The sequence below is a fragment of the Enoplosus armatus genome, chromosome 10 (assembly GCF_043641665.1).
Source record: "Enoplosus armatus isolate fEnoArm2 chromosome 10, fEnoArm2.hap1, whole genome shotgun sequence".
NCBI classification, from domain to species: Eukaryota; Metazoa; Chordata; class Actinopteri; order Centrarchiformes; family Enoplosidae; genus Enoplosus; species Enoplosus armatus.
The window spans coordinates 25,193,695-25,263,831 of NC_092189.1; the positions used below are offsets into that span (position 1 = coordinate 25,193,695).

General features: G+C 44.2%; 5 protein-coding genes and 1 long non-coding RNA gene across 6 annotated transcripts in view; 3 read left to right on the forward strand and 3 right to left on the reverse strand.

Annotated features, from left to right (window-relative positions):
• Positions 1-3,642: 3,642 nt before the first annotated feature.
• Positions 3,643-18,286, forward strand: matr3l1.1 (matrin 3-like 1.1). The gene is made up of 23 exons (XM_070913256.1): positions 3,643-3,766; positions 5,323-5,988; positions 6,343-6,754; positions 6,926-6,987; positions 8,543-8,581; positions 9,114-9,187; positions 9,279-9,310; positions 9,407-9,529; positions 10,001-10,126; positions 11,330-11,446; positions 11,537-11,661; positions 11,751-12,280; positions 13,047-13,137; positions 13,300-13,463; positions 13,546-13,745; positions 14,532-14,610; positions 14,771-14,796; positions 14,921-15,049; positions 15,503-15,633; positions 15,720-16,341; positions 17,385-17,490; positions 17,802-17,923; positions 18,029-18,286. Exons 2-23 carry the CDS (start codon positions 5,348-5,350, stop codon positions 18,059-18,061), a joined length of 3,984 nt encoding a protein of 1,327 aa, XP_070769357.1. The 5' UTR covers positions 3,643-3,766; positions 5,323-5,347; the 3' UTR covers positions 18,062-18,286.
• A 126-nt stretch (positions 18,287-18,412) lies between these two features.
• Positions 18,413-29,592, reverse strand: matr3l1.2 (matrin 3-like 1.2). The gene is made up of 21 exons (XM_070913009.1): positions 28,807-29,592; positions 27,179-27,240; positions 27,054-27,092; positions 26,041-26,138; positions 25,899-25,951; positions 25,691-25,807; positions 25,459-25,584; positions 25,202-25,378; positions 24,990-25,114; positions 23,990-24,356; positions 23,340-23,519; positions 22,965-23,061; positions 22,810-22,826; positions 22,187-22,309; positions 21,680-21,808; positions 21,108-21,236; positions 20,895-21,025; positions 20,359-20,656; positions 20,026-20,161; positions 19,651-19,766; positions 18,413-19,543 (listed from the first exon to the last, which is right to left on the reverse strand). The coding sequence occupies exons 1-21, from the start codon at positions 29,590-29,592 to the stop codon at positions 19,481-19,483; spliced, it is 3,369 nt and encodes a 1,122-aa protein (XP_070769110.1). The 3' UTR covers positions 18,413-19,480.
• Positions 29,593-31,899: 2,307 nt separating this feature from the next.
• On the forward strand, positions 31,900-35,273 carry LOC139291248 (polyadenylate-binding protein-interacting protein 2-like). Its single transcript, XM_070913219.1, has 4 exons — positions 31,900-31,998; positions 32,239-32,421; positions 33,874-34,065; positions 34,509-35,273. The coding sequence occupies exons 2-4, from the start codon at positions 32,281-32,283 to the stop codon at positions 34,572-34,574; spliced, it is 399 nt and encodes a 132-aa protein (XP_070769320.1). The 5' UTR covers positions 31,900-31,998; positions 32,239-32,280; the 3' UTR covers positions 34,575-35,273.
• On the reverse strand, positions 33,319-36,533 carry LOC139291249 (uncharacterized). Its single transcript, XR_011597560.1, has 3 exons — positions 36,291-36,533; positions 35,593-35,703; positions 33,319-34,122 (listed from the first exon to the last, which is right to left on the reverse strand). It is a non-coding gene; the product is annotated as an uncharacterized lncRNA (long non-coding RNA).
• Positions 36,534-38,748: 2,215 nt separating this feature from the next.
• Positions 38,749-57,071, reverse strand: tgfbi (transforming growth factor, beta-induced). The gene is made up of 17 exons (XM_070912801.1): positions 56,877-57,071; positions 56,175-56,273; positions 49,974-50,038; positions 49,390-49,547; positions 48,537-48,701; positions 46,441-46,587; positions 46,211-46,352; positions 45,844-46,056; positions 45,376-45,513; positions 45,067-45,209; positions 42,997-43,133; positions 41,779-41,909; positions 40,857-40,981; positions 40,668-40,770; positions 40,196-40,263; positions 39,991-40,015; positions 38,749-39,900 (listed from the first exon to the last, which is right to left on the reverse strand). The coding sequence occupies exons 1-17, from the start codon at positions 56,987-56,989 to the stop codon at positions 39,839-39,841; spliced, it is 2,034 nt and encodes a 677-aa protein (XP_070768902.1). The 5' UTR covers positions 56,990-57,071; the 3' UTR covers positions 38,749-39,838.
• Positions 57,072-67,042: 9,971 nt separating this feature from the next.
• Positions 67,043-70,137, forward strand: part of stard15 (StAR-related lipid transfer (START) domain containing 15) — a 10,967-nt gene continuing 7,872 nt past the window's right edge. Inside the window, exon 1 of the mRNA XM_070913548.1 lies at positions 67,043-67,189. Within this exon, the coding sequence (XP_070769649.1) occupies positions 67,043-67,189 (147 nt within the window). The remainder of the gene's footprint in view (positions 67,190-70,137) is intronic.

A 70,137-nucleotide genomic window follows, 5' to 3' on the forward strand; every position in this document is an offset into this window, starting at 1 on the left:
TAATGTCAATGCTTTCTAGCAGGGGAACGGCAGATGAAGATAAGCTAACAGAGCATAAAGCTAATAGAGCACTGAGCTAACAAAACATTAAGATTTCACAAACAAACTCAATTATTCAAATTCAACAAAACATCTACAGTTTATGAAAAATACCTTTGAGGGGAGAAAATTGTTAAAAGAAAAAGCTAAAACAACACAAAGCTAACAAAACATTAGCAGGCCTAAGCTACCAGTAATGGTACACTAGCTAAAAGAACACTAAGCTAGCACAGCATTAACAGGGCTAAGCTACCAGTAATTGTACACTAGTTAACAAAACACAAAGCTAACGTAACATTATCTTAACATTTCACAAAAGTCCTAAGTAATGTTACGTTAGCTTAAGATTAGCTTAAGATACAAAAATGCCGTTTTATGTCGGAGAAACTTCTTTTTTCTTTATATAATGAAGTTAAAAAGTTCAAAACATGGAAAGCTGTTTGAAGATGTGGTCTGTTCTTCAGCATATATTATTATTTATTATATATTTAGCATCAGTCAGTTTTAATGTTGATTATATTTCATTGTCAGTTGTCAACAGTTTGGTCAGAGAAATTTGAGACTGTAAACCGCTCCAGATGTTGGACGCTGACCGAGGACCTGGACCAGATCCCTCCCGAGTCTCTGGAGGGCCAGCTCGGTCCAAAGGTTTTGTATTCTGAGCCTGGGTTTAAGACCTCCACTCTGGGATAGCCTGCCAGACAAAACCGAGGGAAATAGAATCTCCTAATAACCAACTATGTTTCTCAGCTGAGAATTTACATATAAAACTATAAACATTAACACATGACATGTTATTACGTTTGCACTGTGTGTCAGCCTCCTCAACACAATAAGAAAAAACAAAGAGCACTCAGGCCTGCAGTCCTGCAACAGCAGATCCAGAATCAGTTGATTTCCTTATTCATTGGCTCAACAGTGTACAGCGTCAGCAGACCCACAGGTGTTTAAATACAGGTAATTCTGTGTCATCAGCTCCTCCACATGCTGACAATTAACCAGCTAATTACAAATTAACCTCACGTCAACAGTCAGCGTCCATATATTCATATCCACTCATAAATACACAGAAACATTTAAATAACAAATTAGACATCAAACACAGAAAAATACATTCAGATTTATTAGAAACAGCTTTGGAGGAAAGAAGCAGGAGTTTAAATGAATAATATATATTCATCTATAGCTGAGCTTGTATCAGTGGCTCACATGTTGTTGCATTGAGCGTACAGGTGCATCACTTGTCATTTACATTACAGGTCTGAAACGGAGTTTTACTGTAAACTTCTTGGAGAAAACATCAGATGGGATTTCTGTGGTCAGACAGGAGTCTCGATGTATCGAGACATTTGTCGGTTTCTGTTCCTTTCTTACAGTTAATAAACACTAATACGTACTGTAAGTTCGATGAAGCCGACTCAGTTGTCTGTCGATGATCTGAGAGGTTAGTTGCAGTATGAATGTGATATTATTATATCATATTATACTAAAACACATTCCTTTGACATGTGTCTGAAACTGGGCGATGATAAATGTACATTTTGGTCAATGAATTTATTTACTTGTGTTAGTGTTTTACTGCATGCGAGTGACGGTGATATTTACAGACCTGTTTATGAGTTTATGAGCTTCATAAAAGGAGAAAAATAATCATCTTTTTCCTTGTTTTCTTTCACATAATATTTTTTGGAAACTCATACAATCGCAGAAAATGTTGGATTACAGTGAACTGTGATGAAGTCAGAATCTATCTTACATGAAGGATTTTTTATTTCTCTGCATTGAATGATAATATATTCAAATTTCAATCAACTCCTTTATTAGTTGATTTCTTTGAAACATCTTGATTTTAGTTTTATATTTGTATTATTTCTTAAAATTCACAATCTTCACCTGTTATTTGTATTATTAAAGATGTTATTATGCTTTTATGTGTAAAGTATGTGTAAAAACTACATTTCCTGACATAAATAAAGGTTTGATTTATTATTTGATCAATGGTGCAGCATGTTGATTTTTATGGGTTGTAAATGAAGTCATTTTGATCTAAAGAAAATATTTGACAGATTTATCTAAATGCTGTATTTATACTCAAATAGTATTTCTCTGGAGTATTTCTACACGCTGCCTGTACAAATCTGATCACCTCAAACACAAACAGCTGCTGTGTTTTTTTTAATGAAGTACATTTTCTGTAAATTCATTTGAATCAAGCTGAAACCGGACTGAACTGTAAAATGTAAATTATGTGAAATGTAAAATTGTTAATTGAATTTGACAAATATAACTGTACAATAAATCAGCTGATATTTGTCGACTACACTTTGAACTGTTTCAGACTGAGCAGATATTAATGTCAAACATCATCAAGCTTTATTTCCACAAGCACAACAATCTGATTCAGAATCAGCAGAACAACTCAGTGTTTAACATGCGGTCTGTGGCTCCACCTGCTGTGCGCTGCTATACTACTGTTGTACTACTGTTGTACTACTACCACTACTACTACTACAGGTACTGCTGTCCTGTAGTAGTACACTTGTATTATTTGTCATTGTATTTTAGTATGTACTTATACAGTACTTCATTGTATATTGTATCTTTCAATCTCAATCTACAATTTCACGACATCTGGACGACCTCCATCTGCAGAGGAAGTCCACGTGATGCCATCAAAAGCTCTAGAACAGCTACTAAATGGACCTTGTGGTGAGATGGTTTTGTCAACAACTATATTTGTAGATATTTATTTGACTTTGCATATTGAGCTAATTTTGTCTGGAGGAATTATCTCTGGTCTTATTTTATCACAAGAATAAATAGAAATATTTGCACATTGTGGAACACAATGACATTTTCTTATATTTATTACAAGAGTCGTATTGCACTGTAGTTATTACTTTTGATGTTGAGATGAGTAAATGTTTTGAGCTAGATCTTTAAAACTATCTCTGAAAAACGACATCTGACTCCACCCAGTGTACTCAGATTAAATGTTAACTGTTATAATATTATATTACATATTATTATACTGGTCCTTCTACTGGTGCTACTCTCAACTCTGTTTTTTTAGAGGCCAGACAAGGAAAATAAAAGGATTACTTTACACAGTAAATAGACAACAATAACAATATTGTACATTTTAGAACAGAATAATAAATTAAGTTACTCACAACTTTCATTATTAAAAGGTCATTAAACTATCTGTATCCTTCAGTGTTTCATCTTAAAGTAAAGCTGAAGAGTAACCAGTGTTGCATTTACTTTAGTCTAATGGATGTCTTGTAAAACACACACAGAGCTGATGATGGACATTGACTTGTTTTTTTTAAATAGTCCTCCGGCACCACCTGATGGTTAAAACTGACAACATGAGAAATTCAGACATCCTGTGTGAGAAAACTTTTAAGATCAAACAGATCCGAGTTTAATGCTGGCGCTTCCAATACCCTAAAGCTGCCCTTTTTTCATTTTCATTTTTTACATTTGATTTTATGACATTACAACCTCGTAATTAAAATGCCGGTGTACCCTCCACACCAGCAGGTGGCGGCAGTGCACCGCCCCTTTGTTGACCAGCCGCCATTAAACAGCGAAGAAGAACCTCAGTCAGTTAGCTTGTCGAAACTAGCTCCGCTTTCCACATTTCTCTTCGCTAAAAACAGTGTTTAGACACGTGAACGTTTCACTTCCTGTCTTTATCACAGAGTTCAGTGTTTAATCTAAGGTAAGCCCGCTGCTGAAGACATCTTCCCGACAGGTGTTAGCCGTCAGCTAACTGTGTTGATGCTAGATACGTTAGCTCGGTGAGCTAATGCTGTTAGCCGAATTCAAACATCATTTCTTCTGTTGAACATCCTCACAAAGATTTAACGTCACGCAGATGCTCTTCATGTAGTTCCTTTAACGTTAGTGTTTGGTGTGTCTCGCCCACTCAGCTGCACGGTGTGATTATCATGATCGATTCATCTCGTTCAGGTTCAGGTAGACCTGCTGCTGTAGGACGAGTGACGTCGGCTTACAGTGTTTTCACCTTTAACACCACAAAGTCTGCTGTGTTCCAGTTAGTAATAATAGTGGCTGCAAGACCCTCAAGATCATTGAATGTCTTGTTTTGTGAACCAACAGTCCAAAACCCAAAGAAAGACCCCTTAACAAACAGCCAGGACCCCCTGGAACCTTAGAATCAAGGTCTCCAAAATAAGCATGTTGGAAAACTGAAAGCTAATGAGAAGCACAGAGAATGTGACTGCCAGTCAGCAGACATTTGCTGGTGCTGCTGGTACAAACTACCAGGTTGTAGTTGTGCAAACTATAGTTATAAGCTTATTCGTGTATTTAAACTCCATCGGTTCTGCTCCTGAAAAATCTAATTTGTGTCTTTATAGATCAAAACACATATAATGAGTCTGCATGCAAAAATATCAGCCCGTATTTATCCAACAGAAAAAAACGTCCTGAAACATTTCTTACATCACTGAAAAAACAAATCCAAAATGGTATTCAGCCAAAGTATATCAACTTTAGCGCAGCAGTGTGTCAAAGGTCAGTTACTGTTAAATCCCAGTTTAACCGATGATCAGTCGGCTGTTGTACTGTAGCATCCCAAACGTTCACCTGCTCGGGTCCTGGGTCTCTATATTAAGGGTTCACATCAGGACCAGAGACAGGACGATTGCAGGTAAGAGAAAAAATCTGATAATAATATATTACACAGCTCATAACATAAATATGTCTATTTAAATCCCCTTCAATTTTTTAACAATTGTGACCCACAAATATGCTGAGTCGGACATTTTACAGTGTAGACTTTTCTCCGGTGGACAAACTACAGAGTGATGACGCTCTTATATGTTACGTATCATTTCTCGTGCTTTATCGGCTGACAGATACGATGAATGAGCTAATATTAGCAGATTTATAGGTCATACTAATAGTAAATAAATCAGACAAAACAAGACATTCGATGACGTCACCTTTGGCTCTTGGGAGATTGAGGTGTGCATGTCTCCTCTTTTCTTGTGGTTGAACGCTGTAAAGATGGACGTTTTGTTTTGGTAAGATGTTAAAGGTCATTTACTTCATACGACGAACTCCTCAGTTTTCATGTCTTAGATATATCGTCACTGTTCCTGTGTACTTGGTACTCACAGAGACCTGAACAGCTCCAGTTCCTCTGTGTTCAGTCGAGTGTTTTCTCTCAGGAAGAATCGTCTTCAGCCTTTACGTCTCTTTAAGTCAGATTTTACATCTCCTGCCTTCCCTGACACCTTCTGTCTGCAGAAAACGCCCCGAGCGTTTGTCCTCCATGTCTCACAACTACCCGTACAGACAACCGCCGCCTGACTCCAATCTCAGTCCTGATCCTGGACCTTACAGACAACCACCGCCTGACTCCGATCTCAGACCTGATCCTGGACCTTACAGCTCTTCAGACCGCTGTGTCGCCTCATTGGACCACAACTTTTACAGGGCGCCTCAGGAGTCCTTCTCCTCATCCTACCCGTCCTCTTCCTCCTCCAGAGGAGGTCAGTGGTCACAGGACGGTGCTCTCAGCATCCTGAGCAGCTGTGGTCTGGAACCCAGCGACCTGGCTCTGCTAGCTGAGCTGCCTGAAGATGTCCTCACCGTTGAGTCCCTGCCTCATGTCCTCAAACAGATCAAAGGAAAGAGGGGGGCCATCAAACCTTTTCCTCCCACCGCTCTGCCTTCTTCCTCCTCCTCTTCCTCCTCTTATCCCCCCAGCTCCGCCCATAGACCTGTCGTCGGCCCCTCCAGCAGTGACTGGGATCATCACTGCAGCCAGCCGGTCCAGTACCCGCTGGACCAGGTAACACCCAGTCCTCTTCCATTTGAGCAGGATCTGGACCGCTGGGGAAATCCCAAGACCAGCAGCACTGTCAGAGCAGACCCACCATCATCATCTTCATCTAGCTACATGGTTGACAGAACAGGACCCTCTGAGTATGGTAAGATAGACAGAGAGGCTGGTCGAATTTTCTCTCAAGACTTCAACCACAGACCAGGACCCTCTGAGTTTGGTAAGATAGACAGAGAGGCTGGTCGAATTTCCTCTCAAGACTTCAACTACAGACAAGGACCCTCTGAGTATGGTAAGACGGGCAGAGATGCTGGTCCTGTTTCCTCTCAAGACTTCAACCACAGACCAAGACCCTCTGAGTTTGGTAAGACAGGTAGAGAGGCTGGTCGAGTTTCCTCTCAAGACTTCAACCACAGACCGGGACCCTCTGAGTTTGGTAAGACAGGTAGAGAGGCTGATCGAGTTTCCTCTCAAGACTTCAACCACAGACCAGGACCCTCTGAGTTTGGTAAGACAGGTAGAGAGGCTGGTCGAGTTTCCTCTCAAGACTTCAACCACAGACCAAGACCCTCTGAGTTTGGTAAGACGGGCAGAGATGCCAGTCCTGTTTCCTCTCAGGACCGATCCTCTTTCAGCTCGGCAGAAAGAGGCAAAAGAAATCGTTCTTCCCGTTTCTCTCAGCCTGGACCAGCTGATCACAGGTCAGTTCCTCCTCCTGAAGAGTGTCATCTGAAAACTCATGGGGGACGCCGTGAGACCTCTTCCATCAGGAGCAGCAGTCGGCCCGCTGCCTCAATGCCGTCCAAGAAAGAAGCTAAAGACTTCCACGGGACGTCTCCACTGGTGTTCCCGTACTCATGCTCTCTGTGTGACATCACTGTGATGTCAGAGAAGGTAAGTACACCTGCCCTCCTCCTCGAATCTGTTTAGCGCCAGCTAAATAAATGTAATATAATGATGGGTGGTGTTGGAGGGGAAGCAGTTTGTGGCTGCAGCTGTCAGGTATCTTACAGGAAACAGTAAGATGTGACAGATTCATTCATGCTTCTTGTTTTTGTGTTTCAGGTGTGGATTAAACACATAAACGGCACTCAACATGCAGACGGACAGCTCAGCCTGCTGCAGCAGTAAGTTTCTCACATACATTCATGGGCAGTGTAACCCACAGTGTAAAGCACAGTGTAACGCGCAGTGTAACGCACAGTGTAACGCACAGTGCAGCCCACAGTGTAACGCACAGTGTAACGCACAGTGGAAAGCACAGTGTAACCCACAGTGTAACCCACAGTGTAAAGTACAGTGTAACCCACAGTGCAACCCACAGTGTAAAGCACAGTGCAACCCACAGTGTAACCCACAGTGTAAAGTACAGTGTAACCCACAGTGCAACCCACAGTGTAAAGCACAGTGTAAAGCACAGTGCAACCCACAGTGCAACCCACAGTGTAACCCACAGTGTAACCCACAGTGTAACCCACAGTGTAAAGTACAGTGTAACCCACAGTGTAACCCACAGTGTAAAGTACAGTGTAACCCACAGTGTAACCCACAGAGTAACCCACAGAGTAACCCACAGAGTAACCCACAGTGTAACCCACAGTGTAACCCACAGAGTAACCCACAGAGTAAAGCACAGTGTAACCCACAGTGTAACGCACAGTGTAACGCACAGTGTAACACACAGTGTAACCCACAGTGTAACCCACAGTGTAACCTACAGAGTAACCCACAGTGTAACCCACAGTGTAACCCACGGTGTAACCCACAGTGTAACCCACAGTGTAACCCACAGTGTAACCCACGGTGTAACCCACAGTGTAACCCACGGTGTAACCCACAGTGTAAAGCACGGTGTAACCTACAGAGTAACCCACAGTGTAAAGCACGGTGTAACCCACGGTGTAACCCACAGTGTAAAGCACAGTGTAACCCACAGAGTAACCCACAGTGTAAAGCACGGTGTAACCCACAGTGTAACCCACAGTGTAAAGCACAGTGTAACCCACAGAGTAACCTACAGAGTAACCTACAGAGTAACCCACAGTGTAAAGCACAGAGTAACCCACAGAGTAACCCACAGAGTAACCCACAGTGTAACCCACAGTGTAAAGCACGGTGTAACCCACAGGAGAGAACTGGGCTGAGCCATGCTGGTGTGCTCCTGCTTGGTAGTAGGAATACACCAATCCAACTCTTTCTCTCTTGATTAGGATTTAGGTTTGCGCTGAGTATTTATTGGCCGGTGGTCTCTGCCGACCAAACAATGTAGCATCTTCTTCTTGTTCATCTAACATGGTTGATGATGACCATTGCACGTCTCATTATTTTGGTTTTGCTGAGTGTGCAGATGGCTGAACGGACCAATGTGAGCCCTTAATTCTCTGTGGCACACTGGACAGGTCAGGGAGGTCATTCCACTGCAGAACAACAAAGTCCAAGATAAATATTAGTCCAACCAACACACACAGATGAAAGAAATGTTACAGAGATCATCATGAGAAGGAACAGCCTTTGAAATTGTAACTAACTAACTAACCCTAACTACCTGTTGGTCTGGACCACAAAGGAAGTTATAACTGAAGGAGAAGAATACGCCAGTTTAAATACGAATTTGTGTGTGAATTTTGTTTCTTTATGCTCTTTTGTTTTAGTTTTCATAACTCTGTCATGTCTCTTCTGCAGGTTTCCTAACTGGGACTGTCGCATGGAGACAGTCAGCGGGTCAGTGTCATACATCACTATAACATAACCTCAACAATAACACTAACATAACATCACTACAACATAACCATAAACTCAACACTAACACTAACATAACATCACTATAACCATAACCTAAACAGTAACACTAACATAACATCACTATAACCATAACATTACTATAACATAACCTCAGCACTAACATAACATCAGTATGACATAACCTCAACACTAACATAACAACATTACTATAACATAACCTCAACACTAACATAACATTACTATAACATAACCTCAACACTAACATAACATCACTATAACCATAAACTCAACAGTAACACTAACATAACATCAGTATAACGTAACCTCAACACTAACACTAACATAACATCAGTATAACATAACATCACTAACCATAACTCGTCGTCATGTGCTCATGTTTGTTCAGTCTGTGGACGTTATGGTATCTCCTTATTAAACAGCCGATAGTTATTAGGTTTTAATGACGAGGTACTTCAATTTCACTAAAATAAAATCTGTCCTGTCGTTTAAGGGCCGACAGCCAATCAGAGTGGAAGAATGAAGGAAAACCTGGCCGGCAGCCCGAGACAGCCAATCAGAACTCCAGTAAAGACACCTTATTGTTTTCTATCAGTGCTCATAATGTTATCCTCCTTAATGCTGCACTACCAACTGTTGCTTTCTGTGTGTTTAACAGAATCACAGCCAAATAAAAAAACTCAGAAGAAGGTAAAGACTCTAAAGAAATCAGAAAGCATTAAAGTTTAGTTTAGCTGCTTCTTTATGAACTTAAATGATAAATATGTTGTGTGTGTTTCCTGTCAGACTTCAGAGAAAGGTAAAGTGGTGTGTGTGAAGTTTCCGGCTCAGTCTGTGGATGAGACGTACCTGAGAAAACTGACCGAACCGTTTGGAAAGGTCGTCAAGATCCTCATGTTTCCATCTTTAGTGAGTCCACATGGTTCACCACACACAACAACCCAACTGTACAGTATAATACAGTATTACATATATATAGTAAGTAGTATTATTGTGATTGTAATTCTTCTCTTTGCTTTTTACCCACATTCTTTACCCTTTCAGTGAACTTTGGTTTTGATAAGTTTAGGATGCAAAATTAAATAAATCAATGGTGCATACTTTATAGCATTTACAAATTCACATGTTGTTGTCTTCACCACACACTGTTGTGTATAAAGCTGGAATTATGCTGCACGTCAGATACACTTCAACTTGCTGAATGGTTGATTCAACTCCTGTCCGGAGGCAGATTTGAAATGGAGATGAAAAAAGTATGCAAGTTGTGCATAAAAGCTTGGAAGAATAGGCCTTGTGTCCGTCTCAGAGTGACCCCTTCAGTCATTCGCCTGCGTCGTTCCCCACGTCTTGTTAAAGATAAATCTGTTCTGAACCCTACAGGCGTTTGTGGAGCTGGGCTCCATCGATCAGGCGAAGGACTTGGTGAAGTTCCACGTTAACTATCCTCCAACTGTGAATGGAGAACAGATGGAGTTCAGGATCTCCAACACCTTCACCTTCCTCCAGGTAGACATTCATCCGACCAGCAGCTCACACTCAAGGAATACAAAAGGTTCCATTGTTGTCTGTTGACTGTTGTCTGTGTGCTGTTCTGGTGTTCAGAGTGCACGGTGCACAGGTGAGACGAACAAACAGGTGAGAGGGTCAGTCAAAGAGAATTGTTGGTATTTTGGTGGAAATCAGAGATTTCTCCATCAGTTCACACACACACGTCATTAACTCACCAGGCTGCTAGAGCATGACCACACACATCAGACTGGTCTGTTGTAACTCCATATTCTGCCTGTTGCTATGGGAGACGTCGGGTTACAGAGGTTCATTAGTCCTCTGTGTCATTGACGGTTTCTAACTGTCTTGTCGTTTTGTGCTTTATTCTCGAGATATGATAATATATATTAAGATATGATTTAAGCATTTATGACATCATGTCAGTTTTATTTTCATAACGCCATGACACTTTACATGTAGAACAGGTCTGGACCGACTCTTTGTAATGTTACTACAGAGACCAACAGGTCCCACCATGAGAAGCACCTCTCATACAACATGTTTCCTGAAGAAGCGTGTCTTCATTTGTTGAGCTGTTTGTTGCCATGCTTCACTGTGATTGGCTCAGCTGTTTCAGAGCTGTGAGACTGTGATTGGCTGAGAGTGTGTTTATTCATCACCACACCCTCTGATTTATGTTCCACCTCATGCAGCAGTTATAATATGTATATATATATATATAATATGATATATATAATAAAAACTGGTTCCTCAGAAGAGAAGATGATCTGAGCACAGAGACACAGTTAGTGTTTGTAAACAGTCCTGCAGTGTTGTTGTCTTTAGCAACACATATATATATTTATATATTTTTGGTTTTTAAGATTTTTTTATGGTATTTTTTGCCTTCATTGGATAGTGACAGTGAAGATTGACAGTAAATGCAGGAGAGAGAGAGAGAGAGGCCGCTGCGGTAAGGACTCAGCCTACGTGGTACACCCTCTACCCGGTGAGCTACCGGGCACCCTTAGTGACATGTTTTACTTGAAATAACACTTGAAGCTAAACCTCAGCTTTAAGCCTCTAGAGGTCGACAGAGAGCAGTCATACATTACAGTTTAAATTCATCTTGAACTGAGACGCAGAAGAAGCATGCTGCCCCCTACAGGAGAGAAGCGTGGGAGCCTGTGAAGTCATCTGAGATGTTTTGTGTCTCCTCAGAGTTCTCGGGTGGTGAGTTTCTTTCCGCCTCCAACGGGAGAGAACGGCCAATCGGATCTGTTCAGCATCATCAAACGCTTCGGCCTGCCGCTCTACACCCTGTTCCTGCCGTCTATGGTGAGATCCGCCAAACTGACATACTGTAGTAGCGTCCTGTGTTCCTTGCTGTAGTGCCGTGCAGTAACATCAGTTGTATTAATTCTTCAGGCGTTCGTAGAGATGAAAAACACGCCTGATGCTCAGAAGATGGTGGATTATTATTCCTCGAACACTCTGAGGATCAACAACGACGTCATCAAAGTTTCCTTCTCTGGAGAATACAAGAGCCTCATGTGAGTACGAGGGAGCTGATGGGAGATCACCAGCTGGTTCTGGTCCATGGATTATTGATCGATAGTAATATTTCTTGTCCTCTCCACAGGCGGGTCGCATCTGCTAAGAGGTACGAAGAGGAAAGTTGTTCGGCTAAGAGGACGAGGAGTTCGAGCCCAGACAAAGAAGACAAGACAACAGAGACCAAGAGGAGGAGGAGCAGTAAAGACCGAGAGGAGGAGAGGAAGGAGGAGGAGGAGGAGGGAGGGAAATCCAGCAGGAGAACCAGAACCAGGTCTGAGTCCAGAGAAAAGTCCACCAAAGAGAAAACAACCAGAACCAGGGCCAGATCCAGAGAAAAATCCAGTAAAGAGAAAATGGACAAAACCAGGTCCAGATCCAGAGAAAAATCCAGCATTGACAGGGGGACCAGAACCAGGTCCACATCCAGAGAAAGGTCTACTGAAGAGAAAACGACCAGAACCAGGTCCAGATCCCGAGAAAAGGCCACTAAGGAGAAAATGAACAGGTCTAGGTCCAGGTCCAGGTCCAGAGATAAATCAAGCAGAGACAGGAGGACCATATCCAAGTCCATATCCAGAGAAAAGTTGGTGGCACCAGAGAAAACAGAGATGGCGGGTAAGAAAACAGATTTGAAATCAGTAAAATGATTCTTCATCTACATGTTTTCACACCTCGAAGCTTGAAATGCGTTTCTGAAGTTTCTGGTTACCTCGTTAAGAGAAAAGCAGTTTGCATTCATGTCGGTTACAATGACGACTGCGTCCACAGCAGTACAACACAAACTGTGTGTGTGTGTACATATATGTATATATATAATCCACACTGTCATTTATTCATTATTGTTATCACAGCTTCCATTTGTCAGTTATCTGCTTTTTGCTTCGTGACGATGTTAACGAGCAGCCGTGGAAGACATCTTCAAACCCTTTAAATAAAGCTATCAAAACCACAATTTAATAACAGTTAGAAGTCAAGAAGGAAGTAAAAGTATGGAAGTATTATCAGAAAAAAGTCCTGTAAGGATGAAAAGTAAAAATACTCATTATGCAGAATGACCCGTTTACTGGATTATTATTAACGTGTAAGCATCTTTGGCTGCAACTAAACATTATTTTCATTATCAATTAATCTGCCAATTCTTTTCTCGGTTAATCATTTGGTCTGTAAACTTTAATAAAGTAGTAAACAATATCTATTAGAGAAACATTAGTGCAGACTGTGATATCTTCATGTGCTGCCAGAAGGTGTAGAGCAGTGATGCATGTCTGATGATGGATGACGTGATCAGCATCATAAAAAAGGATAACTGAACAAATCCTCACAGTTGGAACTCTGCACACGTAAACTTTTAGATTTTTTGATTGTCTTCTTCTCTCCACAGACATGGAGTCCAGGACCGAGGCTGATCCAGCTCCTGCCAAAGACTCCAGACCTGAAGCTGAAGAGAGAGAACCGACGGAGGAGGAAGCCGAGTGAGTTTCTCATGTTTCTAATATCAATGGTGCAGCGTTGTTGTTGGTTTACAGTCGGACCGTCGAGTCCTGAGAACCAAAGTGTGGAAACAACAAAGCAGCAACAACAGAAACGGCAGCAGGCGGACTTTGACTTTAAAAGGTGAATATGTGATCGTGCAGGTCGTCTGCAGAGGAGAGCGACATCGAGGGGATGGAGGTGATCGGAGAGGATGGAGAGAATCTGGAGGATGAAGATGTGGAGGAGGAGAAGGAGGAAGAAGACAAAGCGGAAGCTGCTGAGAAAGACAACTGTCCTGCAGAGAGAACAGACTCAACTGAAGAAGGTAGAAATAAAGACTGAGCTGTCTGTGGAGGAGAAAAACAGAACCGAAACCAGTGACAAAGAAACTCTTCTGTCTGTTTCAGATAAAGAGAAGGAGGTGAAGGATGGAGAGGCTGATGATCAGGAGCAGCATGAGGAGGAAGTAATGGAGAAGAAGACGGTGGAGACAAAGAAACCCATTAACGAAAAGGATGGAGAGGAGGAGGAGGAGGAAGAGCAGGAGAAACCCCTGAAGGAGGAGGAGGAAGAGCCAGAATCCAACCGAGAGGCAGAGGATGACGAGGTGGACACACAACACACTTATTTTATATACGTTCATGCTTTATAACAGAAGAATAACAGAAGAGCTCATTACGTGTATGTAGAGATTCTGTTTCAGGTCACACACTGGTCTGTAGTGTTAGGCCAGTCTTAATTTACCTCTAAGATTAGTCTGATGCAACTTAGACCAAACAAAGACAGACCAGACCCCCAACTCAGCCATGTTTTCTAGCACGAAAAAAGTCTTAATTTACCCAGAAGTCACCGCAAGTTAGTCCCACTTCAGATATAGAAGAACTAGACGTCTGTCTGAAGTCTGCTGGTTTGATCTGAGCCAGAGGCAAAGAGTTAGATCCAGATCAGTGATCCTTTTTCAGTGTGACTGTTAAATTCTCTAAGAGACAGTCAGCTGACACCTGGAGTCACAACAGTGCTGTAAACTGCTGCAGGTGCTCATGGAACCAATCATGTCACGTTGTTTATTTCAGTTCAAATTGGGTTTTAAAAAAATTGTATTCACAAATAAATTTGCACTTAAAATTCCCACCAAATAATTGACACATGGCAGACCTGATCCCACATGGCAGACCTGATCGAGGTGAAGCTCCAGCACAGCAGGACTGGTGGGTCTCTGGAGCCCCAGGTAGAAGATAATGAACTGAGACTGAGTGATATTAACCGAACACATGATGTTGTTGAACCACTTCTTGTGATTTGTGTGTTTATAAATGTATGAAAAGATGTTGATCAAAGTTACTCCAAACTATTAATCAGTGATATCAGATAATCAATAAATATCTGTCTCCAGGAGGAACCAGGTTTCCCAGTAGACCTGGAGAACTGCATCACTCTGGATGAACTGGAAGAAGACGAGTCTGCTGACCAAGGTAAAACCAGGGGTCTGGAAAGTCCTGAAAAATTCTGCAATTGCCATGTAATCTAAATTCAAGGCCTTCGGTGGTCTTGATGATCAGTAAATAAAGTATTTCACCTTTTAGATTCAGTTTATAAATCCTTTAATAATGTTTTCATTCCTGTTTGTCGCAGATGAAGAAGTCAGAGATGAATATGAGGTGAGGAGGAAATATTATTAATTATGTATAATTCTATATATTATTGTTATTATTCATGTTAATAAAACAGTATGCTCTGTTGTCAGACATGTTCTTGATATTATATTTTATTGTTTGTGTCCAGTGTCCATCCACCCGAGTGCTTTACTTCAGAAACCTCCCTCTGCGTTTCTTCTCCGACACGGAGTTCATCGACCTGGTGAAAGATTTTGGGACAGCGGTGCGCTACTACAGGGTCCACGAACGCCGAGAGGTCAGAGACTGTCTGTTTACCCGCTGTTACCCGTAACTCCGGTCCGCTGTTACCCGCAACTCCGGTCCGCTGTTACCCACTCCGTAACTACTGAAGAAAATGATGAGTTCATGTCGTCCGTTATCACATTTCACTCACACACGATGGATTTATTCACTTCCTGTACAGTTTGTCATGTGCAATAGCAAACACACACCTGTTATTTGTTGAAGCAACGTAGGGAGAAATTAGGAGGACTTGTTTTGATGCAGTACATCTCCCTGCTATAGATGACATAGAATATATAAATATATATGTGTGTGTGTATATTTATGTGTGTATGTATGTATAAAGACAACAAGATAACAGCTTGAAATGAACAGCAGTTGAGCTAAAAATGTCATTTAGACTGAGACTTCAAGGATCTTTTCAGTCGGATGATGTCTCTTCATCTTTAGTGTTTGTGTGTTTCAGGGTTTTATCGAGATGTCGACGTCTTCAGAGGCTCTGAGAGCGATTCAAGAGCTGATCTGTAAACCTGTCACCCTCAACACCTCCAAACTCCTCGTCCAGATCTCCAACCAATACAAAAGACTCACCAACGGGTCAGAGTCTCCAAACTGTCTCTTCTTTGTTCCTGTTCACCTGGCAGATTTCTGTGGTCATTTACTCTGAATCTCTGTCTTCATAGGTGGTCGGTTCGGTCGGCCAAGGACTCTAAAAAGACTCCTGAGAAAGAGTCGGTGTCCAAAACAGCCAATGATGAGTCTTCAGAAAAGGAGTCTGCGTCCAGAAATTCTCCAGAGAAGGATGCGTCTGAAAGGAAGACTCCAGAGAAAGAGTCAATTTCTAAAGAGACTCTAGAAAAGGAGTCATATGGCAAAAAGAATCAAGAAAAGGAGCCCCTAGAAAAGACCTCCAGAAAAACACCAGAAAAAGAGTTGGCCAATAAAAAGACTTCAGAAAAAGAGTCTTCTGAAGAGAAGGACTCAGCTGAGACAGAGTCTGCTGCTAAAAAGATTCTAGAAAAGGAGTCGTTGCCAAGTCAAGAATACAAGACTTTAAAGAGAGAGAGGACTCATGAGAACGACTCAGTGACTGAAAAGAAAGAAAAGAAGAAGAAAGAGTCGTTGAGAGACGAGAGTCAAAGAAAACAGGGGCTGGAGGCTGCTGAAGCTCCAGAAGAAGAAAAAGAGGTCAATGAGATGAAAAGATCACAGGAGGAGACGTCTGAACCAGGACTTAAGGATTCTGAGAAGAATCCAGATCAACCAGACTCTACTGGAGATCCCCCAAAACCACAAACTGGACAGGTACAACTGAAGACCTGCAGCATGTTCAAATGTTCATGTGTTCAAATGTAGTGCAGGAATCCCACTCAAACTTAATCTGAACAGGTTCCAACGTAGAGTTTAGACAGAACTTCAACTGAACACCATCCTGATCAATCAGGACAAAGATGGAGAAACTGGTGAGAGTTTCACCACCTGGTGTTAACACAGAAACTTCATTTATACAGCAGCTTTCACCAACAAGGCAACGCAAAGTGCTTTACATCAGACAGAAAGTGTTAAGACAAGACGATGGTAATGTAGTGATAGTGATGTGGTGATAGTAGTGATAGTAATATAGTGATAGTGATGTGGTGATAGTACTAAGTGTAATGATAGTAATGTGGTTATAGTAGTGATAGTAATTTAGTGATAGCAATGTAGTGATGGTGATAGTAGTGATAGTGATAGTGATGTAGTGATAGTAATGTGGTGATAGTACTAAGTGTAATGATAGTAATGTGGTTATAGTAGTGATAGTAATTTAGTGATAGCAATGTAGTGATGGTGATAGTAGTGATAGTAATATAGTGATAGTGATGTGGTGATAGTACTAAGTGTAATGATAGTGATGTGGTGATAGTAGTGATAGTAATTTTACGTTATTTTCTGCTTTCTTAATGAAACTCTGGTACTTCTTACTCTCCAGCACCAGTCAGTGGTGTCTCAGCAGTTGCTGTGGTGATCAGTATGGTTGCTATGGTTAGTCTAAGTGACTGATTTATGGTGTCTGCAGTAGTTATGTATGCTGATTGTGAGTGTTTGTCAGAGAATACTGCGCGTTTGCAATAATCACAGTTAGTAGTACTCTCAGTGCTAACAGAGAACTTAGTGTACTGTGTGAAAGTCTGGATGTCCTGGTTCTGTTTGGACCACCCTGGGTGTCTCTGTACGTTCTGTTGTTTTAATATGGGGAAAGACTGTGGGAGGAGTCACATGAGTGAAAGAAAAATAGTGAAGGAACTATTGTGTTTGCAGGTCAGGAACACAAGAGAACAGCTCACTGATCTGTGGTCTGTTTTTAGAAGCCGGCTGCTGATGAACGGCTGCAGGACTCGCAGGTCCAAGTGGAGCAACTATCTGGACCTGCAGGTACCGCTGCAGATCTGCAGAGACCCACCAAACCTGTTGGTAAGAAAATGCACTGCTTCCACTGTTCTTCATCACAGTCTTCCTCACGGGAAGGAAGCAGAGAGGATGAAGATCATTTCCTGATGGACACGACTGAACAGAATTTTAATATTTACTAACTTCACACGTGTTGCATCACTTCCTGTTAGAATAAAAATAATCACTAGTCGACGTGCAGTCAGTATGCAGTAAACCCTGTATAGTATTAGTACGAGGTGTTGACGTTATTTTGTCCGCCCGTTTGTTTCTGTTTGGAGCAGCAGCAGTGATGCGTTCACTGTCACCTTATCGTGTTGGTTTTCCTCCTGCAGGAGTCGAGTTTGTTCGACCGGTCGTTGGTTATTTCTGTAACTTGTGTCAGCTGATCTACGCTGACGAGGACGAAGCCAAGCTGCAGCACTGCAGCAGCCGGACGCACTACAGGAAGTACCAGGTGATGTCACGGCTGTGATTTCAATTCTTCAGCCTCTGGATCTCTCGTGTCACAGCTGTTTGCTGCAGATTGTAACAGAAACCTGTTTGCTTTGCGGTTTTTCAGGAGAAGACGGGGAAAGATCCGTGGGCAAGCTGAGGGTGAAACGGCTTCATGTGATCGAACTCGCAGATTTATTATTTAGTATCACATTCAATTTAGAGTGTTTTGCTCGAGGACACTTCAGCAGGTTGAGGTTTAACACCTGACTTCACTTTAGTTTCTTCATGTTGTGGAAACATCTGGAGCCACTTATTTGTGTCCGTCAGCTGAAACTGAAACATGTACATTATCAAAATGTAAATTAAAGCTGCTACTTTGTAACTTCAGGACGTCGAGTTTTGTTGGTGTTTTTATGGTTAAATCATTTTATTTTGCTGGACTGTAAAATGACTTTCTAATAAAACCATCAAGAACCAAAAAACTCCCAAAACAAATCATATTTTAGGAAACTGGTTTATTTTATGAAACATCCAAATAATCCGTCATCATCATAAAACAAAGTTCAACATTCAGTTTCTTCTGAAGATGAAGAGACAGATATTTTTACATTTTAGGAAATTCACTTGTTTTCTTTGTTGGATTTTTAAACTTTCAATCTGACAAACACCTAACGATCACTGATCATATCTCGTTAATTAATACGAACACACTGAAATGTAAGAACAGTTTGTGGTTTTGTGTTGGGACTATTTCTTCAACTGTGTATCCATCCAGGAAGTACCAGGAAGTCACTGAACAGAAGTGCTGGGCGTATGGATACACCGTCAAAACATTGTTCCAGGACTGAAACAGAAAGGTAAAAATTATGTAGTGTCTGATGACCTCTGGACAGAGCCACGCCAGCGGTTTCCCCTTGATTCCAGTCTTTATGCTAAGCTAAGCGACGGTATAAGCGTATATCCCAAAATGTTCCTGTTCCTTTAAACCAACACTCACATGTCCATGTGATGTCATCATTCCTCCTGTCCAACAAGACTACACTGTAAAAGATTGACGACTAAATCCAGTCTATTGATTTGTTTTACTTCATGTCGGTACTTTACCGGTTTTACCGGTCCTGAACCGGTCCTGAACTTCAAGAGGAAAGCCTCAGCTGTCCTTCTGCTGCTTCACACACTTCAAACTGCTGTTTACTGATTATTTCCCTGATTGATCGTTCCGATCCGACCAACAGTCCAAAACCCAAAGAAATTCAGTTTCCAACTGAAACCATTTGTAGGAAAATTAATCAATTCATCTTCCAAGTCATTTCTTAAAGTATAAATGTCAAACATTCCCTACCTGTTGAAGCCAAATCAGTTTCTGATCACAGAAGACCGAGCTAGCTTACAGCTAACATGTGTACAGCTGGACTAATAACCTCAAACAACTCTTTATACGGACATATAAACATATTGAAACAAAGTTTACCTTTGCTATTAATGTTCTGGCTGAGGTGTCGTCACCATGACAACTGAGTTTAGGAGTCGTGTCGTCTGAACAACCAACTGAAATAAAAGTCAAAGTGGTCTGTTTTCACGCGGCCGTCTTCTTCCCTTTCTTCTTCTCTGCTTTGGTTTGTTCCCTCTCCAGATATTTCTGAAACAAATGTGAGGAAACATTTCATTTGTCACATCAGACAAACAGCTGGGGCATTTGATTCCCCAGTGGGGGGTGGTAATGATGTGGGCGGGGCTGTGTCTTACCTGCAGCTTGTCGTAGTGTGCCTGGCTGCTGCAGTGCGTTTTCTTGGCCGTCTCTTCGTTGGAGTAAAACAGGAAGCAGACACGGCAGTAATAACCCATCTTCACATGCTCAACACCTGAACAGACACAAACATTATTGATAACATTAATAAGTGCTGAAAGAAAACATCCTCGAGTTCGAAACATCTTCAGATAATGAACTTTGAATCTTTATCAAATGGCCGCCATCAAAATATTCAATCAGCTGACCAGCAGAGACACAGTTTGACCAACAGTTCATGAAGTGAGCGTTAAAAAGATTCAGCTTCACGGAGGACCATCAGTCTGAACACGTTTCATCACCTCGACTAAATACATTTCACTTTGTATATTCACCGATGGGGTTGTCGGGGTCGTGGGGGGGCAGCGGCAGAGACGCCACACTGGGTTTGTTTTCGGCCGGCAGGGGAGCCTCCGTCTGTCCGTTCTGATTGGTCGATGTCTCCATCTCCTCCTCCTCCTGTTTCACCTCCTGCAGCGGGATCAGAGTCATTTATTTATTTGAAGAACTTGCATGTTTAGCCACGTTAGCTAGCTAAGCTAAGAGTGGCTAACGCCTGCACAACTAATGACGCTGCTAAACTGTGGACAGTAACTGTAGTCCTCGACACAGTAAACAGGAAGTGGTTTCGGAGTCTTATTCTGGGTTAGCTGATCAGTGTGACTCACAACCCTCTGATGAGGAACTTCAGGAATCTTCTCTGCCGACTTTTCCTCTTTCTTCACATCAACGCTGCTCACATCTTCCTCCTCCTCCTGCTTTTTCTCCTCCTCCTCCTCCTCCTCCTGCTTTTTCTCCTCCTCCTCCTGCTTTTTCTCCTCCTCCTCCTGCTTTTTCTCCTCCTCTCCCTCCTCCTCTGGTCTCTTCTCCTCCTTGGATTTCTTGGCAGGAGGTTCTTCAGGATGTTTGGAGGATTTTGACGGCGTGCTGCTGTTTTCTCTCTTTGTTGTGCTTGGACATCGATGTCTGAAGGAAAACAGAACAAACCGTTTCAGTGAAGCGTTCAAACAACAAGACAATAGCTTCTTGGCATTACATATTACGTTTTATGAACCAGATAAAAAAAACTCTTCCAGGACTTTTGCACAAGTGAACTGAAACATTTGAACTCTAAACAGCTGCAGACTCGGACTTCGTCACAGAACTGTCTTCAGATAAATGATTCAACAGATTAACTGAGTCCACCACAGAAGAAGACACCCACCCATGTTTGAGCTGTCTGTACTTCCTGCTGACGTAGACGGTCAGACGCTTCCCATTGAACTTTGGTGGATTTGCTTTGCAGTCTTCGGCCATTTTCTCTGCGTCCTCTGCGTTCTCCATCTCAATGAAGCACTGAGGACAGAACACAGCAGACTGTTTAAATCTCTGCGGCCGTAAAGTGTCTTCAGGTCTCGTCTCAGTCCCGATTCTGTACCTCTCTCTTGAGCCTGTTGAGGAAATACTTCTTGACTCTCCCGAACGGCTCGGCCAGTTTCAGGACGGCGTCGTCGGAGTATTTACTGGTGGGGATCTGACCGACGTACACCACCTTGCTGGAGCCGCACTGAACAACAAACACAAAGACACTGATGGATTCTGTTCAACACAGAAAATGTAGAAGAAGAAAAAGATCAACATGGAAACAACAATCTCTTTTAATTTTCAACATTACACTCTCAACTTCAACAATCTCCTTCTGTTGTCCCAAAAATGACAACCCCAAAATAAAAGGTTCCTATTCTTAAACCTTGTAGACTGCAGTCCTGGTCCTGGTCTCTTCTCTTTGCAGTCTCCGACACATTTGTAGGACTAATGGTGCTTTTCCATTGTTGGACTCTGTGCTCTTGTTTTGGGTGTTTGGTGTGTGTGGAGACCCCCTTAGTGAGCATTTAAAATGAAGCGGCGTCCACGTCCAACCAGGTGTCACGTGTCCACCAAAGACTCTTGAATGTTTAACAGTTAGTCTGCTGTCATGAGACGGACGGTGAGGTGCAGCTTCATGCTCACCTGGATGGTGGGGTAGCTCATGGAGTGGCTGACCCTCACCGGCCGGCCGCACACCGACGCCGTGACGTTACTGTTGTAAAACTTGGCCATCGCTCGAGCTTCTTCTTCTGTCGCAAACTGAAGGTAGGCCTGATCAGAAGGAGGGACGAGACAGAAAAGGTTTCTGTGTCAGATTCAAATCACTGCATCACATAATATGAGCACATGAACGTGAGACTGGTTTTACTTTGTGTCATTTAATAATCATCTCTTCTGCTCGGAGGACACTGGAGCTGAAGAGGAGAGTCTTCCTCACACATGCTGCCATCAAAGTGTATAAACTAGTGTGAAGAATACAGCTGACCGGCGCTGTCAGAAATACGGCTGCGCCTCTGATGATTGGATAAAAGGTATCGCTAAATGTTTGTGTAGTTCTGCCTTCACCCTGCGGGGGGCGCTGTCTCCTGCCCCCACACACGGTTGATGTTAATGAAACTAGAAAACACAGCAGTATAACGTCTGCTGTACCTCAGGTCTCAAGTCCAGCACCAGGTGTTTGATCACTTTCCCAAAAGGTTTGGCGAGTCCCAGCAGCTCGTCGAGGAAGCTGTAGCCTCGTCTGAAGCCGACGATGTTGACAACCCTCATGCCCTGACAGACGAAGAAGAAAACAGAACTGCAGACCTTTGTCAATCATAGAAATAATAAACTGCTTTCTGCATTGTTAGAGGAGGCTGTTGTTTGTACTGATGTTATTTTATGTTACATTTCTTTTAACATCTTAAGGTTTTCAAAGTCTTGTCTCCATTGCAGCAGCTGAATCAGCTGTTAGCAGCTCCTGTCTGCAGCGTCCTCATGGACGGACAGACAACCACCACTTATCACTGAGACACTGAAGGAAACTTAAAAACAGGAGGACTCTCAGGCAGGTTCTGCAGTCAGAAGGAGCTAATGAGGGAGACAAAGATATCCGAGTGGCACTGAATCGAAAACGATGTGTTTCATGTCAGTGTGTTCAAATGAGTTTTAAAAGATCAGCTGCTGAGCGTGTTGGCGAGCGGTCGAACTGCTGTCACTGACTTCCTGTTTGTTCCTGCCTGCTGCCGCCGCTTTCATGTCCATTTAAGGGAACAATAAGGACAGATACGTACCCCCCGCCTCGTGTTGTCTGCAGAGAAGAAGACACAAACACACAGGAGGGTTACTGTCGCTTTAACAGCTTTCATCTAAAAACATCAAATCACCATCAGCCACGTATTTATTCTAAACAACATCTTTAATGTAGAAGACGTTTGGAATCAGGTACCGATGGGATCAGACTCTCCGTCCGCTTCGTCCTCGTCTTCTGCCACTTCGTCCAACGTCACAAAGTCCTCCATGTTCTCCAGGAAGTCCTGATCAAACTGCAACAGCAGAAACACCATACTTCTTCTTCAGGTTCAAAGTTCAGCACCAGACAAAACCATCTCACCACAAGGTCTCAAAAAGGGAAGAAAAACAGAATGAAATTCAATCTGCTGACGAGGTCCTGAAGCTCCAGAACAGCTACTCAATCAACTGCTGTTTCCAAAATGAAGAACATTTGAACTTTGATGCCAACAAGAACAAAAAGTCCTTTAACAAGATGACAACCACCTCAGAAGTTCACTTCATTTACAATAAGAAGTTAATCTCAGCGTACCGCGTCCTCAGGCTGATCCCCCTCCCCTGTCTCTGAACTCTGTCCTGGTTCTGCGTTGGCTTCTTTGTTCTCCTGTTCCTCAGTTTCTGTTGGTTCCTCTGACTCCACCTCCTTGGCCTCACCATCAGCCCCGCCCACACCTCCAGGCGCGTCATGAGTGACATCATCACCATCAGGAACCTGTGTATATACGATCAATGCATTTGACCTGCACTGAGAGATGCCTGCTGAGATCTAAACCCAGCTGAGTCTGAATCAGGACGTCAAATCAAGCGTCTCCTTCTTTTGAATGGAAATAACATTAACCTGCTAGTTTTTGTTTCGGAAACTCAGAAGAGTATAAAACATGTGGTGAAGTGTAAACTGGATGCGACAGCTCCGCTTCTTCTTAAACTTCAACAACAAAAAAGGCTTTCTGCAGTCCATCACAAAGATCAGAGATAATTATTTATTTATTATCTTTTCTACTTAATATCAACTACATGCAAGTTATCTTTTATTCCAATGAATATTACCTACATGACCTTCTTCTTCTGTTTATATTTAGACTTATAAGTTCAAAACCCTTAATGTGAAATCCATTTCCTGTCCCGACCTCCTCATTGTTGTTTGTTAATAAAGTTCCAATTCAATCCTCTATGTTTTCTCACCTCCTCCTGCTGGACATCCTCAGACTCCTCCCCTGTTTCCGTCACTGACTCCGCTCTCTCTGGCTCCTGCCCCTCTGCGTCTCCATCGGTTACCTGCTCCCTGCCCCCCTCCTCCCCTCGGTCCTCCCCCTCCATCACTCCTGACACCTCCTCCTCCTCCTCTGCTGCAGGTTTCTCCTCAGGCTTCAATTTGCTCTCCCCCTTCTTCCTCTCCTCTCTGGTCCTGGAGCTGGACGAGGATTTGGACGAGGAGGTCCTGAGAGAGCTGGAGGAAGTCCTGGTTCCAGAGCTGGAGGAGGCGGCGTTTGCTCCGCCGCTCCTCTGGCTTCGACCGTCTCCAGCAGACCCCCCCTGTCTCTGGTTCACACTGAAACACAGAAGTGCAGTTCAGTGAAATATAATGTTGCCATGGATTTAATGCGTTAGCTGTGTTCTTTGACTCTATATGCGTCACTTTGTCCTTCTTGTGCTTCAGTCAGAAGTTCACTTGTTGTCCTTGTTGTCCTTGTTGTCCTCTCGTCTCTCTCAGAACTGTAATAATGATCTATTCATTCTTTACATGTCGAAGTTGATTTGGAAGCTAAAGTTTACGGAGCGGAGCATCAACCCTGTGGTTCTCTCAGTACCGCTGTACCTCGACCTTCACATTAACACATTTACTGTGAAACAAGCAGCTTTAAGTCATTGGTTCACACAGCCGGGCTACATACTCAAGACCTGATGAAGACGAACTAAAATCATTTTATCCACGTTAACTTATTAACTTGTTAACTTTATTGGTCTGCTGCAGGTGAGAGGATGAAATCCAGTTTTTATAACACATCCCTCAGTAGAGTTAAGCCCCTCATGTTACAAGGTATTCTACGTGGAAGGTGTGTTTGCGTGCATGTGATTGGACGATGCCACGCTAAGCCAGATGATGTCACAGTGAGAGCTAGGACCTGTTACCAGGGCGATTTATTCCCTCACATCTGCTGTAACAGGTGTCGACTACACTCACTTGAGGGTCTTGTACTTGGTGCAGATGTTGAGGCGGATGGGTCGTCCTTTAATGGTGAGCGGGTTCACGCTGTAATACTTCACCAGCATCTCTGCGTCCTCGGGGGTCCCCAGCTGGACGAACGCCTGGACACATAGACAGGAACGGATTCAGCCACAGAACAGGACTCTAACACCTCTGGACGACCTGAACATAAAGGCCCCCCAGCTGACCTGGTCAGTTAAGAAGAGGTGTTTCTCCACGATGCCGAAGCGTCCAGCGATGGTCAGCAGCTCTTTCTTCTTCTCTTCCTCTCTGGGCAGGTTGGAGAAGAACACCACCTGGCTGCCGTGACCTTTGACCTCCCTGACAGGTCTGTCCACCGACATGTCCGACGACCGTTCGTCTTTCTGAAGGTCCAACACAAAAAGGCAGTCAGTACTTGAGGCAGAGGGACGTTCAGAAGCAGTTGTTACACGGCTGCCGTTACCTCGATGACCAGCAGCCTCTTGGACAGGTAGAAGGTGAGGGGTTTGCCGTACAGAGCTGCCGGGTGCTGCTCGTAGTAGTTCACCATGTCCAGAGCCTCCTCGTGACTGTTCATCTCTAAGAAGGCCTGATGGAGACAAAGAGCTGGATTCATTCAGTGAGCAGTATTTCTGTTCTTTTTGCGACACTGACCGTGACAACTGGTCTAATGAGACGTGAAGTCAGTGCTCCACCTTGTTCTTGAGGACCAGGTGCTCCCTCAGGACGCCGAACGGCTCGGTGAAGGTGAACAGAGTCTTGTTGCTGAGAGGCTTCCTGTCGTACTTCACCACCACCACTCTGCTCCTCAGCTGAGGACAACACTTCACTTCAGTTTGACGAGCACAGATAATAGATTACACACACACACACACACACACACACAGAAGAGGACAAACTCACCTTATTTTGTCCCGGCTGGTTCTTTCCGGACAGACCAGGACCTCCACCTCCTCCTGACACACAGACACACTGTTAACATCAGAGTCTTTGATGCTCTACACTGAACACGAAATAATAATAATAATAATAATAAGTCTCTTACCCCAGCTGGATGACATCCCTCCTGCTGTGTGAGCTGAAGACATGGGGGCAGGTCCAAGCAGCCCTGCAGACAGGTTGGGGGTGTCCAGAAGACCCCCACTGGCACAAAGGAACCAGCTGTCAGTCAGTTATCAAACAGCTGGCAGGTTAAACCCACAAACTAAATCAACCACCATCACGACACACTACACCTTTCAAACTGTCAGTAATGGGGCTGATGGGAAATGTGTTTTCCACAACAGGAACTTAGTGACTCGGAACCTGGGGGTTCCTCTAAGCACCTGTAAGGTGGAGCTAACACAGATTTACACTTCAGTATCAGTAAATGACTGGTCGGCTCCAGCTGCAGCAGGTGGATCAAAGACCGAAGGAGACTGACTCCAGACCAGCTCTCACTGAGCTGATCTCCAGAGCCAGCAGAGTCCTTCACGACAGGTTGGCTGTCTGTCCGTCCTGCTCTCTGCTCCATAAAAACATCCAGCTGCTCCATTTTCTCCTGATTTAGAAGTCGAAAATGTGGCGCTGAAGGCGGTCAGAACACACTTCGGACACTGAGTCTGAAGACAAACACACGTGCTGCTTCAGGAACTGTTGTGATACAAAGCAGCTGTGACACTCCCTGCCCTCAGAGTACCTGATCGTGGATTTAGGTGCACCTCCTGAGCAGAGCTTACATTTAGGCTCAGGAACAGTGGAGACAATGGATATATCTTAAGAGAAGTTCCTGTAGTGGAAAAGAGCTAAATGTTGGGCACATTTGTTCTGATGTGAGCTCTATTCAATGAACTTTATTACCACTGTGCGAAACACTAAGCAATATATAGTATAAAATACAACTACGGCGGATGCAGAAAGCATCAGCAGCACACATGCGGAGGTGGAGGTGTGACAGATGTGGAGTGATGGTGTATGAGGTGTTGAATGATGTGTAGTTGGTGTAGATGCACTGCACATAATCAGCGATAAAGATATTGATTACATCACATTGATCACTGTAATGACAGTGTCTCTTACCCTCTGCCGGAGGACATACCAGGGTCCCACTCTGGATACCTGAAAACAACATTTAGCCAACGTTACATCTCCAAAAAGAACAAACGTCTCTGAGGAACATCCGTCAGTGTGTTTGAGTGACTCACATGTCGAGCAGCTGCCGTCTGTTTTCAGCATGTCGGAGTCCATTGACGTGTTGGTTCCACTCCTAGAGATTCAAACTGAGAGTTACTGATGCTCATATAGCCGTTTCTCCCCCAGTCAGCACTGCTAAAGGAATAGTTCACCCAAAGATTAAAGCTCTACTCAACTCTCAGTGGTTTAGCCAAAAAGGCGACAGGTCTTAAAGTTCATATTTGCCTCACACAGAATTTCAGAGCCAAATCCTTTTCCGTCGATGCTTTCTGAGAATCTGCTTCATAAAAACAGCAGCAGCAGATACCTGCAGGACAGGAGCAACTGATGTGGAGGAAATGACTGTGAGTGAACCTGCCCCGTCTCTAAAACCTATGAGTCCCACTGTCAACAGAGCTGTGCAATCTGGGCAATTACTACGATGATAATCAGAGCCCGTCCAATAAACAGGCCAGCCTGATATATATCATAGCTTTACTATGGGGATGGGTTCTGTTCCAACAAATCCCCTATCTAAATCTTTCATTAATGGTCTTTTCTTCGACCATCTCTTTAGTAATTGTATAATTTCCCCCTGATTCTGACTCGAAAAATCGTAAACACAAACACCAGCTGTTCACAAGGCTGAATGATTGAACATGGCCGACTGCCTTCACTTAAATCTTCCAACATGTGGATTCACTTCACCAAAGTCAACCAAACAATAGAAGATAATATCATTGGGTCCCAGGTTAAATCTGTGCGCCATGTTTAAGTAAGAACTTGTTCTGTTTGATGAGAAGGACGAGGCCTGCTGCCGCTGTTACACCAGATTCTGTGACCTACAGCAGAGCAGCAACCAGCTAACCTCCAGCTAACGTTAACAAGCCTCCTGCACAAAAATCACAGTTATTGAGTTGATATTTGCTGAATAATAACACGGGGTTCATCAGTCAGGACAGATTACTAATTATCAACTAATTAAGATTTCCTGAATCCACCAAACAAACTACCTAAAAAGATTTGATAAAGGACTCCGATTCAATAAAATGCAACTGAACCTTATTTCAGATAGACGCGTCGGCCGATAAGCAACAAGACATTTAAATTCTTTAATATCCACATCAGAGGTTTGTTTAAAATAAAAGGCCAGTATATCACATATATAATATCATTTTTACTTGAACGTGCCAACCTTGGGAACGCCTGGTTTTAACACACTGATACTGAGGTTCAGGAGTTTCAAGGTAAGTGATGTCATTGTGTAAACAGCTGCCGATTGGCTGCACTGATTATCATGGAGACACTTTTTAGACTAAACCCTGCTTCTGTGGTGCAGCACCCATGTGTGAGGTGAATATCTGCACAAAACATTTGTGGGTAGACTACTCCTTTAAGATGTTTGGCTGGATGATGGCTGAAGAGACCCAAATCTGACTGTAAACTGCTGCAGAGGAGTAAGGAAAATGAAAGTAGGGTGCATGCTGTAAGGTGGTTACATGATGCAAACTGGACCTCCGGTCACTGGAAACATGAGGGATGATTACCACCTGTCACTGGCTGAAGTGGACAGAAGACTTGAGCTGAGCTCAGGTGTCTGAACTGAAACATTTAAAGTTAGTCCGAGAAGAAAAGAGGAAGGAGGCTGGACGGTACTCACCATGATGGAATGAACATCAAAGTCACAAAGAGAGCACACATGGGGGAACATGGGGGGCATGACTCCCAAGAAGTCTTGGACTTTTCCATTTGACGGGGAGCCCATCCTCCTCTGCATAAAGACGGGGTCGGACGCCGGCGGCCCCATGCCGAGGCCACTGTAGGAATCATGGTGGGAAAGCTCAGAGTACGGCCTCTCTCTGCTCCCACCCCCACCACCGCTGCTGCTGCTGTAACTTAAGCCGTAGCCCCGGCCGGGAGCGACGTCCTGCAGGGAACTGTACCCAAAGTCTGCAGAGGGCTGGGCCCGGGCTGAACCCTGACCCAGAGAAGGACCACCCATCCTCCCCACATGCATGTCATCCCAGCTGTCCCTTCCTCCTCGATACGCAGCATCAGAGGGCATGGAGGACGCCCCCCGCCTCTCTCCTGCGTCTCCCTTGCGGTTCTTGAGCTGCATGAGGATGTGCGGCAGCGTCTCCACACTGATGTCCTCTTCAGGGATTTCAGCTAGAGCGTCCAGGTCGGAGGGCGACAGCCCCAAACTGGCAAACAGCTTCATAGTGTTGCCAAGATGGCTGCCGCTGCCACGCCGGGACATCTGGGAGTTGCCCTCCTGGCCCTCCATGCCACCACCACCCACCCCCACACCTGAGGGCATACCCCCCATCTGACGGTTGGATCGCTGTTCGTTCATGCTGTAGTTCAAGGTCTCTGCGGCGGCCAGGAGCCCCCGACCCACAGCGAAGTGTTTCTGACCTCCATCTGACTGCGACTTCTGAGACATGATGTCACAAAGTGGAGCTGCTGCCTGGCGTCAAAATGTTTCAGTACAGGTGAGTCAAGACAAAGAAAGACGCAGCAGCAAAAACTATTTGTTAAGGATCGGGGGAAGTCAAGGTCAGTCAAGGAGTAAACTTGGTCAAAGTGAAGGGGAACTCCTCTTCTCTGGTCTTATTTCTGCTGAAACACAATGAGGTAGAGACATTCTTCAAACGCTGCCTCTACTAAGAAAACAGAAACCAGTGCAGAGGCACTGAGACACAGGAGCATATACAGCAAAGGGAAGAAATGACCGTGATTCATTAACAGTCACCTGGGCAGGTGTAAGCTGTGACTACTGGGACATGAGAGGCAATTAAAGAAGACTAGGAAAGGAGAAAGAATAGGCTATAAAGACTCAAACTTCAGCCCAGACAAGGAGGGAGAAAATGAACTGATGTGAACAGAGAGATGGAAACATCCTCACTGAGAAGAGAAACTCTGAAACCGGTGTAACATATCAAAGAGAGATTCATAAAACAAGGCTCTATATGAGACACTTTTCGTTAAGGTCTGATAAAAACGTGAAGGAGTAAAACGTGTGTCCAATTACAATGAAAGAAGGGGAGGAATGGACCAAAACACAACGTTGTATTTACCTTCAACATCAACTTGTAATTTTCATAAAGAGTCGATGGTGAGTATTTTCTCAGTGAAACAATATCTGGTGAGAACACATCTCGAACAGCGTCACTTATGTGTAAATTTGTGCCTCGCGTTTTGAACGGACAGCAGATACACTGAGCGAGCAGCTAAGCTAACGGTGCTAAATCGCTTTATTACCCCACCGAGTTTAAACTCAGACAAAAACAAACCATTTGTAAAAGACAGTATGCAATAGCTATATACAAATAAAAACAATAACGACTGAATTGATCACGTTACGCTAGAGGCCGTGCTACACAGTCGAGGCTAACTGTAGCATACATCGTTTGCTAACGTCATGAGCCTGCGTTGGGGCTAGCTTGCTCTTACATGTTAATGCTAGTTGATAGCTAACCTACTTTAGAGCTTCACTTCAAGGTTCAAATGTTCCAATGTGCAAATTGTATATGAATCCGTGTACGGGACTAACAGGTATTATGTAGTTTATAATTGCGAATATAGAAATTCTTACCTTAGCTTTTCCCAATGAGTACTAGCTAGCTAAATCTGATAGCGCTACCGAAGGGGTACAACGGGCGATAAAAACGCAGATATCGCGATGTTTACTTTCAGCAAAGATGGGTCATGAAGGGTATGTTTTTGTATTTTAACTGTTCTCTGCTCATCATGTTTTCTGTTAATATGATTATAAACTAACCTTGCAAAACAAGTTCCAAGTTAGCTCTTGAATATTTCTTTTCTTTGTGCTGCATTCAATTTAGCAAAGTGAGCGAATTTCGGAGGAGACGAGTCTCCAGAGTCTGGAATACAGTGCTGCCTTCAAGGGAACTCAGGAATTTCCTACTTCAAGTTCGGAAACTGTGACCATGCCATTTTTTCCCTTTTCATATCGTTTAAATTGAAAACTGTTGGACACCTGAAGATGTGAAGTTATCCAGTATATCACAGTATAACATTTTTCTGCTTTACTACACACTTTATCCTCCTCACATCTGCTCCCTAACAGACACTTCATCACCTTCATATATAAAATGACACACATTGCATTGTGGGATTGTAAGCAGGAAGTAGTGTACATGACATGGACTCCTTTGCTAGTTCTCTGTTGGAATGTTTGAGGCACTGTTTGGAGCAGAAATGTACACTCGGAATTCATACACTCAAATAAAGTGGTGGAGCGTAAATACAGAGCAACATATAATAAACGGGGTGATTTCGGACAAAGCCTTTGTCTTACTAAATCTCAAAATTTGGCGTAACAACTTTAGCAATTCTCACTTGCTATTGCAAATTTTGTCTTGGCAAATTTCATGATTTTGACCCTCCATGAGTATTTGTATTTTTGTCACTCCCAATATTTAATCTGTGTGATCTTCATGGTTTTCTTCCATACAATAAACACTTGTTTTCATGTGTTATTGTTTATCTGTAACACAGGTTGCTTTCAGTAGCTACTGTCTCCTAGTATAAATAAAATACCGAATTAATCATCTATGTTAATGAAATCATGACATCAAACATAAAAATGTCGCAAACGCCCCAAATACGTGAAGAACTGTCCTATTTTCCGATTTTCTACTCCCTTTGGCTTTAATAGGTCATGTAGCACATGAAGGCAGCAGGGCGGTTAATCCAATCATAAGCGAGCACACAGTGACGTCGGACATGTAAACAAACAGAGGCAGCGCGGCCATTACAGTTCCAGAAGAGTTCGGCTCAGAGTTGACCGTCTGGTCTGCTGCCGTCCAACACGTCGTGTTTTCAGGTATTTCACAAAAACTCAACGTTTTCTTTTCTTACATTATTTTAATGACAGTGAACGAGTGTGTTCGTGTTTTTCTGTCAGTGTAACTGCATTTTGTTTCTGGTCAGCTCACTGTAAAAATGGCAGTCAGCTGGCTGCTATTGTCTGTCAGACAGCGGCCATCACGGCGACCCTGGACGTTGACACGACGGAGCAACCGTCCGGTGTTTAACTGGTAAACTGTGTCTTTGTCTCCGGTAGTGTCGTAGGTCGCGGCTGCCTTTCTTGTCTGTGAGGGGAGAAATGAAAGACCCGAGTTTCAGCAACATCGCCCCGAAAATGACGATCAGCAACGAGGTCATCCTGAGCAACCAGTTCACCTCCGAGGACGACCCGTTCGCCGAGTACATGTGGATGGAGAACGAGGAGGAGTTCAACAGGCAGGTGAGAACCTGAACCCACGACAAACCAGGTGCACAGGTTAAAGGGGAAATACACCCCGAAACTGTGTGTTCAGGTGTGGAGTCAGAGGACGTCAGATGGAAACGAGACGCGAGCAGGTGACGTCTTCATCAGTGTCTTTCACATTTACATCATGTGTGAGTCCAGTGTCACTCCAGGCCCTAAGACACGCTGATTTTTTTTTAGAAATCGTATTTTTCTTGACCTTGAAAACAGCAGTTTCTAACTCAAGGTCCACTTACTTGTTTCTGTGGAGCTGAAACAATTCATGATTAGTCGATCAGGGAAACAGAATCTGCAACACTTTCGATCATCAAGTGATCGACGTCAAACCTCCATTCACATGGTTTTCAGTACGAGTGTCCTCTTTGTTTTCTGTTGTTACAGATTGAATGTCTTTGGGTTTTGGACAGAGTTATTTGAAGACGTCACTTTTGGCTCCGGGAAACTGCGATGGACATATTTTAGAATAAAGAATTAATCGTGAAAATAAACAGTTGAATTGATAGTGAAAATAATGATTCTCCACACTGACGCCGAAAAAACAACGTTGACTTGAGAAGCACAAATGAGTGTATCTACTAATCCTCAACATGTCCTACAGCGACGTGGTCTGGGACCTCTGTCACCTCCGGGTCTCTGATATGAACTTCAATATCCAGACCGACTCACAGCTGTGAGGTTGTTTTCAGTGTCTGGACCGCTGTCGTTGTCGTCATCATCATGACCTCTAATTACCAGTTTTAAAACCACGTTTTACATTCAGCAGCCACAACTTTCTGTTTTCTTCACTGCAGGAGGAAAATGTAACGAAAAAGAACATTGTGGAATCTGGAGCTGCAACAATCAGTCAATCAATCAATTAGTCGATCGGCAGACAGTTTATTAATCGTTAAAGTCATCTTTCAAGCAAAAATGTCAAATAATTGATGACTCCAAACATTCACATGTGAGAACTGGCTGCTGTTCTTGGTCGAGTCTCTTTGGGTGTTTCTTCCTGTGGTTTCATTGTGAAGCAAATCGATCTGCACTCGATCACATGACTAATGATGTGACTTCGACATGTTGTTCAAATTCAGTGAAGAAAGCTAAAAATAATATGAAGCAAGCTGTTGCCATCGTGGACTAACCCAATGGTCCATTGTTGTTTTGTATATAAAATGTCAAAAATAGTTCAAGCTGACGTCTTCAAATGTCTTGTTTTGTCAAAATATTCAGTTTACTGAGATGTAAAACAGAAAATCGACTGTCGGTTCTGATCTTAGCTGAATTCAGGGGAGACGTCTGACAGCTGCCTGCTCCTTTAAATGTGTTTGCGAAGCGTCACAGAAATGTCTTCAGTCCTGTTCTTTATGTGACCCAGATACATGACATCCATCATGAACTGTGTGTGTGTGTGTGTGTGTGTGTGTGTGTGTGTGTGTGTGTGTGTAGGTGGAGGAGGAGCTGTGGGAGGAGGAGTTTATCGAGCGCTGTATCCAGGAGCTGTTGGAGGAGGAGGAGCAGTGGGAGTGGTTCATCCCGTCCAGAGACCTCCCCTCTCAGACCGTCAGTCAGCTGCAGGATCAGATCAGCCTGCTGGTCCTGGACGCAGATGTCCACGCAGACGCAGACTTCAACGTCGTGGTGAGTTCACGGGTTCCTTCAGCCAATCAGGTGCTGTCGTTCCAGAGCAACCAACACCTGCCAGAAGAGACAAAAACTGTTTCTCAGTGTCTGTGTCAGATTTATAGACCAGTAAACTGAATCTTAAATATCTAAAAAAGCATTTGTCATTATTATCTGACGTGTTATAGACAAAGTGTTGGTTGAGAAAAGAATGGATAGATAGGACACGTTACTACAGTCAGGTCGGTAAATTCAGCCAATCAATTATTATCAATGTCCACTGAAAACCTTTCAGCACCTACCAGTTAGTAACTGGTGTTGTCCCAGTTTGATGCCCTACACTCCCAGGGGGGGGGCGGCCCCACAACGTGACTGCGTAAACAGATGTATGTCCCCACAACATGAGTAATACATGTCCACACACACACACCTAGTGATGTTACCGCTCCTCTCTCCTCCAGGTGAACAGCAGTCTGAACCCCAACGCCAAGGAGTTCATCCCGGGTATCCAGAAACACACCATGTGACCCCGTCGGGCTCCACCCCCTCCCCCCACCCCAGTCCGCACTGTGACATCATCAACAAGATGTCTGCCGTATTTTCAGCTGCCACTCGACCTTCAGCCTGACGTGTTGCCAAAGTTCTGCAATCGCATGTGTTCAGAGTCACTGCAGTCCTCCACCTGTCTGTCTGTCTGTCTGTCCGTCTGTCACTGCAGTCCTCCACCCGTCTGTCCGTCTGTCACTGCAGTCCTCCACCCGTCTGTCCGTCTGCCTGTCTGTCACTGCAGTCCTCCACCTGTCTGTCACTGCAGTCCTCCACCCGTCTGTCTGTCTGCCTGTCTGTCACTGCAGTCCTCCACCCGTCTGCCTGCCTGTCTCTCTGAATGTAAATCCGCTGAGAGTGTTTTGAGTTCACTTTAAGAACAAACTGATCTGAAGTCTCATCCTTTTATTTGCACTTTTATCAAAATCTAAAAACAAACTTTCTGTTCAGATTTTATTTAGAGTTAAGAGCCGGTCTGATCCGGTTGTGTTGGTCTTGGGTTTTGTTCTCTCTGTTTTTCCCAGCATCCTTTGTGTTTCCGGCCCCTGCTGCCTCATTAAGTGATGTTTGTTAGTTTGTCGTTTTTCTAAATGCACATAAAGAACTGTATAAAAAGTCATATAAAGAAAAAAGTTTGAAAAAAATATCTATTTTTTCTTAATCTATTTGAAATAAATGTTTATGGAGAAATGGTTTGTGTGTTGTGACTCAGCAGCTTTTTACTCTGACATGTATTAATATTTATTATTGATTTATTTGGGGGTTAGAACCAGAATCAGAAAGACTTTATTGATCCCCGGGGGGAAATTACACAAGTTACCGTTGCTCCCATTCAAGAGTAGAAAAGTAGCATACATTTAGAAATTAGCAGTATGTACGAATAAAGATATAAAAAATTAAAAATATACATTTACAATATTCAAGTGAAAAAGAAAGAGTATATAAGCAGAGAGGAGATCATCCAGTCCAAGGACAGTAACACTGACACACTGTTTGTACCTTCTGATGAGTCCCAGCAGACCTCCTCCTCCAAATACTCCCATTGGCTCGTCCTGAACTGTCCACACACACCAGCTCCGGCTGTCCTCAGTGTCTCAGCTGGAGGACATACTGAGGACAGAGAGAGACAGACTTAACTCCCAGCATGCACTGCTCAAACAGCCTTCTACTGCGAAATCTGCCGAACTCCATCAAATGGAAGGCAATTTATCATTTTTTTATGTATTTTATTGTTAGAAGAAAAATGGATAACCCTCATAAATGGTTTTGGTCTTCAGAGTAACTCGGGGTGCAACTAGTTCACCGAGCGTCACTTTCAATAAAGTGCGTTGTGTCCCAACTGGTTTTCAAACTAACTGGTTCCCATACGCGTTAGTAACTATTAGAGACTACTAGAGAAGGGTTAACACCGGAGCTGATTAATGAAGTTAAACTTTAATGGCACAAAACGCGTCTCTATAACATTATCTTCGAGCCGTAATCACGACGGATCCACAATTACTTTAATTTAGTCTAAAAGTCCCGCCATATGAGGCGTGCACGTGTTCTGACAAGGAAAGAAACTGAAATTGTGAGTTTTCTAAACGGAGTCCTGCATGTTGTGAAAGCTAGTGTAAATATTTCACAGTGAACAGATACTCGACGTTAGCGGCGAATATGAACTGATTCCAGTGAACATCGTGTCTCTAAAGTCTCACCCTCCTCTGCTGAGAATCCATCCAGAACATGTTTGGCTGTTTGTGTCGGAGGACGCCGCTTTTACACACCACCAGCCGGTCTCCGCTCCGCCTCAGACCCGGACCACACACCACCTTCTCCGGTTTCACGTGGTCCGTTAGAGAGATGGTGTCGTCGGTCTCAAAGGAGAATTCATCTCCTGGTAACAAAATCTCCCCGACTTTATGTTTTAAACAGGAAAACATCACGACAATTCAGCAACTTCACCAACATGTGATGTTGTTGTTGTTGTTCGGACTGAAAGAAATGTGACACACAGGAAACAGGAAGCTCCCCCTGCAGCGCCCCCTGCGGGGCCGGAGGAGCAAAAATGTCTCACCACGTGATTCCTCACTGACAGCTGTTTGTTCTTCCTTTAAGATATTATTATGTGTCTGTGTGTGGTGATAATAATAATGATAATAATAAAGTTTCCTTTTATAGCAAAATGTCACAAATCCACAGTCTCACTTCCCTGGTTTTCGCTCCTTTATGCTGAATGTTGTCACTGGGTGGCGCTGTTGGCTTGTTGTTTGTTCTGTATTGTACAGGTCTGAGAGTAGAGATATAAAGTGTATTACACATGTAATGTATATACAGACTTTTACTTCAACAACAGCAAAACACTTTGACTTCTCTTTGGAAGTTTTATTCTCATTTAGTTCTTTATATTTCTTGTCACCAGCTGGCAGCATGTGTCACCTGTCCCTCATGTAGGAGCAGGTTTTATTCCAGAAGCCAGAAGAAGTAAAGTGTTTTTTCACCTCATGATGTTTTAAAATGAATAAAACGTTTGACTCCGACACCATCCTGCCGCCGCTGTAGTTTCAGAGATGTCCTGCAGCGAGCAGCAGCTGCGGTGGATTACCTGCTGCTGTCACTCATCTCTACATAAACACATCAGGATGGACAGAAGCCGCAGACCTGCAGCTGAAACGTGTTCTGCATTAACTGAAGGTATCAAACTGCTGCAGGACGAGACGGAGAGGAAAATAAAACCAACAGTTTCAGGGAGACTGGAGACAGGAAATCAAAGAGTCGGGTAATTCTAATAAAATAAAAACGAGTTGATTTAATAAAGTCAAAGATTAAAAAAGCAAAACTGAACACGTGAGTGAACATGTTGATCTAAACTGAAGTTACCATCAAAGTAGATGCTCAGATTTCTGCAGTTCTAACAGCCTGGAAGCTCATTTCAGCCAGAAGAATACGACTAAAGAAGAAATGAGCTTCCATACGATAGAGACCTAAAATGTTTCAAAATAAAGGTCGCAGTGTGCTTCAAAGGAACCAGTTTGTGTGACTTTATAATTGTTGTGAACGTCCACAACAAACATTCAGTTATTCATTATAAATATCAAATGTGTGTTTTTGCGGTTCAGAACAGAGAGAGAGAGAGAAAACTTCAAACCTGCACAGAGGAGTCCTGACATGTAAGGGTTCAGGGTTTCTGGTCTCTGGTAATGGTTCAGGTTCAGGTATGTACTGGTTATGGGTGGAAGAATCATATCCCTCAGATGTAGCAACACTACGGTGTAGAAATACTACCAGTTAAAATCCTGCATTCAAAGGTACTTACTTACATTCAGAAAAATGTATCGAAAGTAAAAGTACTCATTAAAGTACTGTGATGTCAGGTCATTATCACTGATGCAGTCATGTACAAACATCATGTTGAACTGGTGGACAGTTGAATCTGTAACACGGCATCATATTTTAGAAACGGATCCGTTTTTAATGTAAACTTCATCTGTGGAGTAACTCGTAACTCCAGCTGTCACATAACTGAAGTACAGAATACTACAGTAAAATAATCTCAAACAAGTATTTCAATGTATAAACTGATTCTATGTCCTATGAACCAGCCACAGCTCTTTCTGTCTTCTCACTGCATCTGTCTCACATGTTGTGTTCAGATCCACTGAGACTGAGACCGACCCCGGAGGTAAAGCGGTAACAGGTACGAGGCCTGAAGGACGTCCTGCTGATGTCTGTAATGTGCTGATCAACAGAGGATCAACCGGAACACAGAGACTCTCGACTGTCGGACTTTGAGAGATCACATTGAGAGTTACTGTGTGTGTGTGTGTGTGTGTGCGTTATTTTTCCCCTCCATAGGAGACGTTCACTGCTTCACATTAAACCCTGTAAAAAGAAGCTGTGTTTCTGTTGGACTCAGCTGCTGTTGACCTCACCTGGACCACATTAATATTTCATAACTCTGATCGTCCTCCGGCAGCGAGGAAACGTGCACGCAGGAAACCAGCACAGATTACAGATGATGTAAATCGACGTGAACCCTGAGGCCTCTGAACGGGCTTTTATTTAGGAAAACACACACACACACACACACACACACACACACACACACACACACACACACACACACACACACACACATTCAGCTTCAGTTTCAGACGACTCAGCACGATTCAGGGCTCATTTTTCAGCTTTATTTTACAAAAAAACACAAAAAAAATCCCCCAAAATCTCCAGAAATCCATCAGGTGGCTTTGCTTGTTTGTTTGTTTCTTAGTTTTGAGCTCGAGCCTGCCGACATGCTGCAGGACAACAACACACAGAGTACACACACAAACACTTTACAAAAGTTTTACACGTGAAAGTTCAAACTTTGGACTTCAGAAAGTGACTTTTGGTCAAAACTAGTTGGTTTTTTTACAGTACACAGAAAACAGTAAAAAAATAAAAAAAAGCAATTCAACAACTTCTTCACAAACACATTTTCTTCGTCTTCGACGTCTGGCTGACAATGAAGAAGAAAAATCCCCCTCAGATCCTCTCACACTGTTTAGTCTGACGGACATTTATTGATCTGATCAGTTATGCCTGCCTCATCTACTTCAGTCAGTGCTCTCCTACATTTCCCAGAATGCCTTTCACCAACTTTCAGAGAAGGTGCAGGTTTGGAAATACTGAGTGAATTATTATTAATATTATGTCCCCAGACCTGACCCATTATAATAATGCACTGTGCTTTACACACACAGCTCCTCCAATCAGAAGGTTAGCGCCTGAGAGGCAGCACCCAGGGCACAAAGTGTGAGCTGACTGATAAACTGCAGAATAAGTATATATATATAATATAATATATATATATATATATATATAAGTCTATATAGAGGGAGGTCAGCTGACGTTTATCATTCAGTTTATGTTTTCCTTTTTTTAACTGGATCCTCATCAGCTGATGGGGACGGGGTTTTATCAGCTAGTCTTCCTCACATATTAAAACCAGCTGTTCTGTTTCATCCATTCATGTGTAAGCAGATATTTATTAAGTGTGTACCTTTTGCTCTCTGTCTGTTCGACAGTTTGTTGGTGTTTCAGGTCGATGAAACGTCTCCTGCTCTCGAAACGGTTCACATGAATCCAGAAACACAACAAACTGCAGTGTTGAAGGATTTCAGGGGGATTTTCCTCTAAGATTTGTGACCTTTGACCCTTTGTGTTGAGAACACGTTCGGTTCTTTGGTACCTCGGTGACGTCTGTTTCTTCTCCTCTGTAGTTTTACTGACTTTGGTTCATCGTCCTGCTGGAGCGACTCCTGACCACCTTCTGGAAAAGATCATCTGAAAACCAGAAATCACCAGAAAGTTCATTAGAAAACTCAAAGCCAGAGACAGAATGTCCTGCAGTAAACAGGAAGTAAACAAACTGACCGTTCCTGAAGCTCTTAGAGTCGGCCTGTGAGACAGAAAGAAGGGCAGAAGTCATCATTACTATCCCAAATGAAATAAAGTCACGTGGAACATGATGTCTTTATGATGAAATACAGGGTCTGATCATTTTATTAAAACATGATAGACCTCCACACCTGATATCTGATCTCAGATCAACACAATGAAACATTTGACTTGTTCTCACCCTGGAGGAGGCGGCTGATCTGAGAGGAGCTGCAGGTCCGTCAGCCTGTTCTCTGTCCACCTTCGGAGCTGCAGAGACACAAGGGTTAGATCAGTTGTTCCTCTGACTCCTCCCCCGTCCCTCTGACCCCTCCCCTGTCCCTCTGACCCCCCCCCCCCCCCGACTCCTCCCCTGTCCCTCTGACTCCCCCCCCCCCCCCCCCGACTCCTCCCCTGTCCCTCGGACTCCTCCCCGCCCCTGACTCCTCCCTCTGACTCCTCCCCCTGACTCCTCCCTCGTCCCTCAGCTGGTGACCTTTTAGAGAAGCTGGTTCCTCTGGCACCTGAATGTGTGCTGCTACCTGAGACACAAAGTGACAGCTGAAGTCGGCATGAAGCCTCGTCTTCATCACGACCACAGACTCTCATCGTTCATACGTCGTTCATACGTCGTTGATATAAAAAGAAACTTTAAAACTGAGCGTCTGACTCACGCAGAGGTCTGATGATGCTGTTGACGGCGTGGACGACTCCGTTGGTCGCCATCAGGTCTGCGTCGGCCACCGGGACCTTGTTCACGTACACTGTGTAGTTACGCTGAAACACAGGGAGGACAGCCGTCATCAGGTCTGATCAGCGTTTAAATAAAGTTATTGACAAGCAGGTGAGGAGTGAGGACCGACCACGCCGAGCTCCAGCTTCTCTCCCTGAAGAGGTCTGACTCTGGTGTGAGATCCAACTCCTCCGCTGACCAACATGCCCTCCCCCAGGTGAAACCTGAGCACACCTGACAGCTCCTGACGGTTACCTGAGAGACAGACAGGCAGACTGAGTACCTTCATGTTCAACATGTTGTGGATTCTTCAGAGCTGACTGGAGGTCTGTAGTTACAGCTCGACAACATCGTCTGTCTGGTTTGGGTTTTTGTCACACACACACACAACCTTGTGCTTCTATACTTGTGGGGACATTCATTGACATAATGCATTCCCCAGCCCCTCACCCTCACCTTAACCATCACAACTAAATCCCTGCATGTCTTTATTAGGCTGGAAGTGAAGCTGCTGCAGCACAAACAGTTTATATAAACCTGATTAAAGACGCGTTGAGTTCAGCGGAGGGAAATGATTTGGCTGTGAGTCACATAAACATAATGTTTCTGAGTGCTGGGACCGAACAAGGAGCCGAGCTGACGGAGGCGGACTGTTTCTGTCTGTCCTCATGTTGGATAAAAGCTCCATACAGACTGCAGCTAACTGACCCCAACATGGCCGACGGTAACCACTGTTACAAATGAAAGACGCTCCGTACGGTTGGAGGGTCTTTGAGGATTCAGCTGATTAATGACGTTTTAGAGAAGCTGGTTCCTCTGGCACCTGAATGTGTGCTGCTACCTGTGACACAAAGTGACAGCTGAAGTCGGCATGAAGCCTCGTCTTCATCACGACCACAGACTCTCTCATATTGTCAGTGCACACTTGTCAGCTCTTGAATAACACAGAGAGTCTGTGGCTCTGAGTTCAGGGCCTCGAGCACATCATCTGTATGAAAATGTACTTCTTGCGATACTTCGTAGTACGAGTTACTCTTCTGGTTTATACTCACGCATCAGCTTGTTGAGTTCGGGCTGCGACAGAGCGTTGAAGGCATCGTTGGTGGGCGCGAAGAAGGTCAGCTCCCCCTGCTGGTTCAGCAGCTCCGTCATACCGGCTGTCTGGATGGCTCCAACCAGGAGACTGAAACAAGGAGGAAGTTGGTTTGTTTCTTACACCTCTGTTAGATGGACGGGTGGGAACCCGTTTCACCAAATGTTCAACATGACATCACCACCTCATTGTTCATTTTGACACGTTTCACTAATCATGTACGTACATGTGATCCACGTTTGAGCATTGAGGGCTCTGAAGGACGAGGATCTGAGAGACCATGTTGTATTTGAGGGTAAACACTGATCACAAAACCTGAAGCTAAGTTCAAAGAGTCAGTGTAGAGTCGGTAAATGATCTGTGAGGTCAGCAGTTGGTTCTGGTCTCAGTCTCAGAGTTCAAGGTCCCAACAGGTCTGTGTCTCATGTTGGACTCGAACTGATCTCTGAGAGCTGAAACATTCATCGATCAATCAATTAGAGGATTGATCAAAATTAACCTGCAACAAGTTTGATAATCAATTAATTGTTTTAGTCATTTATAAAGAAAAAGTTTTAGTTTCTCAAATGTCTCAGACATCAGAAGACGTCACGTCAGACTGGAGGCATTTTATTACTATTTTCTGACATTTTATAGACGACTCATTGAAAATATCATCGATGATGAAGTAACAGATGGTTGCAGGTCGACTGTCCACAACTCAGGACTACACACTGAATATGTGGAGGGGGGCGTTTTCAAGCTTAAACTGGGTGTTAAGTTCTTCAAAGAGCCTGTAAAGATGCTGTAAACTTGTTCATCCTCCACAGACAAAGAGCAAAGAGCATCAGTCTGATGGTTAACGGCCATTTTACACTTCAGTTCATAAACTCTGCTGCTTTAATGCATTAAGGAAGATTAGGGAGGATTTCAGAGCTCCTCAGAGAGGGGGGGCAGCTCCTGACAGGCCGACTTCCTCCAACATTCAGTTATTAGAAGATTCGATTACAGCTGGGAGCTTTATTATCCCACTGAGAGCTCGAGGGTCTGTCTGCATTAACCATCGCAGGTTCAGGAGCTGCCCCCCTTTACAGCATTAAACCTCAGACCAACATGTTCCTGGAACAACACGAAGAGTTCTGACTGATCACAAGACTTTTGTCTACACATCATCATCTGTGTGTCGACACGTGCTCACCTGAAGCGGTCGTCTGCCTTCAGGACGTCCATGACTGTTCCCATGGGCGGAGTGAGGACTTTGTCCACAGTGAACAGGGTGGCGTAGCGTCCCATCTTATCGTGAGCGGCGATGCAGGCGTTCTCGATGCACAGGTTCTACGAACATACAGAGGAAGAACACCTGAGAGGACGCAGGTACAACCGGTCTACGCATCTGGTCCAAGGTGGACCGGTGAAGTGGCTCCCTGACACATGACCCATCACCTGCACACAAGTCATGAAAGATGACGAGCCCTGATTGGTGGGGGTCCAACCTGTAGACCATCACATCTGAGCCAATCACAGCAAGGACTGATGTCTCCGTGATCGGCTGATCTGAGCAAAGACTAAAGACTAAATCATCACCAACGGGACCCGCAGACCTGGACATGGAATCATGTGTTCGTCTTCTCAGGAATCACAAGGAAGTATTTATGTGATGACTCAGTCCGTCCTGGTGTTGGTCTGTGGGTCTCTGGACTCCACATCATGTCCTGGATGGCAGCCATTTTGTCAAAGCTTGTCACACACACACACACACACACACACACACACACACACACACACACACACACAGCCGCCTACAAATGGTGTCTGGAAAGATTTAGCAGCCGTGGGAAACAGGAAACTTCTTGTGGTCTGCAGAGTTCATTACTGAGCAGAAATGTGAACCACCCACGAGTCCAGGACCTGAAACATGTGGAGCCACTGTGGAGAGCACCAGAGACAACCTCAGGTCACTGTCTGACCCCTGCATGAACAATAACATCAGCGCTTTAAATGTGTTTGATTGAAAACAATCAGTCACCAACAAACGAACGATCAATAACAAACAATAGAGACGAAGCTGCTGAAGTGAACAAACCACCGAACGTCCGTCTGAAAACGTCTGGAAACAACCGGAAGGAATCAAATCAGTTTAAAGGTTTGGACGATAATGTGTCGCTTTTAATTCAAGGTTCAAACTTTCAACGTGGGAGAAAATGAAATATCAACGACCTGTTTGAATTCAACTCTTCACATGAGCTGAGGACGTCTGTCCGTCCCTCCTCTTCCTCCTTCACTGTGCAGAGTTTCACATTCTTCAGAAAAATGATAATTCATTATTTTCTATAAATCTTAAAACGTCTCTGTGTAATGAGTTTCAGAGAAACAAAACATGTCAATGACTCCAGCACATAATGTGGTTGATGCTTCAGTGGTGGCGGACCCCGGCATCAGCGTCCCGGTGGCCCCTCCGTGCAAGACTTTTATTTTCTTTGGTCTTCCCTGATTCACCACAAGATGCTTTGGATGACATCATCGCCACATGAGGCCGCAGTAATGAGGCGGCAGCGTGGGACGTGCACACTCACATGCAGCCACCACATTTCCTGCATTTGAAAAATCATTTTTAAATTAAAATAAATTTTGATGTTTCCTCTGAGACGCATCATTACCTCAAAATATAAAAACCTCACAGATCAAACTGAAGATCCTTCAAACTCTTCAGAGGCTCAGTTGAACACACAAGCCACGTGTTTGTTAAAGCTATTAATGAAAAGCAGCCAGAAACTCAGTGACCTCATGAAATCATCACTGAAGAGACAGAGACAATATTTGTGAAGACAGACGATCCGCCCAATCCGCCCGGCAACAGGCGACACAGTCAGAGAGGCTGATCTGAGTTTACAGCTGATTCTCTCTTCATGTAAGGAAGTCGGTGTGTTCATGAAATATCAGGAGTCAGACTTTAATAATGTGGAAAAGTCTGAGGTCACAGCAGAAGACGTCTTTGTGAAATTATCTGAAGTTACTGTCAATAAAAAGTGTTTTTTCCGGAAAATGAAAATCACTGTTGTGACGTAGCTGACATCAACCACAACACGAAACACGAGACCACGACACCGGAGAGGACCTGCTGCCAGCATCCATCAGAGAGGTCAGACAACTGACAACCAGTTGGTCTGGACTTCATCAACTGATAAAAACAACCAGAGCTGACATCTTCACCTCAAGTATGGAATCTGTATCAAGAGTCAACAAACTCACGAACAAACCAACATCTTACGTTTCTGTAGACAAAGACTCTGAGTTTGAGGCCTCCCAGCGTCTCCAGCTCCTGACCGTGATACAGAGACTTAGAGGACAGCTGCTCCTTCAGGATGTGATTGGTCATCAGCTTCCTCAGGTCAGGAGTCATCGTCTGACTGCCTGTTAAAGAGACACACAGGGAAGTTTGATTGTTTTCAGTTTTCATCGACGTTAATCATCAGTTTGATCTGAGAGCTGAATGAAGGCCCTGCCTGCTGAACTAAATATAAATATAAGACTTAACACAGGACAGCAGCTCCTGTCGGGACCTGAGAGGGAGCGTTACCTTTGAAGGCGTCGTCCAGAGGAGCCATCATGGTCAGAGCCTCGGAGCCCTTCAGGTGGGGGGTCAGACCGGCTTCAACAAACAGCTTGGTTGCCGTGGCAACAGACGAACCTTCAGCCAGCTCCAACAGAACTTTGGCTGAAAAACACAAAGAACAAGTTAAACACCAATAATAAGTGTAGTATTACTGCCACTGCTACCATTACTACTACTGTGTAGTAACAGTGGATGTATTCTTTTGTACTTCAGTACTTCTGCAGTTTTGACAGAGGTACTCTCAGTATTAGATGCAGTAATAGTTATATTAGTAGTACGTACAGATCACTGATGTGGTGGATGACTGTTTCAGGTTAGTTTGGATGAGCTGTACTGCAGTTTTGACAGCACTACTCTTAGCATTAGATGCAGTACTAGTTTCAGTGTCAGAAGCAGCAGTGGTAGTATTAGTAGTATTAATAGTATTAGTACCTGAGTCAGGGATGAGCAGCTCATTGATGTAGTGGATGACTCCATTGGTTCCCAGCTGGTCTTTCTTGGTGACGACGGCCTTCCCGTTCAGAGTCATCTGGTCTCCGTCACAGCCGACCTCCAGCATGGTGCCCTGCAGAGTCTCCATCGGAGTCCCCGACACAATCGACTCCGCGCACTGCATGTGCTTCAGGATGTGGTAGTTCAGCAGGTCTGAGGGGGGCGGACAGGTACACAGGAGGACTAACGTCAGAGTCAAGTTCATCAAGTTTACAGCAGCAGGTCTGAAACTACAAATAAAACAAACAATAAAACATCAGTTGTGTAAGTCAACACAGAGTGAGTCAGAGCTCCTCCTGCTGGTCACCTCTCAGAGCCACAGGGTCCCCCAGGATCCTGTTCAGGGTCTCCTGAGGAATCTTCTCAAAGGCCTCGTTGGTGGGAGCGAAGATGGTGTACTGACCCTCGTTCTCCAACATGGTGGTCAGACCTGCAGCGGCCATCGCAGTCTGAAACCCAGAAACGCAGCACAGGAAGTGAGTGGCTGAAAAACTGGCTTTGGGTAAGACTGGGTGATTGGGTAACAGATGTACTCACACGCAGCGTCTCCAGGTCATCGTCGACGTCGATGAACGTGTGCACATCGTTGGAGATGGCGGTGATGACGCGGTCGACCACATGCACGATGCCGTTGGTGGCATGTTGGTCGGGTTTGATCAGACGAGCGCAGTTCACTGTCACAATCTGAGGAGGTAAAGAAGAGATCTGTTAATTTATCGATCATCAACAACTGTCACTGCTGAGGCTTCACTGGTGCCTCAGAGAATGAGTGCAGCGAGGGTGTTCCAGTGTGTGCAGTGTGTGTGCTATGGTAGAAGTTTGCAGTGTGTGTGGAGAGTACATCTACCCTGTCGGAGCAGTGGTGGATGTGCAGTGGCTGTTACAGTGAAAGTTGTATAGTTTACTGACCCCGACGTCACAGTGAGGAATGCTTTGCAGTGTTACAGTGTGTTATAGTGTGCTGCAGTGTGTTACAGTGTGTTATAGTGTACAGTATGTTACAGTGTGTCTCAGTGTACAGTGTGTTACAGTGTGTTGTAGTGTGTTGCAGTGTACAGTGTGTTACAATGTGTTACAGTGTATAGTAGTGTGTTACAGTGTGCTGCAGTGTCTTACAGTGTGTTACAGTGTGTAACGGTGTGTTGCAGTATCAGAATCAGAATCAGAAACTGTTTATTGCCAAGTAACATACATTACAAGGAATTTGCCGTGGTCTGATGGTGCTGACAACAAACATGTAAAAATATAAAGGTAAAATAAATAAGATAAGATAAATAACAAACAGTGCAGTGACCAAATAAAGTTTCCAGTAGGGGGTGGGTGTGTTAATGTAACGCATCGGGGACAGGGGCGGTGTATGTTAATATAACATATAATTTGTGTTTGTGTTGGGGGGGGGGGGGGTCAGTGCAAGTCTTTGGCCATGTTCGTCAGGTTGACTGCAGAGCGCCTATGTACAGTATGTTACAGTATGTTACAGTGTGTTGCAATGTGTCTCAGTGTACAGTGTGTTACAGTGTGTTGTAGTGTGTCTCAGTGTACAGTGTATTGTAGTGTGTTACAGTGTGCTGCAGTATGTACAGTGTGTTGCAGTGTACAGTGTACTGCAGTGTGTTGCCATATGTACAGTGTACTGCAGTGTGTTGCAGTATGTACAGTGTGTTGCGGTATGTACAGTGTGTTGCAATGAGTACAGTGTGTTGCAGTGTGTTGGAGTGTGCTACAGTGTATTGCAGTGTGTTGCAGTGTGTACAGTGTGTTGTGGTGTGTTTCAGTATGTACAGTGTGTTGCAGTGTGTACAGTGTGTTGTAGTGTGTTTCAGTATGTACAGTGTGTTGGAGTGTGCTACAGTGTATTGCAGTGTGTACAGTGTACTGCAGTGTGTACAGTGTACTGCAGTGTGTACAGTGTGTTGTAGTGGGTTGCAGTATGTACAGTGTGTTGCGGTATGTACAGTGTGTAGCAGTGTGTTGCAATGAGTACAGTGTGTTGCTGTGTGTTGCAGTGTGCTGCAGTGTGTACAGTGTACTGCAGTGTGTACAGTGTGTTGTAGTGGGTTGCAGTTTGTACAGTGTGTTGCGGTATGTACAGTGTACTGCAGTGTGTTGCAATGAGTACAATGTGTTGCTGTGTGTTGCAGTGTGTTTCAGTATGTACAGTGTGTTGGAGTGTGCTACAGTGTATTACAGTGTGTTACAGTGTGTACAGTGTGTTGAAGTGTGTTTCAGTATGTACAGTGTGTTGGAGTGTGCTACAGTGTATTGCAGTGTGTTACAGTGTGTTGCAGTGTGTACAGTGTGTTGAAGTGTGTTGTAGTGTTTCAGTATGTACAGTGTGTTGCAGTGTGTACAGTGTGTTGAAGTGTGTACAGTGTGTTGAAGTGTGTTTCAGTATGTACAGTGTGTTGGAGTGTGCTACAGTGTATTGCAGTGTGTTACAGTGTACTGCAGTGTGTTGTAGTGTGTTGCAGTATGTACAGTGTGTTACAGTGTGTTGCAGTGTGTTGCAATGTGTACAGTGTGTTGCTGTGTGTTGCAGTGTGCTACAGTGTGTTTCAGTATGTACAGTGTGTTGGAGTGTGCTACAGTGTGTTGCAGCGTGTTCCAGTGTGTGTATATAGTGCGTCACTGACCCCGTTGCTGTAGTGGTGGACGTGGACGGGGAAGTCCTGGTACATGGAGGAGAAGGAGGATCCGTGTTTCAGCTCCTCGGAGGTCAGCCGGCGGTTCACCATGTGGTAATGAAGAGCGTTCAGCAACTCGATGTTCACGTTGCTCACCAGAGCGTCCAGGATCTCCTGCAACACAACAACAACCAGAGTGTCAACCCAATGAAAACAACACCAAATGTGCGTCACGTGCGCAAAATCTAAGACAAATTAAATCTGATCTGATTAAGGCTTTGGGGTGGTTGCTAAGGTGTTAATAGGTGATGCTATTACATTCTGGATCTGGGTAGTTGCTCGACAGTAGTGGTAGTAGCACTACCAGGTGGTTTCTGGGGGGGTTCATAGGTTGCTGAGTTGTTGCCATGGTGTTGCTAGGTGGTTGCTATGGTATTTATTTGCTGTGCTGTTGCTAGGTGGTTGCTATGGTGTTCACGGTGCTTGCTAGGGTGGTGCAGGGTAGTTACTAAGACGTAGCCAGGTGGATTGGAAGAAGTTGCTTGGGTGTTATGTAAGATAATTACAGTATGTCCTGATGTCCTGCCCAGTACATTAAATAATATCCCGAAACACACACACACACACACACACACACATACACACACTCATGTCACAGCCCATTGGTTCCTACTGAGTCTTTAAAAATACCTCACAAACATATAGTTTCATATTTAAAAAGGTTCAGTAATTTCCTCGAACAGCTGCTCGCTGTAGTTTTTATCAAACAAACAGGAGGAAATAGTGCATTTGTTGGGGACGTATTAATCTATATCGGTGAGTATTTGGGGCAGCAGGACCGTGTATGTGGGGTTGTACTGACTGTCGGCAGGGAGGCCCAGGCCTCGTTGCTCGGGGCGAAGAAGGTGAAGCTTCCCGGACCTTCGATCTCCTCCCTCAGTTTGGCTCGATCAGAGTACATCTGAGTGGTGGAGGCTCCGACCACGCCCAGAGTGTTGTAGATGTTCACCAGAGGCAGCGCTGCAATCACACACACTCATGATCAACAAACTCTCAACAAATAAGCATTCAGCTGCAGCTCAAATAAACCAGAGTGATCCTGCTGTAACAACAAACTGTCCCACAATGCAACTGTGGTACGACTGTATTGAGGGGTGAAGGTTTGGCCACAGCAGCTCAGAGCGACTGTCTTTATACTTTTTATCACTTACACGGTTTTGGTTTCATCTCATTGGTCAAACAGTCTAACGTCTATCTGTTTTTATCACTTCTAGCAAAAAATACACTTATAATCCAACGGTTCAATCATTCATTACCAACTCATTTTGTAATTCACTTTCTCATTAAAACATGAAATCACTGCATCTCGGCCTCAGTGTTGTGAGTTATGGATGCTGTGTGCATATTGTGTTGAGTGTTGCGGGGGTCAGAGGTCAGAGGTCGTACCAGCAGGACAGCCCTTCTCTCCAGGAATCTTCTCATAACCAGGACAGCACTCGTAGGTGATCACCCTGCAGCAGAAAACAGAAAATGAGAGGACACATGAGGATCCACTTCTGCAGAAATTCTTCCAAACAAACCGTCCACTTCCTGTCCTGCTTCCTGTCCTGCTTCACGTCCGGCTTCACGTCTTCCTGCTCAGAGCAGATTGACTCTCTCGTTCAGGACTGTGTTTGTATTTTTTTACGGTTCTACCTGAACAAGATTTCAGCCTCAGAAGGAAAAACTACACACTTCTCTATAAAACTCCCGGTTTCCACCTCAGAACCTCGTAACCTTTCTGTAATATTTCGGCTTCAGGCAGACACATAAATTCCTGTCTGTGTATAATGATGCTAATAAAGTTATGTGCACAATAACGCTGCTGAACAGACTGTCCAGCTGTTTCCATGAGATCATAAACAAAGAGCTTCCCATAATAATCCAGTTTACGTGACAGTAAATGTTATTTAATTATTCAGAGGAAAATGTTGTTTAGAGTCAAAATGTCCCCACGGCTCGGATGGAGGTCCAGATCATTCTGAGGACTCTGAGGTACTGAATCTGGATTCAGAACTGAATCCCTGTTTTTTACTGAGCTCTTCCAAAAAAGAAACTTCAGAGTCTCTGGAACTGTTCCCTGTAGGTTCAATCAGCGATCATCCATGAGAAACTATTGGATGCCAATAATATCTCTTGTTCACAAGTTGATTTATCTGTTTGACCTGCTGCTGTTGAAGAAGCTTCTTACGTTCAGTGACGTTGCGTCTATCAAAAGTTATCTGATGAGTTCTGGACTAAATTCATCTTCAATCGTCAACAGCTGAGACATGAAAACATGCAGCAGCACGCCGACACAAAGCTAAGCTAATGTAACTTCATCAGATGCTGGGGGTGTAACCTTCACGAGTCAGTTCAGGATTAATGTCAAAACATCTGAACATTCCTCCAGATGTTCACTAACATATCAACACGTTTAGCTTCTCCTCTGGAGATCAGACAGTGAACAGTGTTTTAGTGTTCTAATTCTAATGCTAATGCTAACGACAAAGAGAGAGCGGTTCAGCCTGTTGTATCACTGCAGTCACATGGACACGACACCAGTAACCATGGTAACTGTACACAATAAAGATGGTGACAGCTGAAGCCTCAAAATGCTTCAAAGACACAAAAATGAAATGTGACTAAACTGTTTTTAGTTTCTGTTGATTAAGAGAAGGTGGCTGCTCTGAACAGCTTCAGACCTGCTGTGAAAATAGTGTTTCAGTCTGAAGCGCCTGAGCTTCACTCCAGCTAACAGCACATGTGGGCTGTAATGAAGCATGGAGGCCGAGCAGAAGCCTTGACTTCCTGTAGAGATTTCCATAATAAATGTGGTTCAGCCGTCTGGGCTCATAAAGCTCATTTCCTCAGAGAGAAGAAGAATCTGCTCCCAGACCAGACGCCCGACGGGGGACCCACACCCACCGCCAGGAAAAACACTAAACCATCAGGAGGCTTCACTGGGCTCCTCACTTCCTGATCACTACAAAATAAAATGTCACGGAGAAAGAAGAGTTTCCTTTAAGTACATAATTAATGAATTAATAAATATCATGACTTCTTAGAAGAGAATTCTCAGAGTAATATGATGATTCAGGTCTTCTAAGAAAAAGCTGAACTGTGAGCGATCAGTAATGAGAACCTGTGGACCACATGGATGGTCAGCAGGTTGGCTTTTAACGTTAAATCTGACACTCGGGTTCCTCGAGTCTCTCAGGTCTCTCAAGTCTCTCAGGTCTCTCAAGTTTCTCAGGTCTCTCGGGTTCCCCGAGTCTCTCAGGTCTCTCAAGTCTCTCAGGTCTCTCAAGTTTCTCAGGTCTCTCGGGTTCCTCGAGTCTCTCAGGTCTCTCAAGTCTCTCAGGTCTCTCAAGTCTCTCAAATCTCTCAGGTCTCTCAAATCTCTCAGGTCTCTCAAGTTTCTCAGGTCTCTCAAGTCCCTCAGGTCTCTCAGGTTCCTTGAGTCTCTCAGGTCTCTCAGGTTCCTTGAGTCTCTCAGGTCTCTCAAGTCTCTCGGGCTCCTCGAGTTTCTCAAGTCTCTCAGATCTCTCAGGTCTCTCAGGTCTCTCAGGTCTCTCAGGTTCCTCAAGTCTCTCAAGTCTCTCAGGTATCTCAGGTCTCTCACGTCTCTCAGGTCTCTCAGGTTCCTCAGGTCTCACAAGTCTCACAGGTCTCTCAGGTCTCTCAAGTTTCTCCGGTCTCTCGGGTTCCTCGAGTCTCTCAGGTCTCTCAAGTCTCTCAGGTCTCTCGAGTAACTCAGGTCTCTCAAGTCTCTCAGGTCTCTCAAATCTCTCCGGTCTCTCAAGTCTCTCAGGTTCCTTGAGTCTCTCAGGTCTCTCAAGTCTCTCAGGTCTCTCACATCTCTCAGGTCTCTCGGGTTCCTCAAGTCTCTTAGGTCTCTCAGGTCTTTCAGGTCTCACAAGTCTCACAAGTCTCTCAGGTCTCTCAGGTCTCTCAGGTCTCTCGGGTCTCTCAGGTCTCTGTTAGCAGCAGCTTCTTTAATGAAATAAAATTTAACATCTAGAGACAGAAAAAGGAAAAACTCCCATCGCTGCTGCAGCATCATATCAGAACGGCTGTAAAATGTAAACAGATGGAGATCAGCTACTGACTGAGAGTGTGTGTGTGTGTGTGTGTGTGTGTGTGTGTGTGTGTGTGTGTGTTGGCACACACACTGGACTGATTATCAAACCAGATGGAAACTCGACTCCCGTTTGGTCTGCACATAAACAAAGATGGCCGCCGTGGATTTCTGACAAAACAAACAGAGCAAGGTCGCAGTAATTCAGCCGGCGGGTTCGAGCCGCTCGAGGGAAACCTTCCAGAAACATCCAGCAGAAAAAACACTTCTTTAACTTCAGCAGTCGAAGTGAAAAGCTTTTTCTGGATTCATTCCACTCTGGTTGTCAGATGAAGTAGTCTGAGTGCTCCAAACTAAACCAATAACCTGAAGAGTCAGTGAGAAAGTTTAAGACAAAAGAAGAAAGAAACTGTTCCTGTAGAGGTAGAGAAGAAGAAGACCAAGAAGAAGAAGAAGAAGGTGTGCAGAGAGTGCTGACTCAGCAGAGGGGCGGTGGACATGCTGTACACCTGCATGAGTGAAGCAGCTGATACAGGTGATACTTCGGCTCCACTTCATGCGGATGTTCCCTCTGAGTGAAGTCTGAACACAGTCGGATCAGTTGGGGGATGAGAGCCTTGTTCAAGGTGGTGGAGGCTAACAAAGTCTGAGAGACACAGTGTTGTATGTTGTTGAAGATCAGAGTTTAGTTTTAGGAGTGGAGGGCCGAGCTGTGGAGAGTCTCGGGGGGGGGGAGGGGGGAAGGGGGGAATCAGGGGTCTGTGAGTTATGAGGGGAGTTATGAGTTTTCCCTCTGCTGACCTCTGACCTGCTGATCCTCCTCCACAGAAACCCACTGACACACAAACAGAGAACAAAGACTCTTCACACACAGTCCGACCTCAAACACCTCCCCCCCAACACACACACACACACACACACCAGGAGTGTAAATCTGAACTGTCAGAGATAAGAGCTGAGTGTGTCCACAGACTGAGACTCTGTGTGTGTGTTGAATGATTTGTGTGTTTTGGGGCGTTCAGGTTCTCTAACAGCTTCACTTCCTACAAACGTCTACAGAAACTCTCACTTCCTCTTTTATTTAGTTTCCTAATCTCAGCTGAAAGAATCTGTTTGTGAGAAACATTCGACTCCTCTGACTGAATGTTTTCACATCCTGACCAACTGAGAGTCCTTCACAACCACAGACACAAACACTCCGCATGACTTCACTAATATCAGACAAATATACAAACGTATGCACAACAACCAGGACTCTGGGTTCCAGCAGCTCTTCCTGAGTTCTCACAAACTACTAACTAGTTTCAGACTAGTGATGTAACTAGTGAAGAAGTAAATCGTCTTCATGGTGACAGGTGAGTCATAGTGTCAGTCTCAGTTAAAATGCTGAGGCAGCTGTTTCCATGGAAACTAAAAACACCAGTCAGCTCTGACCTAAATCACTTTATATGATGAGACGCTCACAAGTAAAGTACAAGTACCTCAAAATTGTACTTAAGCACAGTACTTGAGTAAATGTACTTTCCATCACTGGCTTTAACAAAGTTTGTACAGTAGAAACTCTCTTCCTCCTCCTTCTCTGTGTTGTTGAACATTTTCAGCTTCTGAATTAAAATCTCGCCTCCCGTCTCTTAAATGTCCCTGATGTCAGGGACCTCCCTCCCTCCCCCCTCTGCAGGGAGACGGCCAGCTGCGATTTACTCAACAGACTGTTTATAGAAGGAGTTTGGGACATAGCAGCACGTTTCCAAACAGTTTTATGTTCAACATGACGACAGTTTTTAATTCTTATTTTAGGCTGACAGATTTCAGGTGATTTTACAAGAGGAACGTTTCACACACACACACACACACACACACACTGTGCTTTAATCCTGTTCAGCTCATGCAGAGTGAGATCTGCGACACAGCTGGTCCACTGCTGCCAGAGCCTCATTAATAGTGTGTGTGTGTGTGTGTGTGTGTGTGTGTGTGTGTGTGTGTGTTTCCTTCAGTCTGACTGCCGTCTCTTTGTTTCTGTCACACACTGACGTCTAAAAGCATCAGATTCTTTACTTCAGAACAAGTCAAAGTCCTACATTCAACACTCTGCTGCAGGAAAAGCTTCTTAAAAATCAGAGCTGAGACCAGTTTCTCATCGAAAACCCTCTGGATGACTTTTTATTTGTTAAAACAAGGTTGTTTACATGGCAACTGTAAAGTTGATGATGGAGATAGAAGGTTTCTATCAGTAGCAGAACCTCAACTGGACGGAAGAGATGGACTCTGACTAAACATGAATCTGATATGTATTCAACTCCAGGACAAACTTGTTCCTGCAGCAGCGTCTCTTCATCAAACGTCTTCACTTTCTTAAAAACTTAAGCATAAAACCTGTCTGTCTGTCTGTCTGCCGGCCTGCCTGCCTGCCTGCCTGTCTGTCTGTCTGTCTGCCTGCCTGCCTGCCTTTCTGCCTGCCTGCCTGCCTGCCTGTCTGCCTGCCTGTCTGTCTGCCTGCCTACCTGTCTGTCTGCCTGCCTACCTGTCTGTCTGCCTGCCTGCCTGTCTGTCTGCCCGCCTGGCTGTCTGCCTGCCTGTCTGTCTGCCTGCCTGTCTGCCTGTCTGTCTGCCTGCCTGCCTGTCTGTCTGTCTGCCCGCCTGCCCGCCTGTCTGCCTGCCTTTCTGCCTGCCTGCCTGCCTGTCTGTCTGCCTGCCTTTCTGCCTGCCTTTCTGCCTACCTGTCTGTCTGTCTGTCTGCCTGCCTTTCTGCCTGTCTGCCTACCTGTCTGTCTGTCTGTCTGTCTGTCTGTCTGCCTGCCTGCCTGCCTGCCTGCCTGTCTGTCTGTCACTAAATCTTGTCATGTCCTTGAGCTCTAACAGTCATGTAGTTTAAAACCTGTATTATTTACATTCATGTTTACTGGCAAGCGGTCTTCTTCTTCTTCTTCTTCTTCTTCTTCTTCTTCTCTGCAGGTGTTGGTGCACTGCTGCATATTCCGGCTCATTACCGCCATCTGTAGATCAGTGAACGTGGAGCTACTCATAGAAAAACCGCTCCATAGTGCCGCTCGTGGTCAAAACTCCACAGGGACACGTTGAAAACAATCTCTACTCTGAATGAAAAGTGCTTTCTGCAGCATCTCTGTAAAATAAAGACAGTAACACACACTTCTATAAACAAACCATCAGGCCTCTCGTGGACTTTGGGACCCGGAGGTAAACTGACACTGATGGCTCTGCCAGGCTCAAGTCTTTTCTTCTTCAGAGATTACATAAGAGGTGAGGACACCTCTGGAGAGGGACATTCCTCTGTCCGCTGAACACAAACTCACTGCGTCCAGCAGGACTAAAGTCAAACTACACAGACTGCAAACTCAAGTCAACACCCAGAGACCGTTTAGACTCACGGAGACGCTCGGAGAACTGCTCACAAACAGGAAGTCAAAGAGAAGAAAAAAATAAAAAAGGGATGTATCTACATGTGTAATTCCACATTTTGACATATATTCTTAAGCACATTTCATGTATGTGATGACAACAGTCGGACGGACGCTGTCAGTCAGACTCACGTGGGCTTTCCGCAGATCTTGCGATGGTACCACTGTTTGCAGTTGGTGAAATATTTCTTATCGCCGCCTTTAATCTGCTGCATGGCACAAACATTCGGTCTGAAAGAGAAAAGAGACGCAGAGAAAAGATCAGAAACACAAAAAGACAAAGAGTCCTTAAACATTCAGCCTGGAATATTAAATCTCTATTACAAGCTTTGATCAGACGGAACATTTAGAGCTTCACTCTGTTAAAGGTCGACCTTCAGGGGACTGACTCAATCATCATTCCACCTTAAACTGAATGTGACAGCTCTTAACTTCAAACATGGAGGGACTCCGGGACAGTTTCAGAGCCGCACTTCAAGTCATGAACGCTGTTTAACCCCTGAACGCTCCTGCACTTCAATGGGAATGTGAACACTTCGGGTTCGGGTCTTCAGGGAACCATTAAGGTGGACTATAAATGAATGATAGAGGTTCTAATGAATTATTAATTCACTCGGAACAAACTTAATAAATACTCCGTTACTGATCATAAATGTGACGTCATCAGAGATAAACGATCATAAAGTTCAATAAAGTCACAGCTGAGGATCGACGTCATATTCACGTCACTAAAGAGCGTCACGGTGAAACTACAGGGACCAGAACCCCCTGCAGAAAACTCATTTTAAACTAGGATCGGCTCGGCTCGGTTCGGCTCGGTTCGGATAAACTCACCCCTGTTGTCGGCCTCTGATCCGGCTGTGCTGCAGGACCGCCTGGTACGGAGACCGGGCCACACAGACGGTCAGAACCAGGGACAGACCCAGGACCAGCACACACACATTCATCTTTGATAAGACTGAAAATCCTGCTGCCGCTGCTCAGTCTTCTTCTTCTTCTTCTCTTTCTTTCTTCTGCTTTTCTTCTTCTTCTTCTTCTTCTCCTCCGCAGCCCGCAGTCCCTCCAGGATCCAGGACGGGACAGCTTTATAAACCAGAGGGGGAGGAGAAGAGTAGGGGGAGGGGCGAGACATCAGACACCAAGAAAAAGCTTCAGTAAAATATAAAAACCATCAGGTTCAGGTCTGTTTAAGGGTTCAGCTGGAAAACTCGTATCTCCAGAGAGAGAGAGAGAGAGAGAGAGAGAGAGAGAGAGAGAGAGAGTCCAGCTGAGTATGAATTGTCCTACCATGACCACCGTACAGGGAATAAACCTTTGATTTAAAGTTTCATCACTGAGCTCCAACAAACCTGTTCAGTGTGTTTCCTTCCTCATAAAAACTTTCATTTCAATCCAACCGTGTTCACCTCCATGTTGATGTGCTGACACACTTCTTCTTCACTGCCTTCCTCCCGTAGACCAGAGGAATAATGTGAAACCACTGGCAGTAATGTGGACTGTGGACTGTGTCCTCCTGCATGATGCAGATAAAACAGGGACCCTGGTGTTTCAAACACCTGGAACAGACAGGACATGACAAAGAGTCCCAACACAGAGACAGACAAGGACAGAGGGACAGAGAGGACTGTTGGACCACAACACAGCTGGAGGAGTACTGAAGTTGGTCTGTCTTTGTCCCCAGCTGATGTGGACCAAACAGGAGGACCAGAAGGGTGAAGGCCACCGATCTGAAGACAAAAATAAATATTTCCCACAATTGTTTTGTCCATTGTGGTCCTCTGTGGTACACAGATAAACTTCTGAGCGTCCCAGTGATCAGCTCCTGTCCTTCTGAAGGATCAAACAGAGTCTCCGTCCAGAACAACAGAGCCTCTGAGTTCAACGTCTCATTCAGTTAAAACCAGACTCCAGCTGAGATTTGATGGTTTGAACAGATTTCCTCTCAGCTGTGTCTCCTGCTCTCCAACACAGAAACCAAACAGTCTGAAGCAGCTGGTTTCTGTCTGACACCAGATCAACGATCCAGTTTAGGACACACGAGAGCTGATTCTGACCTCCAACACCAAAGAAACTGAGATCTCGGTCATGAACATAAACATCGAGGTTTAAAATGACATCAGTTTGGTTGACGGCTGTCGTTAAGATCGACTTCCACATCGAGTTGAGCCACTTACAGAAATATTCTATATATTATATTATTAATATGCTGTTTCCATGTTTTAGACGTTTTTACAGTTTGTTTATTTGACAGGGACGCTGAACAGCGTCTTATCTACAAGCTAATTTACATCTGTAGTCCCTGAACAGGACACAGAGAATAGCACTGTAGCATAAAAACACAACTACAACACAGTATAACTACATACTATGCAACGTGAGTGACACTCTGCTGGACTCAGGTCTCTCTGCCGAAGAGGTCTTGATCTTAATGAGACTCCTGATTAAACAAAGGTTAGACGTGTGTTTACATGTTAAATATAGATTTCCCATCTGAAATGTCTCATCACGTGATTTTATTAGTGAAAATGACGTCATACATGTCACAAACCAAATGTTCTAATCACGTGATATTAAATATGATGTTTTCACACATTGAATTGTATATTGAATCTAATACTTTTAGTTGTAACAGAGTATTTCTGCACTGTGGTATTACTGCCTTTACTGAAGTAACAGATCTGAGTACTTCTTCCTGCACTGATCAAAGCCAGCTGTAACACAGTGATACATTCAAGTACTGAAAAACTCAAAGCTGGAGATGAAACGATAAACAAACATAACATGGAAAGTTCTTGACTCTCTGGCAGCTCCAGGACGGATCAGAGTTTGTATAAATCTGCAGTCTGTGGAGTCATTTCCACTTTAAATCACAGACGTCAGCTTCAGGGACAGTGTGGGAAGAGATGTTCAAGTCGTTTAACACATATGAGGACACTCAAGACATGAGACCTCCGTGTTGACGATTTGAGCCCATCAGCAGCCATCCTTCTCTCCTGCTGACTGAGGAAGAACCAAAACATCCTGCACCTTGTCCATCACTGGAACTCACAGGTTTCAGTCCTCAGACCTGGTGAACTGGTGATGGTCTGCATCTCTGCATGTGATGTTGTGTCCTCTGTGCTGGCACTGATACTTTCCACTGTTTGAAGTATTTTGCTCACATGAAAAGTAGAGAGAGAAGTAATCCGGTTTTACATGATGTTATTGGAAACCGGATTAGTGTAACAGGAACCTGGTCCCTGAAATGCAGGTGAACACACTGCAGTTTCTTTTCAGAAGTTCTACAAACACAAAGAGAAAACATTCTGAAATGTGAAGGTGAGACAAAGTCAGAATTCAACAATAGACACTATCTCGTGCAAACAACATAGCAATCAAATATTTGAATAAAGTCCTTTACTGGATTCAAACTGGTGGGTGTGGTTGAGTTTGTAATTTCCTGCTCTAGTGTTCAACTGGGTGTCTCTATTATTTCTTTGAAATTTAAGCTTCATTGTAAGATATATACGAGGGTGTCATCAGCGTAAAAATGAACACAGATGGAAAACATTCACGATAATACAGCTTCCACTGACAGATCTGGGAAAAGTCCAGATGCCCCCTGTTGAGATGTGCTCTACATATGTGAGCAAACATTGTCTCTGACGACACTGAACCAGAGCAGACTGACTGACCGTCTCCTGAATGGACAGCATCACTGCTCCCACCAGGACGTTTACTGCTGAGTGACATTTAATAGTGATAAATCTTACGGCACAAAGCCCATCAAACTCTCATTACCACAGTCTCTTCATTAAAAACACTCTGGATGATTCTGTGAGAAGATGGAAAATATCTGACGGATATTTGAGTGTCTGATGGTTTCTAACGTCCTTAACACTCACTGAACAAGAAAACTAAAGGTAGTTCGGCTGTGAGTCTCCGGCCTTTTTAGTCATGGAGGTTTGGTTTGGTTCTGTAATGACTACAACTTAAGTCAGCCCACAATGACGCAGATCAGCATGTCAGAGGACCTCCTGAACATGGTGCAGTTCAGTTAGTCCCTCTTGATTTAAAGCTCAGCAGGACAGCAGGTGACCCGCGACACACAACAGAAGTATGAAACAGACTTCACCTGAAAGCTTTGAAGTGATTTACCAAAAAGGGATAAGAGAAAGTGAAGCAGAGGTGGACATGATGAATGTCTGGAGAGGGGAAACCTGTGAAACTTGTCTCGAAGAACAGAGTCACAGATTGTTGGATAAGTTGTAGAATGATTATTTATAAAATGGTCTCTAACAGCGGCAGCAGGACAGAAATGTAGAAGAAGAGCAGGTACCTGCCTGTCTGTCTGCCTGTCTGCCTGCCTGCCTGCCTGCCTGACTGCCTGTCTGTCTGTCTGACTGTCTGTCTGTCTGTCTGACTGTCTGTCTGACTGCCTGCCTGCCTGCCTGCCTGCCTGCCTGTCTGACTGCCTGCCTGACTGTGTGTCTGTCTGTCTGACTGTCTGACTGCCTGCCTGCCTGACTGCGTGTCTGTCTGACTGTCTGACTGCCTGCCTGCCTGACTGTGTATCTGTCTGACTGTCTGACTGTCTGTCTGTCTGACTGTCTGTCTGTCTGTCTGACTGCCTGCCTGACTGTGTGTCTGTCTGACTGTCTGCCTGTCTGTCTGACTGTCTGCCTGCCTGACTGCCTGTCTGCCTGTCTGTCTGTCTGACTGTCTGTCTGACTGTCTGCCTGCCTCTCTGACTGTCTGCCTGACTGCCTGTCTGACTGACTGTCTCTCTGACTGTCTGCCTGACTGCCTGTCTGCCTGCCTGTCTGTGGTGTGAAGTGAGGAATCTCTCAGGGTTTTACTTCAGTGTGGACGCTGTACTTTACAGCCAGTTTTACCTTTTTCACATTCTGGTGCTGCTCCTCCCAAAACTAACATGGCAGAGCGACAGCAGTCTGTTCACTGTCTGTTCACTGTCTGTTCACTGTCTGTTCACTCTTTGTATTCAGTGTTTGGTCTGAACACACAACCGGCATCTGACTAATATACCATCCAGAGAACCAGCAGCAGCCTGAACATCATCAGGTGTTTCTGCAGGTGAAATCACTTTCATCATTCCACAGGCATTGATAAGCAATAACTCATGATGAAGAAAAAATATCATCTCACACACACCTGGAACCTGCTGCAGGTGGTAGTCACTCACCTTTACTTCCCCTCAGTTGGGTGATTCAGGCTGAAGTGCAGCTTGTTGTCAAAGTTCTTCCATTTTGGTGCGTTCAAGTCACTCCAGGAAGCTCTGACAGCAGAGTGCTGACAGTCAGCTGTCTGCTGCTGAAGTGAACAGAACAGAGGCTGCTTGGACAGTTAGAGAATGTCAGTAAACACAGTGAACAGTCAATTGACAGTCAGTCAGTGATCAGTCAGTAAATAGTCAGTCAACACTCAGTAAACAGTCAGTCAGTAAACAGTCAGTTTTTATGAGTTGCAGATCTGCTGCTGACAGGAGTCAGACCTCCATCCTGCTCATTGAAGCCCACCAGCTCCAGGCCTTGACCTCTGACCTTTGACCTCTCACCTCTTGACCCATAATGAACTGAGAGTCAAGAAACTAAACCTGCTAGAAGTCAGAGTTTCCCTCCAGCTGGTTCACTGAAGACCAGCAGACTGAGAGGACAGAAGGACCGCAGAACGGGGTGAAGCAGGTCAACCAAGAAGTAAGCAGGCCAAGAGGAACCAGGTGGGCGTGTTTTGATGCCTTTTATGATCCAAACAAGACCTGAACCAATGCAGCCAGTTCAATGTGAGTGAGAAGACCTGCGACCAGCCCACAGAGCAGTGTGTGTCTGGGTGTGTAAACTAGCCTCCATTAACAATTGATTTGTGGACAATGATGCAGAGAGCCGCTGCAGGCTGATGACAGGAGGACAATATAAAACAAGGCAGACTGTTAATGATCAGTAATTATCCTGGAATTCAGCTCAGAGAGACAGTTAGACACACAGCAGGTCAACAGGAAGCTGCAGTGTGTGTGTGTTTTATAGACGTGTTCAGCATATTTCATCATGTGTGTGGGATTAGTATCGGTGTCTCTTAAACGGAATAAAATGCATTAAATTGATCTTTATAAGAAGAGAGAAGCCTCAGAGACAGACATCATCAAACCAGAACTATCTGACTGCCCATAGCAAAGGAAAGTTCAAGATGAGATCTACTTTACATCACATTTACAGTACATCTCCAAGACAAAAATGAGCACTAGTTAAGACCAAAGAGAGATCAATCATCTCACTTGTCACTTGACACACAGAAATATACATGGTTCAGTCTCACAGTGATCCCTGTGTGAGTTCTCTACATTTTCTTTTAGGTGTCTCATTTCTGGAGTCTCAGCTAAAAGAAAAATGAGAGTAGTGCAAGCTCTCAAATTTGTCTCGTGAAAGTCTCAGACTCCTTCTCTTTACTATAACCAAGACATGAATGAGATCAGGGGTATACAATGATGAGATACTGCTCAAATATTGCTAAAGTCTTAGAGAAGTCTACTAGCGAGCAAGTTACTTCCCCAAGCAAAGGAATTCAAGTATCTCGGAGCCAGTTCAGATGCTTCAACATCTGATCAGGATCCTCCTAGGTGCCTTGTAGACCCAGAACACGCTGAAGAGATTATATATCTCATCTGGCCTTGGAACGCCTCGGGATCCCCAAGGAGGAGCTGGAGGACGTCTGGACCACCTTGTTGAGCCTGCATGGACGGGTGCATCAGAACTTTCACATGATTCATTATAAATCTACAACAACAACAACAACAACACAACAACAACAACAACAACAACAACAACATCACAACAACACAACAACAATAACTACTACTACTACAACAACAACAACAACACAACAACAATAACTACTACTACAACAACAACAACATAACAACAACACAACAACAATAACTACTACTACAACAACACAACAACAACAACACAACAACAAGAACTATAGCAACAACAACAATAACTACTACTACAACAACAACAACACAACAACAATAACTAAAACAACAACCACACAATGACAATAACTACAACAACAACAACAACACAACAATAACTACAACAACAACAACAACAATAACTAAAACAACAACAACACAACAACAATAACTACAACAACCACACAACAACAACAACAATAATAACTACAACAACACAACAACAACACAACAACCACACCACAACAACAACAACAATAACTACTACAACACAACAATAACTAAAACAACAACACAACAATAATAATAACTACAACAACAACAACAACAACAACAGTAACTACAACAACAATAACTACTACAACAACAATAATAACTACAACAACCACCACACAACAACAATAACTACAACAACACAACAACAATAACTACTACAACAACACAACAATAACACAACAACAATAACTACAACAACAACACAACAATAATAACTCCAACAACACAGCAACAACACACTAACTACAACAACATCACAACAACAACATCACAACAACAATAATAACTACAACTACACAATAATAACTACAACAACAACATCACAACAATAATCACAACAACAACAACATTACAACAATAACTACAACAACATCACAACAACAATAACTACAACAACAATAACAATAACACAACAACAGTGCGTTCAGTCAACTGTAACTGAAGCAGCATCAGTTACATCTTCAGGGTCTCAGTGGGACCAGAACACAGTCTCATCTCGTTTTACTGTAACGCTCATAAAACTAAACGGCCTCCATTAAACAAACCGTCCTGAGGTCGAAGCTAACTGTCATCGTTGATAAAGTCTGAAAGTCTTTGTGTCATGGTGCTGAAACTTAACTGTTTTTCAGAATAAAACTTTTAAAGAGACAAGGTTTATAGCCGACAGGATGTTTCTCTTCTGTTGAATGTAAAACATGAATCTCCACTTTAACCATAAAGACAAAATGGAAACACTCCGGTAACACAGCCTCTAACCTGGGAGCAGTGTGTGTGTGTGTGTGTGTGTGTGTGTGTGTGTGTGTGTGTGTGTGTGTGTGCGCGTGCGCGCTGCAGATGGTCTGTAACACACAGAGCTGCTTTGTGTTCAGGAACAGTTCAGGTTTCCAGCAGATGTTCTCAGAGGTCAAAGGTGACGAGCGGGAAGGAAAGAGCAGCTTTCACTCAGTGATGTGAAGGCACACACACACACACACACACACACACACACACACACACTCACTCTCACAGACTGGTTTCAGAGTACACAGCGCCCCCTGCTGGTGACAGACAAACAGACTTTTGATCTGAAAATAACTTCATGAACTAACAGAAAAGACGTTGAAACAAACACAAATGTAAATGAAGAGGCGACAACATGAATCCAGAACGACTCACCTGCAGGACTTTGTGTAAATCTGAGTTTCATTCTCTGTTATAAAATACTGTGATGTCAATGTTCACTTACTGTCTTGTTTTTTTTACCAAATTCGTGAATGAACGTCTGACTGCGACTCAGACAAGAGGTCCTTCAAGTAGTCAGGAAGAGGGAGCTCTGTGTTTACATCAGGTCACATGATGGCAACTGAGCAAGTTCCACTGGCTGAAGAAGGCTGTGAGAGAGGGTTCAGTACAAAGCTCATAAGTAAACCTTGAGTTTGACATTTCTATTCTATCACAGATATGTTTTTACAGCTTTACAGCCGGTCGGTCAGACAGGAAGTCCTACCTGACAGGCAGAAGTCAGGGTGAAACACTCGGTGGACTCTAAACGTAAAGAGTCACATTTGTGATTTTCACCAGTGACACATGATGTTTGGACGCTGTGGTCACTTCAAGAAGAGCAGCCAATGAGCAGGAGGACGAGAAGACAAAGAAGACAGAGAGACAGAACATTTCAAAACCTATAAAACTATAAATTGCTGATGGTCAGTCAAACAAACAAACTCCTGCTGTGCAGCCAGATGTTGTTCAAACTCAACTTTATTTTAAATTCTTCAGGCTGACTTTTGGGGAAATGTGTGTAAAATGCTGCAGACATGTAGAAGAACGAGTCTTTGAATATGATATATCACTGATGGAAACGACTTTATATATAATATTAAGAGACAGAGTGGAACACGCTGAGTTTCTGTTTCTGGAAGCTTCTTCTTCTTCTTCTTCTCCTTCTTCTTCTTCTTCTGTGTGGCTGAGTTCATTACAGAGTTACAGTGATGGAAACAAAAAGCTGCTGATACCTGATCTGTTGACCATCAGTCTTACTCAACACACTCCACCCACTGCTCCACCCGAACAACAGGTATCACTTACTGTTACTGAGGCGTTCACAGGCTGTCTGAAATCCCAATGCTCAGAACCAAAGCCAGGACAAAATGGAGCTTTTACTCAAAATTGTTCTTCGGTTTCTGATATTTTCCCTCAATACAAAAGAAAAGTCAGACACGTTGCTGTGATAATCAATTAATTAAAAAGGAAATCTAACAATTGATCGTGATGATATATTTACAGGAGCACATGAAGGCAGCATTCTACAGATGCAGCCTGTAACCAGAGATGGTCTATTAACAGGATGAGTCACTCTGTTAACATCTACAGTTTTGTAAGGAATGGATTCAACTGTGTGTTCGAGCACAACATGCTAACATTAGCATGTCCAAACAAATATTTAATATCTTTTTATTTTATATGAAAAAATAATATTTTATCAAATTACGAATAACAATGATCCTCAAATACAACCTGCTGCTCCACCTGCTGCTGTAGTCTCTCTCTCTCTCTCTCTCTCTCTCTCTCCACCTGCTGCTGTAGTCTCTCTCTCTCTCTCTCTCCACCTGCTGCTGTAGTATCTCTCTCTCTCTCTCCACCTGCTGCTGTAGTATCTCTCTCTCTCTCTCTCCACCTGCTGCTGTAGTCTCTCTCTCTCTCTCTCTCTCTCCACCTGCTGCTGTAGTCTCTCTCTCTCTCTCTCTCTCTCTCCACCTGCTGCTGTAGTCTCTCTCTCTCTCTCTCCACCTGCTGCTGTAGTAGCTCTCTCTCTCTCTCTCCACCTGCTGCTGTAGTCTCTCTCTCTCTCTCTCTCCACCTGCTGCTGTAGTCTCTCTCTCTCTCTCTCTCTCCACCTGCTGCTGTAGTCTCTCGCTCTCTCTCTCTCTCTCTCCACCTGCTGCTGTAGTCTCTCTCTCTCTCCACCTGCTGCTGTAGTCTCTCTCTCTCTCTCTCTCTCTCTCCACCTGCTGCTGTAGTCTCTCTCTCTCTCTCTCTCTCTCCACCTGCTGCTGTAGTCTCTCTCTCTCTCTCTCTCTCCACCTGCTGCTGTAGTCTCTCTCGCTCTCTCTCTCTCCACCTGCTGCTGTAGTCTCTCTCTCTCTCTCTCTCTCCACCTGCTGCTGTAGTCTCTCTCTCTCTCTCTCTCTCTCTCCACCTGCTGCTGTAGTCTCTCTCTCTCTCTCTCTCTCCACCTGCTGCTGTAGTCTCTCTCTCTCTCTCTCTCTCTCTCCACCTGCTGCTGCAGTCTCTCTCTCTCTCTCCACCTGCTGCTGTAGTCTCTCTCGCTCTCTCTCTCTCTCCACCTGCTGCTGTAGTCTCTCTCTCTCTCTCTCTCCACCTGCTGCTGTAGTCTCTCTCTCTCTCTCTCTCTCCACCTGCTGCTGTAGTCTCTCTCTCTCTCTCTCTCTCTCCACCTGCTGCTGTAGTCTCTCTCTCTCTCTCTCTCTCTCCACCTGCTGCTGTAGTCTCTCTCTCTCTCTCTCTCTCTCCACCTGCTGCTGTAGTCTCTCTCTCTCTCTCTCTCTCTCCACCTGCTGCTGTAGTCTCTCTCTCTCTCTCTCTCCACCTGCTGCTGTAGTCTCTCTCTCTCTCTCTCCACCTGCTGCTGTAGTCTCTCTCTCTCTCTCTCCGCTTCACTGTCAGATGTGAGGATCTCACTCTGATGTAAAACTCCACACCTTCACAGCTTTTTATTTTCAGCATTTTTCTGGTTGACTTTTGAGCCGTTTGAGGGATGCCGGTCCAGATCCCGGACGACTCGGACTTCTCTTCGTTCAAAGATCAGTGTCTGAGCTCCGACGGATGGATCAGCCGCTACAACAAGGGGGGGGTGACGGTGTGGTGCCGGGAGGAGGAGAGCAGGAGCGTCCAGAAGCTCAAGGTGAGCAGTTACACATCCAGTGATACGAGGTTTCAAGAGTCTCCGATGATGAAAGTAAACTGAATCGACTGTTGGTCGAATAAAACATGTCCATGAACTCAGATTACAACAGACTGTTTTCATTCGAACAGTTCGATTATTAAGAAAAGAATCGTCAGATTCATCGATAATGGCAACACCTTCATATTATAGTGATCCTCTGTTAAACACACACACACACTCTCTCTGTCTGGACCGTCAAACCAAAATTAGACCATACATAGTTTTACAAATATTAACTTAATTACATAACTTATACAACTTAAGGTCTACTTAAGAGCTTTTCCCGGAGTTTTTTGGTAAAACTTTTGTTTCCAAATCAGTCAAAATGAACTTTTATACACTCAAAAGCTTTAATGATAATAATAATAAATGATAACACATTACAGTGACAATAATATTAACATTAATACTACATTTGCTGTGATACAGGGAAAACAACTATTCTGATAATTAATCATGTAAGTCGTTTTTCAAGAACACAAAACATTGAGTTGTTATTATTATTATTATTATTATTTTATTATTATTATTATTAAATCTCTGATTCAGTGAACTGAATTCTTTTTGTTCTGGACTGTTGGTGGACAAAACGAGACATTTGAAGACATCCTTTTGGTTATTATTATTTATTTATTACTGATATTTTGACTGCACCGCTTGTCACCATGGCAACAGTTATCAATAAAAGCTGTGCTTATAAAGAAGCATCAGAACAGAGGACAGAAAACAGTGGCTGTTTCTGTGATGTGTCAGGGCCCCAGTGGCCCTTTGCTCTTAGTCTATAGCCCAGTGGCCCTTTGCTCTTAGTCTATAGTCCAGTGGCCCTTTGCCCTTAGTCTATAGTCCAGTGGCCCTCTGCTCTTAGTCTATAGTCTGGCGGCCCTCTGCTCTCAGTCTGTAGCCCGGCGGCCCGGCGGCCCTCTGCTCTCAGTCTGTAGCCCGGCAGCACTCTGCTCTTAGTCTATAGTCTGGCGGCCCTCTGCTCTCAGTCTGTAGCCCGGCGGCCCTCTGCTCTTAGTCTATAGCCAGGTGGCCCGGCGGCCTCCTGCAGAGGAAAGACAAACCGCTGCTCAGCGTCAGTGTGCTGAAAAATTCAGAGCGGAAAGGAAAACGTAACGGCTGGAAACCTGATGACAGAGGTGTTCAACCGACTGCAGAGCTGGCACACGCTCCAACAGTATCTGCCAGCTGGAGTTACTGGTTTCTGTGGAGATTCATGTTTTATATTCAACAGGAGAGAAATGTTAAACCTTGAGGGTAACGTTCAGACGTTATCTGTGGAAAAAGCTCATATAAGATTTTCATTATTGATCTGCATGTCAGGTGACTGTGAAGGAAAGTCCATGACAGTCAGGACTCCTTGGTCTTCTTTGGTCTTCAAGTAGTTCTTGCAAAGCTCTGAGGTGTGTTTGGGGTCCTTATCCTGCTGCAGTATAAATCCCTCTCCACAAAGATGCAGACCAGAGGGTACAGCATGTCTCTGAAGAATGGAGTGGTGCTTCTCCTCGGTCAGGGTGTAGTCGATTCACTGCAGGGGTCCAACTCCAGAGTAGGCAAACCCCCCCAGACTTGAATATTCCCACCACCATGTTTCCCTGTTGGTTTGATCCACTGCAGTATCATTTTCTCTCCTGCTCGTCTCCTTACATACACCCTTCTGTTACTGCCAGAAGTCTCTAACCTGGATTCATCAGTAAATAGGACTTTTCTTCATCCACAGTAAAATGCTGCTGTTTCTTAGCCCACCCCAAGAGTTTGGCCTTGTTTCCCCTTCTGAGAAGTGGTTTAGAAACTGCTACTGGTCCTCTGAGACCACTACAAGACCGCCTTCTTTTGACAGGACTTTTGCTGATTGGAGTCTGGCGTTCTTTATTTAGCAGATTGTGTATCTGTGATGAAGGTGCTTTTCTATCTCTCAGGGAACTAAGCTTGATGTGTTGATCTTCTGATGGAGTGGTCACTGTTGGTCTGCCTGATCGAGCCTCCGATGAGGAGATCACATCCACCTGAGTGTCATCTGAACGCATGCTTCGTCATAACTTCTTGTGTTTTTAAATGTTTCTGAATCCCCAAACTGTGATTATTTCCAGGTTTACGTGAAAATATTTGAGATTTTCAATGTGGTCTCAGACTTTTGGACCCCACTGTACATCCTCGACACTGTAAGGGAGACTGTAGTGTGTCTTTAGGGAACATTAATGTGCAGCTGCTGATAGGCTGAGACACCTGTCATTCAAGACAGATAAAAATCAATCTTTTTATATCAACATTAAATCAGTTGTTGCATCATCACTGACATCACTGAGCTGTTGAGTTGCTCAACATTCATTTTGGCATAGACACTTTTTGAGGGCCCTATAGTGGATCAATGTACACTCGGATACTTAAATAAAATGGCTGATGGTATACGTGGTGAATCATCACAGTTAGAGACGAGCTGCTGAATGTTGGAGGTGGAGGAGAACAAAAACAGAGCTAACAGAGAGAGAATACTGGACTTCATTCATCAGGTGACACATGAAGGATCATGTTGCTCTGCAGCTGCTGCAGCTGTTTGATCACATGTTAGACACAGCTACTTTATATACTTTAGCTGTTAACCCTTTCAATCCCAGGGTTAACCCATTAAGTAGAATGGGACCCAACCAAACCCTGATGCTCACATGTTGATTGGTTCATCATGTTAACACACAAGGAGAGTTACAAGCAAGCATGATGCCTCATCTTGCTTATAAGGACCAGGGCTATCGACATGTTGATTGACAGCGAGATAAACCAATCGGTTTGTGTGCAAGCCTCACTTACACATAATACATCACCAACTCAACACAGTAACAGGGACAAAAAGAAGAAATAAGGCTGAAAGTCCCCAACATGAGTCTCTGTCTGTTAAGAGAAGAAAAGTA

What these genes read in the sequence shown, in the direction of transcription:
- matr3l1.1 (XM_070913256.1), top strand. Translation starts at nt 5,348, where the DNA reads ATGTCTCACAACTACCCGTACAGACAACCGCCGCCTGACTCCAATCTC. An exon ending in CAGCTCAGCCTGCTGCAGCA is followed by an intron (nt 6,988 to 8,542) that starts GTAAGTTTCTCA and finishes TCTCTTCTGCAG; the next exon opens with GTTTCCTAACTGGGACTGTC. An exon ending in ACACCTTCACCTTCCTCCAG is followed by an intron (nt 10,127 to 11,329) that starts GTAGACATTCAT and finishes GTGTCTCCTCAG; the next exon opens with AGTTCTCGGGTGGTGAGTTT.
- matr3l1.2 (XM_070913009.1), bottom strand. Translation starts at nt 29,592, where the DNA reads ATGTCTCAGAAGTCGCAGTCAGATGGAGGTCAGAAACACTTCGCTGTG. An exon ending in GGGATCAGCCTGAGGACGCG is followed by an intron (nt 23,062 to 23,339) that starts GTACGCTGAGAT and finishes CTGCTGTTGCAG; the next exon opens with TTTGATCAGGACTTCCTGGA. An exon ending in TACAGACAGCTCAAACATGG is followed by an intron (nt 20,657 to 20,894) that starts GTGGGTGTCTTC and finishes GTTTTCCTTCAG; the next exon opens with ACATCGATGTCCAAGCACAA.
- LOC139291248 (XM_070913219.1), top strand. Translation starts at nt 32,281, where the DNA reads ATGAAAGACCCGAGTTTCAGCAACATCGCCCCGAAAATGACGATCAGC. An exon ending in AGGAGGAGTTCAACAGGCAG is followed by an intron (nt 32,422 to 33,873) that starts GTGAGAACCTGA and finishes GTGTGTGTGTAG; the next exon opens with GTGGAGGAGGAGCTGTGGGA. An exon ending in ACGCAGACTTCAACGTCGTG is followed by an intron (nt 34,066 to 34,508) that starts GTGAGTTCACGG and finishes TCTCTCCTCCAG; the next exon opens with GTGAACAGCAGTCTGAACCC.
- tgfbi (XM_070912801.1), bottom strand. Translation starts at nt 56,989, where the DNA reads ATGAATGTGTGTGTGCTGGTCCTGGGTCTGTCCCTGGTTCTGACCGTC. An exon ending in TCCACCACTACAGCAACGGG is followed by an intron (nt 46,588 to 48,536) that starts GTCAGTGACGCA and finishes TTACCTCCTCAG; the next exon opens with ATTGTGACAGTGAACTGCGC. An exon ending in GAGTCTTTGTCTACAGAAAC is followed by an intron (nt 43,134 to 45,066) that starts GTAAGATGTTGG and finishes GTATGTTCGTAG; the next exon opens with AACCTGTGCATCGAGAACGC.